The following is a 72,089-nucleotide window of genomic DNA, read 5'->3' on the forward strand; positions in this document are numbered from 1 at the left end:
TTTTTGATCACTTGTGTCTATTTCGTAAAACTTTAATAAAATCAGCGCATGTATTCTCAGTCCAAAAAATATATATAAAAAGGGAGTAATGAAACTCACAAAACTGTATTTCGTAGCAATAATGCATATGACGGCACTGAACAAGTGCAAGGTTGGCCTCGGATCCACGAACCTAAATTAAGTGTATATATTTATATGTTGATCAATATATGTCTAACAATCTAGGTCAAGTCATAGTGTACCACAATCCTAATGCTCGAGACTAAAATGCAAAAGTCAATAAAAGTCAATTTGACTCAAAATGATTTATAACTTAAATATAGTCGTTTTATATATTTAAATATATTTTAAAAGATTTATTAGAGTAAATAATATAATTCATTTATTAATAAATAAAATTTTATAAAAAAATATACTTTTATATATCTTAAGTAATAAAATTTATAAAGTTCATAAAAATATTATGATAGGTTTTATTAAAGTAATTATATTTTTTGTATTACATATTTATTTGATAAAATAACATTGATAATAATAATAAGTAAAAGTTGTATTATTTTGTAATAATAATCATTATTATTCTATTAATAAAAATATCAATATTTATATTTACTAAAAAATGATATTATGATAAGATGATAATTTCTAATTATGATAACTTTAATATTTACGATACTTTTTAATATTAACATTAAAATAATAATTTTATTTAAAATAATAATAATAATGATATTTTATAATAACAATGACATTTCTATTAAAATGATAATTTTTGTTAAAATGATAGTTTTAATACTAACGATACTTTTAATAATAATAGTAATGATAAAAAAATAAGAACGATAATTTTATCTAAATCAATATCTTACAATATTTTAATTTCATCATGATACTCGTACTCAATATTTCCTAATCGATTCGTTTAATAGCTTTTAATCGTCTTTTATATCGAGTTCATGTTAATGATAATAATAGTAATCATAATAATTAGGTGTTACTAATATTAGTTTTAATTATAATGATAATAAATATTATGATGATAATACTAATAACTATTTTAATGATAATAATAATAATAATAATAATAATAATAATAATACTAATCATAAATTTACCGATGATAACGATAGTAATAAAAATAAAATAACAAATTTTTAACGATAATACTTTTTATTGATAATGATGATGATGATGATAATAATAATAATAATAATAATAATAATAATAATAGTAATAATAATAATAATAATAATAATAATAATAATAATAATAATAATAATAATAATAATAATTAGATAAAAACTATAACGACGATAATAACGACGATAATAATAATCATTTTTAATAATAATACAAAAATTCATTTGACTATAACTTCTAATCTGTTCATTGAAACCATTCGATATCTAAATGAAAAGTTCTTAATTTTTCGCTAGCTTTCCAATGACATGCATATCTTATACCTTATCTCAACCGCATATGTAACTAATTCAGGATTCAACATAACATATCTAATGACAATATCAAAATACAAGCATGCATAATCCTATATACTCGAGCACTAGTCAGGGATATACTATTAATATGTAAAAGTTAAATTATGAGTGCTTACGTATCAATATTGAGATTCAATATTGCAGGAAAGGTAAGTAGACGCAACGGAGATGATAAACACTAAATTGACCTCACGAGCATACCCATGAACCTTACCCATCACCTCCATAACTATAACCCATAATTTCCATAGCCTTATCCCGCTCATAAAATCCGTTTTGAAATTAATGTACTCATGACCTCGTCGTAGTATTTTAGGTATATACTAATAATAATAATACTAATACTAAATAAAAATAGTAGGATTAATAATAATATTAATCTTAATAATAACAATAATTATATATATATATATATATATATATATATATATATATATATATATATATATATATATATATATATATATATATATATATAGAGTACTTCGATAGATAGATAAATGAATGAAATGAGAATGGAACCAGAATCGTCGAGCTTTTAAAGACTTGGCCACCCAAACCTAGCCATGTGATCGCATGGGTTGAGTGGCCATTGCTCATGTGATCGCATGAGCTTACTTTCCAGCTGCCATCCAACATTGATCCTTGCCGACACTCGTATTATTTATTTAATATATATTTATTTATTTAATATAATTAATTATATATTATATTATATTTACGTGCGTAGTAAAAATGTAATTTTTGTTCCGAAGTTTCGTACGTTGTCACTTGACTAGTGTCTCGGTTTCGGTTTCTCCAGCGCATGATCGTACGTTTAGAAAACTAATATTTTACGTTACGCGACGTGTACCTGTAACAATAATTAGATTTACTCTTTGATAAATTATTTTGTAATAATGTAACTTGTAAAATTGAGCGTTGTGGTCATTTGCTTCCATAAATCAGTGGCTCGTTATTTATCAAAATATATTATTTTAAATCAGGACGTTTTATGACTAAGTTATATATATTTATATTTTCATTTCGAAATATAAATTTGATTATTTACTTAATATATTTTTTCAAAACTAATGTCATTCAAAACTTATATATTTAGAAATCGTTTAAATATTAGGAATTACTATTTCGTAACATTTGTATTTTAAAGTTTAAAATTGATATGGTTCATTTATATACAAACGTTCATAAAACATTTTAATAACTAAATTATTTTATATTCAAAAATCACTTTAATATAAAGGTTATAATAGTAGAAGTTGTTATGTCATAAGACGTTTTTAATAATAAAAGTCTATTATATCGAAAAGACGTTTTCGTTTAAGAAAGTAAAAATCATATATGAATCATATCAGGTTTCAAGGTTTTAATTTCTATTTTAATCATGACTCGTAGGATTAAGTCTAAAGGAAAATCAAACGTATGGAATCATCTTAATGTAAAATTTCGATCTTTTTAACATGTCAATATCTATTTCCTAATTTACCTATATTCCCTAATTTTACTTTCACAATACATAACATGAAGGTTAATTAATTTATCTTATCAAATGTCACGAGGTAATTATTGTAAGGCATGTATTGGAATTTAATAGGAATTTCCACCAATCTGACTAGCTCTCGCTACTTGACACTTTGTCCTTACTCGAAGATCACTTTACCATTTATTCCGAATATCGTTAAAAAGGAAAGGTTTTCTAAATCAAAGTGGACCTCTTAACAGAGACTCGTAATCATAATTCAATGTAACTGATAATTCAATCATTTGATCTTATCTTTTAATTTCGTCGATAATCATAATGAAACAAATACGTTCATGTAATGCATTATACGTTTATATACTTTGTTGACGTTTTCAAGTTATAATATATATACACATATACGTCTATAATCATATTCGTTCATTTAATGGTTCGTGAATCATCGGAAATTTGGTCGAGGTTAAATGAATGTATGAAAATAGTTTAAAATTCTTGAGATTTAATTTAACAAACTTTGCTTATCGTGTCGGAATAAGATAAAGTTTAAATTTGTTCAGAAATTTCCGGGTCGTCAAAGAGTTACTTTCATCTTGCATGCTTGACTATCTGTTACAAATGTTTATATGTTGAATATCTTATTTGAAACTTATACTATTGTTATGCTGAAACCTTGTCGGGTTTAGAAGTCTAATTTACGGACCACCCTTTTCATTTTCTTACGTGGCTATAACCTAGTGTTAGGACCTGATCAATGCTAGGATACAAGGTAAGTAGTTATATGTGCTTAATGTCACAATAGGGAAATAGTACCTACGTACGGATAATCACTCATCCGTCAAAGAAGAGCTGCCCATTTAGGTTGTGATTAGAGTAGGCAACGTAGAGTTCAGTGAACACTAGCTTACTCAAAAGGATGGTTCGCTTCAGAAGAAATGTTCTTGAGATATTGTAAGATGATTCGGAGTTGAGTAAATGATCGCAAAGGAGAGACCTTTAACCCAATTAGCGGTACCTTAGGATATATAAGATTGCACATCTGTTAATGTTAAGGCATAACTTAGTGTTAAGTGGAGAAGCGTTACTGTAGTTTAACCAACTAGGATTAAGAAAAAGTTACTTTCCTTTAGGGATATACCACTTTATTCTTGTACCTAAGATTCCATCCTCAAGGTCGTTTAAACCCTTTAAAGTTAACGTTGGGCGTAGGGATATCCTTCTTAGCCAGAATCTTCAAAGCCTAAACTCTTAGTGATAAATTGATTAGGTTCTTAACCCGATTAATTGAGGTTTAGTGTTCATTCTAGGAAGTTAAACTCTTTCAACAACTCTCCATCAGTATCATGTTTTACATACCTATCCCTTTATCTTTACAATTTCATACTACCTTAGCTAAGTTTATTCTATCACCAGTTGTCATTAGGGTTGACTTTATAGGCAATTTTATTCCACATTACTGAGCAAACATACACAAATACGAACCTAAGTTATACTTACCACTTACTCGTTTAAAGGAAGACAAGTAGGTGAAATATAGCTAACAAAAACCCAACTAAATAAAAATAGTAAAATCATTGCTCCCTTTTGGTAACTAATCCCGATGTTTTGCGACCTAACGACACCGCATAAATAAAACCGTTCGTTTTGGTCATATCATGAAGATTAGGCGCTTTATCTCTCTCATGTCAGATTATGTTCACTCGGATTTGAAACCCTATTTGAATATTTACTTTTATATTTTTCTCTAATTTCTTCCACTCATACATTTTTGAAACTGTAACAATTTCAAGTCGACTTTCATGTTCAAGTCAATATATGTGTGTATGTATATTAAATCACTTCAGTTTATGTGCAACTTATTTACAACTTTTTTTATTGAAAAATTATAAACTATAACAAAGATAGAGATAATTTTAGTTTTACCTTTTATGGGGGAGTCAATGTGCTCGTTTATAGAAATGTTTCCTCGCTTACCATTATTATTATTATTATTATTTTTTTTGGTTTTTCTATTTATTATTAATATTGTTTATTTTCTTGATATATTATATATTGTGTTATTGTATTAGGGAGTATGATATTTAATAATTTTATTATATTTTGTAAATTTTTATGTCCGTTCTATTATGTATATTAGTTTGAAATGATACTTCACAAAGTTAATACCTTAATGTTTGTTTAACTCGTGGGGAAAAAAAAAATTGATTTAAAAGTCGAATCTGGTTATAACCGGAACCGAATCGAATTCAAATTCGATACGGTTTCGATTTCAGTTTTGATATTTGAATCCCGTTTCGGTTCGGTTTTTATTTTTATAGCTTCAAAACGGAGAGAACCGAACCGAATAAACTGAAAAATCGAAAATCGAACAAATGAACACCCCTATATTAAACTGATAGTAGGTGATAATTCAAAGTTTTAAAATTTCACGTAGACAATGTAACCCATTTTTTCGATAATATATGGAGTATCAAGGCAACTAATTCACAAATACATATCTAAACCAAAACTTAAATGATAGGTATGGGCGAGTTGAGTTGACAAGAACGAATAATCTCAGTATCAGGCAAATTTAAAGCTGGGAGAGAAAAATGACTTCTAGTAGAACTCCCTTTTCTAATCTCTTTCATCGTCATTAATGCTGCAACCGTGTTTCTAAAAATCCCTTCTCCGACGATCGTGATGGCCGACTCTTTCATCTCCTCTGCCGCTGGAAACAACTCGTCGATAGTTGTTTCACATTCTTTCACCAGCTTTGAAATGAGCTCTGTAGTAAAAAATGGTTGCTCTAATACCTTTTGGATAAACGGCAAACGCAACAATCCTCCTGTTCTTTTATCATATTTTTTTAGAATCTTTGCCATCCCTGTGCAACAAAATTCAAGTTTAATATAGCTAGTGAGTTCCTTTAAATATAGCATCGATACATGACAATGAAGGTAAATGGATACGTAGTAAGATTTTTTCAATTCAGGCTACCCGACGCGATATAGAGTATTTTACTCTCATGTATGCAACCCTACCTAGCATTTCGTGATCATTTCCGACCCTTTTCCCTAGCTACCACATATGTTCTACTCAGATTTGAACTTGAGACTTTATGTGAGGACGTCAAACGTTATTTTATGAGGGTTAAATTAATAATCTTAAATGAGATTTTTGACTTCAATAGCGTAATTGACTAAAATATGGAGTAATAAAACCACTCCCAACATTGACACAATTAATTTCCTCCATGACCAACGATCACATTAGCGCCACGTGAGCACTTCTTCCTAGAACGTAGCGAGGACTGAACCACTGCGATACATGACCTATGTCTTAAAAAACTGAGACCCACTGTATTAATTTAATTAAAATATTAATGCAAACCAAAAGTACGAACAATATGTACATATTGCTCTTGCTCGTTCTTGTTTGTGCTTAAAAAGAACGATAATCAAGGTGAAAAAGGGTAGGGCTACCGAGGGCTGAGGGTGTCCAGTGAGGGCACTACCAGAAATCTGCCCTTTTGCCACGAAGCAATTTGTGGCGACACATATAACGTCGCAAAAGACCGCTAAATGCCAAAAAACTTTCACTTTTTGACTTTTTGAGTCAGTTGTTGTTATTTGTGGCGACATGTCGTCATAAATGTCGCCACACATGTAATTTTCCATTTACGTTTTCTATTTCTCAAAAAGAAACACGGTCAAAGTTTGAAAATTTTAGTTGCGGCAACATGTCGCCACTAAATGTCGCCACAATTGATATTTATTATTTCCTTTCCAATTAATGTTTCCCTAAATGTTTCCCTCCAAGCTGCAAAAAGTGCACGAAGTGGCGGGAGAGTTTCGCGCCAGACAATTTATGGCGACATGTCGCCACAAATAGTCGCCACAATTTGTTCTTTAGATTTACTTTCGTTTTTGGAGACGTTATTGTGTAAGATGAGATAATGTGACGATGATGTAAGACGATGGAATATAGTGGTAAAGTAAGGTGGTGAAATGAGGCGATGATGTAAGATTGTGGAATGAGACAGTGATGTAAGACGGTGGAATGTGGTGACGATGTGTGACGGTGGAATTTGGTAGTGATGTAAGGCAGTGTAATATGGTTGTTACATACGACGATGTAATGTGGTAGTTATGTATGACGACAGTGGATTAGGGTAGTGATTAAAGACAACGAAATGTGATGATGATCTAACACGGTGGAACGTAGTGGTGATGTAAGTCGGTATAAAGAGGCAGTTATATAAGATGAGATAATGTGACGATGATGTAAGACGATGGAATGTGGTGGTAAAGTAAGTCGGTGAAATGAGGCGGTGAGGTAAGATTGTGGAATGAGAGAGTGATGTAAGACGGTGGAATGTGATGGTAAAGTAAATTGGTGAAATGAGGCAGTGAGGTAAGATTGTGGAATGAGACAGTGATGTAAGACGGTGGAATGTGGTCACTATGTGTGACGCTGGAATTGGGTGGTGATGTAAGGCGGTGTAATGTGGTTGTTACATACGACGGTAGAATGTGGTAGTTATGTATAACGACAGTGGATTGGGTAGTGGTTAAAGACAACGAAATGTGACGATGATGTAACACGGTGGAACGTAGTGGTGATGTAAGTCGGTATAATGAGGCGGTTATGTAAGATGAGATAATGTGACGATGATGTAAGATGATGGAATGTGGTGGTTAAGTAAGTCGGTGAACTGTGGCGGTGATGTAATAGTGTGGAATGAGACAGTGATGTACAACGATGAAATGTGGTGACGATGTTTGACGGTGGAATTTGGTGGTGATGTAAGGCAGTGTAATGTGGTTGTTATAGATACCAATGGAATGTGGTAGTTATGTATGACTATAGAATGTGGTTGTGTTTGAAGGTGGAATGAGATGGTGATCTAGGACAGTGGAATGAGGTAGTTATATATGACGATCGAATGTGGTAATGATAAATTATGTGGTTATGTATGACGATGGAATGTGGTGGTTATGAATGACGGTTGTATGATGTGCATGTGGTGGTGATATAAGACGGTGGAATGTGGTGGTGATGTACGACGGTGGAATGATGTTGTGATGTACGATGGTGGAACGAGGTTGTGATGTAAGACGATGTAATTTTGTGGAGATGTAAGACGGTGAAATGTGATGGTTATGTATGACGACGAAATGTGATGCTGACGTTTTATATGGATGGGGTGGTGATGTACGAGAACGGGAATCAGGACGAAAGTGACGAAGAAAACAATAAGGAGGACGAGACGAGAACAAGGACACGACAAGGACGAGAATATTTAATATATTATATTAAATGTATTTTATGTTTTTATATTTAAAATAATATATATATATATATATATATATATATATATATATATATATATATATATATATATATATATATATATATATATATATATATATATATATATATATATATATATATATATATATATATATATATATATATATATATATATATATGTTATATTTTCATTTATTTGCATTTTTGTTGATTTATGAACTTAGAAATATATGCATTTTTTCTTTATATAATAATGTATAATACATTTAAGAATTAATTATAAATTGTGGCGACAAAGGTGTTTTGTGACGTTCAATGTCGCCACAAACTATATTTCATTGGAATTTTTCATTTGGCGCCGGAGGGAAAATAACTATTTTGGCGACTTATTGCGGCGACATGTCGCCACAAAATGCTAAAAGTTGCTGCTGTAAAGTAAACAGCAGTCTTTTATCTTTCATTTTTTTAACCCCAATTTTCTTTCTCCTATCAAAACCCTTTGCGGTTTTCAACTTAAAACTTGAATTGAACCAAGATTTCACCACACAATCTTGTATAAGGTAAGCATCTAACCTCTAATCTCTCAAAACTTTCAATTTTTTTTTAAGATTATTCCTAAAAAATTCAAATTTGAGCAAAACCATATGTAATTTTTGATTTTCGTTTTTAGTTGTATGATTTAGGTTATTATTGTTGTAGTTAAATGTTACCCATTATATATATATATATATATATATATATATATATATATATATATATATATATATATATATATATATATATATATATATATGTTATATTTTCATTTATTTGCATTTTTGTTGATTTATGAACTTAGAAATTATTATATTTGGTACTTACTATTCTATTTACGCTACTTACTAAGAAAGAGTGAAGCTGCTTTCCTTGCATCAATTTATCCCACTTATTGACATATTAATTAAGTTTATTTATCTACAGCGTAATAAAGAAAACAATGTGTATGAAAATCCGATTGCAACTTATGCACGTGTAAACCGTCGTACTAATGGGGAATGGCGTCAACTGCAATTTGGAGTATTTTATGTAAGTAATTATTTGTACTTAATAACATTACACACACACGTGTGTGTGTAAATATGTCACAAATTAGATATGTAATATCCATTATTGTTTTGTTTTAATTATGCAGGATGAAATGTTACGCCTTCGGAGAGAAAATCCCCATTTGAGTGAGATAGCGGTTATGGTGGAGGTTTTGGGTGCAAGACGTGGTTGGAGGAAAGGTATTGGGATGACATTACCCTCATCGTCTACATCCACGACACCCTCAACCCAAACGGGCAAAAGATATTACACTTCGGATGAGGTTGAGGCTTTACGGGCCGCGGATTGGAAGAAATTCCGGAAGGAGATGAAGGATCAAATCAAGCACTACCATGACAAGTACACCTCAACACTCTATGACGCGGTAGGTAAAGGAAAAGAGCCATATGTGTATGTTGATTCTGAGGACGACGTAGAGCGTGACTTTGGTGAAGAGGACTATCGGGAAAATGATGACCATGATGGATCGGGTCCATCATCTTGACTTTGGTGTTTGGACTTTGGTTTGTAATTCGTAGGTTTAAAAAATTTGATATTTTGAACATGGATGTAATCCGTAACTTAGATGTTGAATGTTTGTAATTCTTGACTTGGATGTTGAATGTTTGTAATTCGTGTGTTTTTAGTAAGTCTTTAGTTTGTAGTTGATTTGATTGTTGATTAATATTTTAGAAAACATGTTATAACAGGTTTTGTATGCTGGAAGAAAACCCGACAATTTTGGGTGCCAAGCAGGAAAACAGCAGCTTCAAAAGCAGATTTACACAATTTTTGGCGACGTGTCGCCGCAAACAGTCGCCACAAAATGCATTTTTTTAGATTTGCAAATAAATAAAAAAGAAATAGGCGTCGCCACAAAAAGGCGTCAAAAATGCGAATTTTGCTTTTCTTTTTCCTTTTCTTTAAGAAGATTGTGGGTCCCACCATCGTCGCCGCAAAAAATCGACGCAAAATATCAAAACCGGCGCATCTAATGCGACGACATGTTTGCGACGCATTTGTCGCCGCAATTGGTCAACTGTGGCAACATACTGGTCTATTGTGGCGACTTCTTGTCGCCGTAATTGACCCGATTTGTTGTAGTGGGGGGAGTATGAGGATATGTTGTTGGCATTGGTCTAAGTTGACTCATGTCTTCTTAAATTACCAGTATAATTGATGTTACTGTAGTTGACTAAAAGCACCATTTCACCATGGAAGTCAACTATGTCTTTTCTAATTCTTGCCATCTCTTCTTCATACTCTCCTTCTGGCAATAGTTCACACTCATTTGCCCTCTTTATTCTTTGTTGCAATTCCTGCATATATTTAAGAAATTACAAGTAACAGAAAAAACCAAATCTTTAAAGTTATAGGCACGTGTTATTGACCAAGTCAACACGATAGCAAAATCATCTTATCCACATTTTTGAGTGGGTTAGTGACAATTAGTCGGTACAAGGTACATTTAGGTGACAAGATGATTAGATACAACATTGCAAACAAATAACTAGTCAGATGAAGAGTTTTTCATTGGCAAATATGACTTTACTCTTATAAATAGTACGATATCGTTGTCAATAATCTTTCTAGACGAAAAATGTTCGTAACAATTGTGATAAATTGACTTAAAAAAATTTGGATACAAAATGGCAAATGTACTAATTTAGATTGGTGAATGCACACAAGAACACGATCACAAGCAAATCAAGACTATATACCTTATGACGAATAATGAAATCCTCTTCTTGTTCCATGAAAAATGCATTAAACTTCTCGATTTCATTGTTCAAAAGGTACACAAACTCAGCTTCAGAATTTTCAATCTCCAACGACGAAGAAATTAGTTTCACAAGTTTCTTCAAATCCTTGTAATTCAAGTACATTTCGCGCCACCCAGGCAAAGTTTCTTGAACATGTTGCTTCAGTCTCTTGCCAAATTTCATTTTCAGTTTATTTGATCAACCAAAACCTCAAAACTATAATATGGGTATTGGTAGGAGGCTAAAATTCTAAAATACCCTCATCTTAAAAACCTAACTTTATGATGAAAACTGAAATTTGTGAGATTTTATTATCAAGAATAGGCTTAGAATAGTTTAAGAGCATATGCTTGGCGTGAATGGAGTGGCGGTTAGAAAAAAAAAGTGTACGAAATAAGTCTTTAATGCAAGAGAATACTTGGCATATTCCATTTGTAATACTCTTGCTTTAGACCAACACCGAGTAATATCATACTTTTGATAATAAATTAATATATGTTAATAACTACTTATGCTTTAATTCTTATTCCTTAAATGGTATATCCACTGTTTACTAAATTGAAGAATTCTTAACCTAAGATGATTTATGTTAATATGTACCGTTCGTTTGTAAAAGTTATATATTCTATCAACAAATGCCAAAAACATGCCGAACAAAGTTAACATTTGGATTCTCAATGTTGCACTTCAAGCTTTTAAATGTTAAGGTGTATTGTTTGATCATCCTTTTTTAAGTCTTGTAGAATCTATTTTTTATTTTTAGAAATGCAACTTATACACTCCAACATAAAAATTTTCAACATATATACATATTGCTGACCTTTGAAAGTGAACACATAACCTCATTTACAATTATATTATACCTATATACTAATCAGTGTGGCTTTTGTAGTCGTACAATGTTTAATTATGGTTGTTTTAGCCAAAACGATAGCATTTGGGTTTTTTTTTTGCCACATAAGAGGAATATTCAAATGAATACAACTTTTAAGTTGAGATCCAAGGAAACAATCAGGGTGCGAAATGTGGTGCGACAATCACATGTGATTGAAAAAAAAAATTAAAAAAAAAAATATTTTCTTCCCAAATTTTTATTTTATTTTTCGATCACATGTGATTCTGTATGGCAATCACATGTGAATCTGTATGTCAAATCCAATCACATGTGATTGAAAAAAAAATTTGAATTTTTTTTTTTGTTAAAAAAAAATATTTGAAACTTTTTTTTTTTTAGAAAAAAAAATTTGAATTTTTTTTTCAATCATATGTGATTGGATTTGACATGCAGAATCATATGTGATTGGATTTCACATGCTAAATTTAAAAAAAAAAATCTTTAATTTTTTTTCAATCACATGTCATTGTCGCGCCACATGTTTCTGATTGGTCCGTTGGATTTCGAGCAAATTGTTGGATTCAAGGGATTACAATTCTAGTTTTACTCTAGTGACATGTTCGATCCTTTACCAACTTTCTTGAGATTTGTTTTTAATTAACTTTGGTTCACATACAGAAAGTATATTAAAAAGACTTTTCCCTAAATTGTGAAAATATCTAGCATTACAAGTTGTACAGGAGGACTTACATTAACATTGTTCACCTTGAATTCATATGTTTTAAGCCAAAAGAAAAGAGTAGGCTCCCATTACAAAATCCTACAGCCACAAAAAACCTGGGTTATCACAAAAAGACCCATACACAGATACTTTAATATTAAAACTCAAACACTGAATCACAATAAAAGCCACGGTTGTGTTGACCAAATGTGAAATTGGTTACTCGAGCACGTCTTTGAAGCTTCAAGCCATTGAAACACTTTGAATTTTATACGGTTTGCTATGACGGTCCAACACGTATACTTGCCATTAAACATAACATCATTCCTAGTAATCCATATCGCCCAAAAAGTTACCGGACCAATTAAACACCAAAATGAATTTGCTTTAATACCCATTCCACCATTCCAATCTATAGAGAATTCCACACTAGAAGAAGGCATAATCCAATTTATATTCCACCATTTAAACAATTCCGCCCATACCTTAGCCGACCATGAACAATGTAAAAGGTTGTGATTTATTGATTCAACATAATCTAGACACCACCCACATTTATCATCCGATGCATCTCTCAAACAATTTCTATAGCTTAGCATTTCTTTAAACTGACACACCTCCATGAATAACAAACCAAAGAAAGATAGCAAGATTCGAAGGCATTCGCGGTTTCCATATGATTTTATTCCAATCAAACTCATTGTTAACATTTGTCGAGATCATGATTCGAACACGTTCCGCCACCATATACACTTTATCAATAGAATGGACCCAATTAAGCACATCTTCTTTTGAATCATCTAGCACTATATGTGACAATAATGACATCAAAATCTGCATTTGGTTCTCTTCATAATCATCCAGAGTACCATTTATGCCAATGTCCCATATAATTTCACCCAATGAATTTATAGCCCCAGAATATGAAATCAAAGCATTTCTTTTTGAGGAAACACGATACAGTGAAGGGAATTGGTATCGAAGCTTTGAAACACCAATCCAAATATCCGACCAAAAAAGAATTCTTGACCCTCTACCAACACTCCATTGCCAACTTTGAGAGCTTAAGACATCAAAAAATTCCTCTACACCTTGCAATCGAATCATATCTCTCCATACCGGAGAGCATTTATTCACATCAACTTTTGATAAATCGGACAAAATATTACCCGGAGGACACGTTCCAAAAGATGAAGTCACAATAATTTTCCAAGATGAGTTTCCTGATTCAATACTTTCGGCCACCACTTTGCCAACAAGGCCAAATTCTTCACTCTCAATGGGATAATATCAAGTCCGCCACATTCTTTTGGATGGCAAACCTTATTCCATTTTACCAAGGACATCTTTTTTGTAGACGAGTCACCACCCCATATAAAATTACGCCTAAGATTTTCTAGCTTTTTGATAATTCCTTTAGGTGCTTTAAACAAAGACATATAATGTAGAGGTAAACTTGATAAAACGGGGGTAACCATTACAAGTCTCCCTCCCATGGAAAGACATCTACCCGTCCAACCGGAAAGGTTCTTTTTGAACTTACATACAATTAGCTTCCATGTACTTTCTCTTTTAGAATTTGCACCAATCTGGATACCAAGGTACTCAAATGGAGGAACACCAATCTTGCAATCAAACACCTTCGCATATCTCTCAAGATCATTACTAGCGACATTAACCCCATAAATGACTGTTTTGGACGAATTCATCTTCAACCCGGAAACTTGGGAGAACTTATCAAGAATGTGACGAATACATTGCAATTCTTCCTAAGACAGATGCGTAAAAATAATCGTGTCATCGGCGTATTGTGAATGATTAACACACCTTTGACTATCAATGACCATACCTTTTAGCCTCCCACATGCCATGGCATTCGAGAGAAGCTTACTTAACACCTCTGTTCTTAAGATAAAAAGAAAAGGTGATAACGGGTCACCTTGTCTTAGCCCACGATTCATATCACCTTTTTGAGTTAGAGAACCGTTGACAAGAACCAAAAACTTAATGTTTGAAATACATGCATTTATCCACCCAATAAATCTTCTTCCGAACCCCATATGAAATAAGACTTCCAAGAGAAATTGATGAGACACGCTATCATATGCCTTTGTAAAGTATATTTTTAAAAAAATCACTCAAATTTTTCTTCCTCTTTGCAAGATGCCATATCTCATTTACTAACATAACACCATCAATCAATAGCCGAGAAGGTACGAATTCGTGTTGATTAATACTTACAACTTGATCCACCACCGAACGTAATCTATTCGCCACCGTTTTAGCAATGATCTTATACGGAGCATTCATCTTCTGTGAAAGCACTTTCAATATACAAAGCTAGATGAGTCAACCTTTGATAACCCCACAATATTCCAGTCGATTGTATTGGCAGAATGTTGTTGGGCCGAGAACAGTCCACAAAAGAGGCCCAACACGTAATTTTCTATGGTAACAGGATCTTCAATCCACACGTCATCAATTTGTAACCCAGCTATTACCGAAGCATTGTGCCTTATTCTCGCCATGTTGTGAAAAAACATTGTGTTCGTGTCACCTAGACGTAACCAATTCACCCGACTTTGGAACATTTTCTTTCGATCTTCTTGTCTTTGTAAGATTTTGTGTTTAGACTTTAATTCAATCAAATTAATAATCTCGGCCTCTACCAAATCTCTTGATTCTTGGATCTTTTTCAAATCATATATTTGACATTCAAAGGCTGCCATTCGAATTCTGTTTTGAACAACCTGAGCATCACTCCACAATTTTAATTCTTTCTTTAAACTTTTGCACTTTGAAAGAATAAAGAAGGCTGCATAGCCTTCCAGTTGATATGAAATCCAAGTAGCTTTGCAAATGTCAAAAACTTTTGGAATTACAAACCACCCGTTAAAGAAACGAAAAGGTTTAGGACCCCAAAATAGAGACCTTTTGCCTCAAATTAACGGTTTGTGATTCAAAGAATTCCTATCACCTCCTACTAAAACCGCATCCGGCCATAAATCCATCCAATCAATATTTACCATAACTCTATCAATCCTTGATTTTTTCTCATCCGGACCATCCCACGTGTACATTTCATTTTGTATACTTTGGTCAATAAGGCATGTTTTAGAACTGAATTCATTGAAGTTTGCCATATTATCAAAGTTCACTTCTTCCCTTAGCCTTTCATTCGGATATCTAGTGGAGTTAAAGTCACCCATTACACATATAGACCCTTGCCATTTTGAAGCCATCTTATATATGTAATGCCACACTTCTTTTTACCCGTTCTCACTTTGTGGTGCATATACATTGAAAAATAGAATATCTATATTTGTTGGAACAAAAGTAAGTAAAGTGGGAATCCAATTTTGACATTGAAAGTGATCTTTAAGTTTGAAGACATCATCTCTCCAAGTTGAAAGTAACCCACCCGATCTTTCACAAGAGGACACTTGAACCCCATCAAATAAAACACCCTTCCAAACTTCATTAAGAACTCTTAAAGGAACATTTTCCACCTTAGTTTCTTGAATTTCAATAAATTGGATTTAAAATTTAGTAATTAAAAAATTAACCCTTCAACCTTTACAATTACAAATATATATAATGCCAACATATTATAGGAATTATTTTTTTCAAACTTCTCTCTTTCTATATTGAGATTAAACTTCTCTCTTTCTATAATACAATTATAAATATTTAGTGCTCACATCCTTATTCTTGTAGAAATAATTTTTTTAAACTTCTCTCTTTCTATATTACAATTACAAATATATTTAGTACTTAATTTTAATGTGCTAATTTAAAGATCTATCATACATAAACTAATAGTACAAGCTTTAAAATTTAAAAAGATTTTAATATGCTAATTTAAAGATCTATTATACATAAAATAAAAGAATAAGTGTAAAATTAAAAACTAAAATACTCGCACTCCTCTGTCTCAATTTTATAGTTCAGTTTTCATTTCAAGATTGACTCAAAATAATAGTCTACATCTATATATACATATAAACAATAAGGTAAAAAATTTTACACCCTTACTTTATATATTTAAAGCAAAAAGATATGTAAAAAGTAACTTTACGGTAAAGTTGAAAAAAAAATACAATATGATAACTATGTGAATTATTAACTTGGTGAATGCAGTACTAATTATATATATGTATTGTAAATACAATTTTAAAAGTGTATGTATGTAACATAACCATTTACTAGTGCCAAGGATTTATTGCCGCAATGCACATGCATTTCTACTACATAAATACTATCGAGCAAAATAATTTCTTGCAGTAATGTGGAAATTCATTCACTCGTTTATATCAATCAATATCTTTATATAGTCATGATATATAGACGTACTTAGAGTATCTTTAACCGAGCGTTACTTTCATTTTTGCCTCTTACATGGATAATTTAACGGACACTCACACCCCTAATGGGGCTTCCCCCGTGTCGTTATAATGGTATCAGTCAACTTATTTACAGAGAAAAATTAAAAATGACACACAATTAATTTTGTACACATCATTTTAATATGGGAAATTGACCAAAATGCACTTTTTTAAAAAGTTTTCAAAGAAAACACACTTTTTAAAAAAAAATTGTCAATATACACCATTGGGTAGACCAAAGTGTTGGTCGACCACCTCATTTTTCAAGGTGGTCGACCAATCTTCATTGAGTTCCCGGTCGAGTACCGTGTAAACATGGTCGACTACCTCTCATTTTTTCATGGTCGACTACCCCAACAAGAAACAACGCGGGCGACCCATGTAACATCCTTAACCGGGCCTAGATGTGATAAGGATAAGGAAGCCGCTCAGTGATAGATTATCTGAGCTAGTTGCTGGTAGTTGGTGAGTGGGACTTACTGGAGTATATAGTATAGAGTAGCATGTTATATTATGATTGTCATGCTTGTTAGATATACTTGCTACTATGGTTAGTTAGTATGTTGTGATGATTGCATGTTAGTTGATGCTTGTCTGCTGAAGCCCAGTGTGTCCCTATTGTGTGGTAGCCTCGGTAGGAGAGATCAACCTGCGGGTTGGGTTCCTCATGTGGTAGCCTAGACAATCGTGGTGTATATATGTGTGAATGATGCGTCTGTCACGTGTGGATTATATATATATACAACACAGTGGTGGAGGAACTTCTGGTAAACCCCAGTCCGATCAACTGGTGGTTAATGGTTTGGACGAGCCGCCAGAGTCTCTGTAGGCGGCACTTGGGTGATGATTATGTGTTAGCCTTTATGACATGATTAGTATAACAGTTCTGTATGCTATTGTCTGTAGTTAGTTGTACTCACTTAGCTTCGTGCTAATTCCTCTTCATATCCTCCCTGCAGGTTGTTAGCTTTTGTAGATAATGCTTTTTGGGAGAAGAAGGGCGTGATGATGTTATGTTTGATAGGATTTGACTCTGATGTGGTCTTACTTTATTTAAACGGTATTCTTTTGTAAACATAATGTAATTATGTCCTTTCCGGATAAATATGTATTTTATTGAAATGACACGTGACATCGGGCGAACTATATTAATGTTATTTATCAGTTATGTTATATTTAATTGATATAATGCTTCCGCCACGTATTTAAAAAAAATTATCGGTGCCACAAGTTGGTATCAGAGCATCGTTTGGTAGCATGTGCATTGTGATCTAAATGTCATGTTTTAAAACTTAGTAGAGTCATGTCAAACATAATATGCTGGAAATGGGTTAAGTGGGTGTTAGGACATGTTACGTATTAGTTGTTAGTACTAACAGAGTTTATACTAAGCTTTGGTGTGAGTGCTGTGGTAGTGCAGTAATGGCAGATAACGAAGCTAACGCTACTGGCCCTGCCGCCCCTAGAACTGGAACCTTCAGAGCTCCCGATGAAGATGGACACGTGTCATCAGAGGAAGAAACCTCTCAAGAGGTAATAAATCTTCAAAGTCAATTACTAGTAACTCAGGAGAAAATTAAGGAATTGGAACAAGAACGGGTGCAATGGAACCCTAGTACCACTGCGTTGAACACAACTTTTCCTCCAAATTTCTATACTCAAGCCGGTGGCAGTTCTCAGTCATTGTTTCCTCAAACTACATATCAAAAATTTCAAATGCCATTTCTGCTTAACCAGATATTTCCAAATCAAATGATATACTCATTTCAAGTTCCGAAAACAAGAAAGAAGTGTACATATAAACAGTTCCTGGATTGCAAACCTCCAGAATATAGTGGTCACACAAACTCTACAATGACACTCAATTGGTTAAGAGAAGTAGAGAGGGCATTAGAAGCCTATTTTTGTGAACCCGAATTCAGGGTGTTATTTGCTTGTAGACTTTTTAAAGGTGATGCAATGGAATGGTGGGATTCTATTACAACATATTTGCCCAAGGAACAGATCAGCCAAATAACCTGGGAACAATTTGCTGCTAAAGTTCGCCAGCAGTATTGTTCTGAATATGAGATGGAAAGATTGAAAACTGAGTTTCTAAATATGAGGATGATAGAAAGTATGACAATTGATGAGGTTTTCAGAGACTTCACATCTAAGCTGATGTTTGTTAAACACTTGGTACTGACTGAGAATGATAAGATTCAGCATTTCATGTGGGTGATTAAGCCGGAATATAGAACAGTTGCGAGATTTGCAACAACTTTGGCACATGCTCATTAAATGACAAAGGTTACTGAAGGCGATGTCATGGCAGCTAAAAGAGAAAGTTCGAAAGGTGAATTCTTGGGAGGAATGTCAGAAGGTTAATCAGGTGGACAGTCTACTCTACAGTCGAGTAAGCAATCAGGTTTTCGTAGTAAAAAGTAAGGTGGGTTTAAACAGAAGAGTAAGTATGGTATGAGCGGATTGGGTTCTAGTCAATCTGGTTGGTGTAATGTTTGTAAATCTACTTATGTCAGTCCGTGTTCTCCAATGACCAGGAGATGTTTGAAATGTGGAGTGTTGGGTCAAGAGGCAACAGCTTGTTCCTTTAAACCTAATGTTTGTTAGAGTTGCCATCAGGAGGGACATAGATCAGCGAATTGTCCATCTGCGTCAAGATCCAGTTCTGGGACAGGGTCAGGAGCGAGGTCAGTAACTTCTGGGAGATCTTCTACTTCTACTGTCAGGCAGAAGAGAAAGATTCCTCCAAAAGCAGAGGCAAGGGCATTTCAGATGAGAGTAGACACGGCAACCGCTATCGATGAAGTCATTACCGGTATGTTCTTGGTTAATTCCTTGCTAGCTCGTATGTTATTTGATTCAGGAGCGAATCGATCTTTTATGTCCTTAGGCTTCTATAATAAGTTAAAGTTACATATTAGAATGTTAGATGCGCCTTTGGAAATAGAAGTAGATGATGGTAAAATGGTTCCATGCACATCATCTGTGACAACCCGGAAATTTCTGACCAAATTTAAACTTTAATCTTTATATATTCCCGACACGATAAGCAAAGTTGTAAGTTGAATCTCAAAGATTTTTAAACTGTGTTTATACATTCATTTAAACCTCGACCAAGTTTCTATGATTCACGAACCATTATATGAACGAACATGATTATATATGTGTATGTGTATATATTATAACTTGAAAACATTAACAAAGTATTAGACATATAATACTTTATATAAACGTATTTGTTTCAAAATATATTCTAATGGTTATCAATGAAATTAAAAAATGATATCAAATGATTGAATTATTAGATACATTGAATTACGATTACGAGTCTCTGTAAGGAGGTCTACTTTGATTTGGAAAACATTTCTTTTTAACGGTATTCGGAATAATTGGTAAAGTGATTTATTAGTAAGAACAAATGTGTCAATTAACGAGAACTAGACAAGGGTTAGTGGAGTTTACTGTTCAATTTCCTATATAGGTGTTAACTAGTTAACTTTCATATTATTTAGGGTGAAAGTGAAATTTGGGAATATAGATAACTTAGGAAATAGATATCGAAAAGTTAAGTAACTCGACATTTTTCATTAAGATGATTTCATATGTTTATTTAACCTTTGGACTTTATCCCATGCTTCACCAACAGACTGTAATTTAAAGACTTGAAACCTATTATAAATATATATGATTCTACTTTTCTAAAACGTTTTATGATATAACGATTTTTATTATTTTAACCTTTAAACAAAGTAATTCTTAAATATATTTAGTTTTGGAAAACAAAATTATCATATTTATTTGATTTAGTTTCAAACGTACAAAAATGTTTTCAGTTTAAAAAGAACTTTATTATTAAAACGTATATAACTTTTATAAATATCTAGAACCACTTTTGACAACTCATTACTTAACCAGTATGATAAAGATATCGATATTTATATTTTAAATTATATTAAATATATATAACGATTTAAATTAATATTATATATATTTATACGCGTATTATACGTACATGGTTTTATACTTTTACTATACTTAAACTTTACCTTTACTTTACTTTTACTTTACTTTAACTTTAATAATTCACTTTAATAATTCATACTTTAATAATTCACTTTAATAATTCATACTTTAATAATTCACTTTAATAATTCATACTTTAATAATTCACTTTAATAATTCATACTTTAATAATTCACTTTAATAATTCAAAAATCTATTATAAATAGAATTCAATAGGTTTCATTATTTCATAGAAACTTGAAAATATTTTCTCTAAACTCTCTCAATCGATTTACATATATATATTTACTCCGTATTATTTTAAGATATTATTAGTATACATAAAATATTACGACGGAGTGCTGTCCGAGTGATTTCGAAATTGTTTTTCGAGCGGGATAGAGCTAAGGAAATTATGGGTTATAGCTATGGAGGTTATGGGTATGATTCGGGAGTATTGCTCGTAAGTCAAACTAGAGTTTATCATCTCCGTTACGTCTACGTACTTTTCCTGCAATATTGAATCTCAATATTGATACTTGAGTACTCATAATTTAATTTTTATATATTAATAGTGTATCCCTGACTAGTGCTCGAGAATATAGGATTATGCATGCTTGTACTTTTGATATTGCCATTAGATAGGATATGTTGAATCCTGAATTAGTTACGTATGCGGTTGAGATAAGGTATAAGATATGCATGTCGTTGGAAAGCTAGCGAAAAATTAAGAACTTTTCATTTAGATATCGAATGGTTTCGATGAACGGATTAGAAGTTATAATCAATTGAATTTTTGTATTATTATTAAAAATGATTATTATTATCGTCGTTACTATCGTCGTCCTAATTTTTATTCAATTATTATTATTATTATTATTATTATTATTATTATTATTATTATTATTATTATTATTATTATTATTATTATTATTATTATCATTATCTATAAAAAGTATTATCATTAAAAATTGTTATTTTTATTATTATTACTATCGTTATTATCGTTAAAGTTATAATTAGTATTATCATTAATATATTCATAATATTTATTATCATTAGTATTATTATGATTAAAACTTATATTAGTAACACTTAATTATTATGATTACTATTATTATCATTAACATGAAAACGATATAAAAGACGATTAAAAGCTATTAAACGAATCAATTAAGAAATAATGAGTATGAGTATCATGATGAAAATTAAATATTGTAAGATAATGATTTAGATAAAATTATCGTTCTTATTATTTTTTTATCATTACTATTATTATTAAAAGTATCGTTATATTAAAACTATCATTTTAACAAAAATTACCATTTTAATAGAAATGTCATTGTTACTATAAAATATCATTATTATCATCATTTTAAATAGAATTATTATTTTTAAAGATAATATTAAAAAGTATCATAAATATTTGTGTTATCATAATTAGAATTATCATTTTATTTTAGTAATTATGAATATTGATATTTTAATTAATAGAATAATAATTATTATTATTACAAAATAATGCAACTTTTACTTACTATTATTATAGATATTATTTTATCAAATACATATGAGATACAAACATATTTTTACTACGTGTAATAAAATTTCTTTAATAATACCTATCATATTATCTTTATAATATTAAATGAACTTTATAAATTTTATTACTTAAGATATATAAAAGTATATTTTTTAAAGTTTTATTTATTAATAAATGAATTATATTATTTACTCTAATAAATCTTTTAAAGATATTTAAAAATATAAAATGACGATATTTAAACTATATATTAATCATGTATAGATTTTGGAAATCATTTTGAGTCAAATTGACTTTTATTGACTTTTGCATATTAGTCTCGAGCATTAGAAATGTGGTACACTATGACTTGACCTTAATTGTTAGACAAATATTGACCAACATATAAATATATATAATTAATTTAGGTTCGTGAATTCGAGGCCAACCTTGCACTTGTTCAATGATGTTATATGTATTTTTACTACAAAATACAGTATGGTGAGTTTCATTTGCCTTTTTACCCTTTATATTTTTGGGCTGAGAATACATGCGCAATTTTTATAAATGTTTTACGAAATAGACACAAGTAATCGAAACTACATTATATGGTTGAATGATCGAAGCCGAATATGCCCCTTTTGCTTGGTAACCTAAGAATTAGTAAACCGATCTACTAATTGACGCGAATCCTAAAGATAGATCTATTGGGCCTAACAAACCCCATCCAAAGTACCGGATGCTTTAGTACTTCGATGTTGTTTTATCATGTCCGAAGGATTTCCCGGAATGATAGGGGATATTCTTATATGCATCTTGTTAATGTCGGTTACCAGGTGTTCAATCCATATGAATGATATTTTTGTCTCTATGCATGGGACGTATATTTATGAGAACTGAAAATGAAAATCTTGTGGTCTATTAAAATGATGGAAATAAATGATTATGATAAACTAATGAACTCACCAACCTTTTGGTTGACACTTTAAAGCATGTTTATTCTCAGGTGTTAAAGAAATCTTCCGCTGTGCATTTGCTCATTTTAAAGATATTACTTGGAGTCTTTCATAGCATATTTCGAAGAACGTTGCATTCGAGTTATTGAGTTCATCAAAGATTATTATTAAGTCAATTTATAGTTGGATAGTGGATATTATGAAATGGTATGCATGCCTGTCAATTTTCGATGTAAAGAAAGTTTGTCTTTTAAAAACTAATGCAATGTTTGTAAAATGTATCATATAGAGGTCAAATACCTCGCGATGTAATCAACTATTGTGAATCGTTTATAATGTATATGAACGGGTCCTTTCAGTTGGTATCAGAGCGGTGGTCTTAGCGAACCAGGTCTGTATTAGTGTGTCTAACTGATAAGTCGTTAGGATGCATTAGTGAGTCTGGACTTCGACCGTGTCTACATGTCAAAACTTTTGCTTATCATGTCTAGCCGGAAATCATCTGCTTATCACCCTTAGAAAAATTTCCTGCTTAGTCTAGACACGTCTTGCTGCATTGATTGCATGAATAGTGTATAGACAAAAATTCATATCTTAGCGTATTTGATAAATCATATCTTATCGTATCTATTACTGTAAACGTTGCCTGATATATTCCGTAAATTCCTCCGTAAATTACGAAATATTTTGTTCTATATATATGGATATTCTATGTAATTAGAATACCATCAGTTAGCCAAAATCATTTCATATCGAAAAAATCCTTTATCCAATCGTACGAAATGGAATTCGTCATCAGTTCAAGTCACTCGGATTCCGAAATGGAATCCCATTCAAGCTCCGAAACCAGTGTGACCGGAATGGATCAACCAATCAGCCATCATCTGTTTTGGATGAATTGGGGAGGGGTTCGTAGCCTTCTCAATCATTGGAGACAAGAAGAAGGTGATCCCTTCCATCCATCACATTTCCCTCTTGGCGAAGAACCTGAAGCACTTACCTGCGAACCTGTCTGAAACACCATTTTATCTCTCATTTCCAGAGTATCTCGTCATGATTATATACTACATCAAATTTTAGATTTTATTTATCCACTCGTCCGAACCGAAAATCACCCCGGTGTAATAGAGGAATTCAACGAGCTTCACGCTCGGGTAGTGGCTTTGGAGAATATGGTGCAAAGGTTACAAACACCAGCAGCAGCACCAGCAGCATAACTAGTACCACCATCATCAACGCCAACAGTACCATTGATAGTGCTCCAAATGAACATATATTTAGTAGCAATATCCTTCCAATATGTAAAGCTTTTAGTTGCAATTGTTCTATTTTTATGTAATATTCGTTTAAATAAATAAGTGCGAAGACAAAAGGCAAAAACGAAGATTTGAAGACGCAAACGTCCAAAAAGCTCAAATGTACAAGATACAATCTAAGTGGTTCAATTTATTGATGAGAAACGTCTAAAAATGACAAGAGTACAAGTTGCGGAACGCAAAGTACAAGATATTAAATTATACGAAAGGAAGTTCGAAAATTCGGAACCGGGACCTGAGCCAACTATCAACGCCCGACGCAACGGACTAAAAATTATGAGTCAACTATGCACAAGAATATAATATAATATTTAAATAATTATATAAATTATTTATATATTATATATATTTAAATAAAACGTCGACAAGTAAAAATCCAAAAGTTGGTGAGCTGGCCCAGGGACCTCCGCACTCGCGGAGCAGTCAAAATCAGAATTTCCCTATAAAATGAACGAGCTTCTGCCAAGTTCTACACCCCGTATCCAATCTCTCCCTCTATATAATTAATATATATATATATATATATATATATATATATATATATATATATATATATATATATATATATATATATATATATATATATATATATATATATATATATATATAATATTTATATATATATATATATAATATTTATATATATAATATAAATTAGTTTAGTTTTATATTAGATTAGTTTAGTTAATGTAAAGGTTATTTTACGGGTTTTGAAGTCGAAGTTATGTCCGTGTAACACTACGCGATAAATAATCAATGTAAGTTATGTTTCCTTTTTAAATTAATGTCTCGTAGCTAAGTTATTATTATGCTTATTTAAATCGAAGTAATCGTGATATTGGGCTAAATATTAAAGACGGGGTAATTGGGCTTTGTACCATAATTGGGGTTTGGACAAAAGAACGACACTTGTGGAAATTAGACTATGGGCTATTAATGGGCTTTATATTTGTTTAACTAAATGATAGTTTGTTAATTTTAATATAAAGATTTACAATTGGACGTACCTATAAATAACCATATACACTCGATCGGACACGATGGGCGGGATATTTATATGTACGAATTATCGTTCATTTAACCGGACACGGGAATGGATTAATAGTCACTAGAATTATTAAAACAGGGGTGAAATTATGTACAAGGACACTTGGCGTAATTGTTAACAAAGTATTAAAACATTGGGTTACACGCAGTCGATATTCTGGTGTAATTATTAAACAAAGTATTAAGACCTTGTTACAGTTTAAGTCCCCAATTAGTTGGAATATTTGACTTCGGATATAATGATAATTTGACGAGGACACTCGCACTTTATATTTATGACTGATGGACTGTTATGGACAAAAACCAGACGGACATATTAAATAATCCAGGACAAAGAACAATTAACCCATGGGCATAAAACTAAAATCAACACGTCAAACATCATGATTACGGAAGTTTAAATAAGCATAATTCCTTTATTTTCATATTTAATTGCACTTCTAATTATCGCTCTTTTATTTATTGTCATTGTATTTAATTGCACTTTTAATTATCGTACTTTTTAATTATCGCACTTTTATTTATCGCAATTTCATTATCGTTATTTACTCTACGCTTTAAATTAAGTCTTTTATTTATTTAATATTTTACATTAGGTTTTAACTGCGACTAAAGTTTTAAAATCGACAAACCGGTCATTAAACGGTAAAACCCCCTTTTTATAATAATAATATTACTTATATATATATATATATATATATATATATATATATATATATTTGTATTTTTATAAATTAAAACTAATATAGCGTAAGCTTGTTTAAAAGATTCTCTGTGGAACGAACCGGACTTACTAAAAACTACACTACTGTACGATTAGGTACACTGTCTATAAGTGTTGTAGCAAGGTTTAGGTATATCCCATTTGTAAATAAATTAATTAAAACTTGTATCATATTTCGTCGTATTTCGTAGTAAAAATAATAACTATTTCGTACCCCGCTCCAACACACATCAAGTTTTTGGCGCCGCTGCCGGAAAACTTAAACACCGAAAGCGCAACGCTAAAAATAAGAAAAAAAAAAGTTTTTATAAAAGTTTTTGTTAAGTTCTTTTTATAAAAATATAAGTTTTAAAAATAATAAAAATATAAAAATACAAAAAGAAAAAAATAATATATTTATATTTTTAAGAGTTTATAATATTTATATAGTAAATAAGTATTTTTATTTTAGTTTTAAAATTAAATTTCTATTTAAGTTATATTTATATTTTTTATATTTTATAAAACAGAAAAACAGAAAAAGCAAAAAAATTAAAAAAAAAAAAATCTGAACCTGAACCCTCCGCGACTCGCGGAGCTTTTGAACTGGGACTAACCGCACTCGCGGAGGTCCTCTAACAGGTCAAACATCGTACAGCAATTAATACGATTAGGGTTTAAATTAATTATTAATTTTATTATTAATCCTAATTAAGTTTTATTATTTAATTAGTTATTAGTTTAAGTTTATTTTGTATTTTTAATTTATTTAGTTTTATAAATTATAAAATTAATACTTTTATAAAATAAATAATATAAAAATAATATTTTTTTTATAAAAAAATTGTACTTTTTACAACTTTAGGTATATTTTTATATTTTGTATCTTTTTATTCGTTTTAGCATAATATTTGTATTTTTCGCTCGTATTTAGTTTTAAGTCATAGTTTTTGCCATAGTTATTTTTACTTCTAGATTTTTAGGCTTTGCCGTAAAATCACTTAAGTGCTTTTTCTTTAGACTAAGATTTAGGTGCTTTAGAATTTTGCAACGTTGTTCTAAGTTTTTAGTACCTTATTAAGATATTGCCATTTGGGATATAGTTTTTCTTTTAAGCTTTAATATTTTTAGACGCAACTTTTAATTCTTAGTTTTTAGTTCCTTTTTAAGTTTCGACGCGCTACTTTCTTATTTTCATTTTTCGACGCCTATTATTCTTCGCCTTTTATTTTTCGACGTTTTTCAACGCGCTCTTTTTCTTTCTTATTTCTCGACGCTCTAGTTTTTAGGACTTAGAATTTTTTCTATTTCTCCTCTAAAATTTCAAAACAAAAAATTATTTTAAGCGGTTAAATTGATAGACATCCAAATTTTCTGCTTCGTAGTAATAGTTGGATTTGTTAGTGGCTGAGTTGTGAGCTTCTGATTTAAAGGGTTCTGGCTCCCTGCTGCATCTATTGGCTATTCGAAACGTGGGCAAAAGCAAAAAAGTCTATTAATTTGGTAACTTATATAATTTTTATTTTTATAACTAATAGGATAATTAAGTAAATGCACCACATTGTAGCTAAAATTTGGTAATAAGCGCATTATGGAAAATCTCGAAAATATTTTGGAAACTCTTTATGACATACGAAATCAATACTCTCAAACAGGTGTTGATGACAATTCGTTCGGTCAATCTTGGATCACGAATGACGAAACAATAACTGGTTGTGAAATCTGTGGAGATTATCACTCACTCAACATGGGAATGTTATTATTACGTTCCTATGGAAAATTGTGCACCCATGGAACCTGAATGGAATGAATATGAGGAATACAATTCTAATTAGGATTATTTCCAAGAATATATCCAAACTCAACAACCAGAAGACGAGGAAAATTATGTGCCTGAAAATTCTTTAGATTATATGAAAATCAAACTCGAAGAACTTGATGCTCAAAATGAACAAATGAGAGAGTTTGTAAATCGGCAAGCTGAAACTCTATCAGATTACACACCTGTTGATCTGAGGAGTCGTGTGCAAAAAAATCTCATATCATCGAATTTTGATGAATTCGAGAGCTCCGAAATCACCAACTATCCCGATGATACTTTTTATTCAGCTTTACCAATTTCACAACATATCGACACATTAGCCTCTACCGACGAAATCATCGATCCATCAATGGATGAAGAAGAAGTAAGGGTGACAAATTGGTACTCTTGGGAAAACGATAACGTTGAAAATTTTACCCCCGAGACCAAAGTGGTGGGACCGATAAGTACCATTAATGAAGAAGAATCTACTTCGATCCCGAAATTCACCATTCCACAACCTTCCAACCCAATATTCTCATTAGACGAGTCATCTACCGAAAATGAACTACAAGCTGTAATAGATATTGACACCTCGAATTTCACCCAATTGGGTAATAGAGGTGAAAACTTTGATCCAGAGAATAAACGGAAGGAAATGTTAGGAATTGTCCACCCTATAGAAATATGTATATCGGTGTATATCAATCCATTTGACCAAGAACCAGAAAAGAGACATATCCATTTACTAAAAGCTACACTTAAAAAAGAATTAAGTAGTGACGATCGGGTGATTCTAAACTTTAAACCCATTGATATATTATACACCACCCGAGATGTAAATAACTGGCTCACTATTTTAATTCGTGGAACTTATTCTACCGACTTCACATGTCGTCAGCTAAGTGTGGGGAAGTCTAACCCCACTTAACATTAAATTAGGGGTTCGGGTTAGTGCATAACTCGTTAATAAACATGCATGATGAGTAAGGGTAAAAGACGCATTTTCAAAAATTAGCAAACAGTTCAGAAAAGCAACCATTCTTGAAGAAAAACATGTGTGATAAAACAAGAAGGAATGAACGATTAGGCGCACCATCTATCATTCGACGAGCTTTGTAATTACAAACTAGGTATTTTCAATCACTTTTCTACACTAATCACCCTCATGAATTTATAATTAGAGTCTGATTTCATGCAAATGAGGGCATTGCATGATCTCAAGTGTGGAGAAGGGTTATAAATTCTCTCGGGTTTGCACTTGGTTTATTTGCCAAATTTTGTGAAAATTTTAAAAATTTTCAAATAAATGAATTCAAAATCATGTTTATACATATTTATGAACGATAAAACTAGGTGTTAATGCCGAAATTATTGTTACCTCGGAAAGGACATAAATTGAGAAACAACTAAAACGCTTGAATTTATTTATTAAATATAAAAAGACGCATGATAAAAGCCAAGTGTGGGGAGAATGTACCAAGTTATTCAATTAAAAACTATCTATCATATGTTTCTTTAAAGTTATTGCAGGTGCTTCTATTTTGGACTAAATTAACTGTTTTACCCGATTTATTGTAATACTTTTGAAAGAATAGATGGATCTACATGATGAATCAATTCCATCATTACAAGAAAGTAAAGTCTTCCGAAAAAGACACGCGCTTCTTGATTTAGGTCAAGAAGTTGTCGTCCAGACCAGCTGTAGGTTGACGAAAAATCTAGAAAAGTCATCTCTAAAATCGACTGGAAATCCACGGACCTCAGCATCAAACAGGATCGCCATGTGGTCAGACTTATCCTAACCATGAGAGGATCTGTCTTGTAAAATGGGGAGGGCGCCGTGCAAATTAGCTTGATAAGACTAATGAATCAGACCCCCAGAAAGGATAATCTCCTTAAAAGATCAAAAATCAGCTTTTAAGACTGATATTACTCAATCCTTGAGATTGACCTTAAAGATTGAGAATTACAAACTCATGGAATTCAATGATATCTAAACTCGAGCTTGAACGAGAAAATATTTTGATCAAATTACAAACCAATTTGTTTTCTGAAAACCCATTTTCAATGCGTTCATTACCATTGAACGTAAAATCCTAGGAATTCACCTGGAATTCATTAGGTCATCTGAACCAAATCGGGTGTCAACCGTAAGAACGGTGGTTGCATAGCATGGTCGGAGACAGGACCTTGTGCCAGGCCGAAAAATTATAGGATGATCTTTACTATTGCTCCTACAAAGGATAGTAATAGCATCCGACACGTTTTTGGACCATAATCAAATGCATGTCATTAGACATTGCCTTAACAGTTGCTTGTTCATCGCTTTCCTTTACAACCGGACGGTAGTTTACCGAAAGGTAATATACGGGACAAGTAAACTGGACGTGTTGCTTTCCTAATACAAGGTTAGCAAGTTGGTGACACAAAACCTTAAGTTTTGAGCTAAAATTTTCAAATCTGAAACCCACAAAACCCACAAAAATATTTTGCAACACCGGTGAAGGGTTATTCCGGAAAACCTGTCTAGGGTAATGTTTCCCTAAATGTTTCCCTCCAAGCTGCAAAAAGTGCACGAAGTGGCGGGAGAGTTTCGCGCCAGACAATTTATGGCGACATGTCGCCACAAATAGTCGCCACAATTTGTTCTTTAGATTTACTTTCGTTTTTGGAGACGTTATTGTGTAAGATGAGATAATGTGACGATGATGTAAGACGATGGAATATAGTGGTAAAGTAAGGTGGTGAAATGAGGCGATGATGTAAGATTGTGGAATGAGACAGTGATGTAAGACGGTGGAATGTGGTGACGATGTGTGACGGTGGAATTTGGTAGTGATGTAAGGCAGTGTAATATGGTTGTTACATACGACGATGTAATGTGGTAGTTATGTATGACGACAGTGGATTAGGGTAGTGATTAAAGACAACGAAATGTGATGATGATCTAACACGGTGGAACGTAGTGGTGATGTAAGTCGGTATAAAGAGGCAGTTATATAAGATGAGATAATGTGACGATGATGTAAGACGATGGAATGTGGTGGTAAAGTAAGTCGGTGAAATGAGGCGGTGAGGTAAGATTGTGGAATGAGAGAGTGATGTAAGACGGTGGAATGTGATGGTAAAGTAAATTGGTGAAATGAGGCAGTGAGGTAAGATTGTGGAATGAGACAGTGATGTAAGACGGTGGAATGTGGTCACTATGTGTGACGCTGGAATTGGGTGGTGATGTAAGGCGGTGTAATGTGGTTGTTACATACGACGGTAGAATGTGGTAGTTATGTATAACGACAGTGGATTGGGTAGTGGTTAAAGACAACGAAATGTGACGATGATGTAACACGGTGGAACGTAGTGGTGATGTAAGTCGGTATAATGAGGCGGTTATGTAAGATGAGATAATGTGACGATGATGTAAGATGATGGAATGTGGTGGTTAAGTAAGTCGGTGAACTGTGGCGGTGATGTAATAGTGTGGAATGAGACAGTGATGTACAACGATGAAATGTGGTGACGATGTTTGACGGTGGAATTTGGTGGTGATGTAAGGCAGTGTAATGTGGTTGTTATAGATACCAATGGAATGTGGTAGTTATGTATGACTATAGAATGTGGTTGTGTTTGAAGGTGGAATGAGATGGTGATCTAGGACAGTGGAATGAGGTAGTTATATATGACGATCGAATGTGGTAATGATAAATTATGTGGTTATGTATGACGATGGAATGTGGTGGTTATGAATGACGGTTGTATGATGTGCATGTGGTGGTGATATAAGACGGTGGAATGTGGTGGTGATGTACGACGGTGGAATGATGTTGTGATGTACGATGGTGGAACGAGGTTGTGATGTAAGACGATGTAATTTTGTGGAGATGTAAGACGGTGAAATGTGATGGTTATGTATGACGACGAAATGTGATGCTGACGTTTTATATGGATGGGGTGGTGATGTACGAGAACGGGAATCAGGACGAAAGTGACGAAGAAAACAATAAGGAGGACGAGACGAGAACAAGGACACGACAAGGACGAGAATATTTAATATATTATATTAAATGTATTTTATGTTTTTATATTTAAAATAATATATATATATATATATATATATATATATATATATATATATATATATATATATATATATATGTTATATTTTCATTTATTTGCATTTTTGTTGATTTATGAACTTAGAAATATATGCATTTTTTCTTTATATAATAATGTATAATACATTTAAGAATTAATTATAAATTGTGGCGACAAAGGTGTTTTGTGACGTTCAATGTCGCCACAAACTATATTTCATTGGAATTTTTCATTTGGCGCCGGAGGGAAAATAACTATTTTGGCGACTTATTGCGGCGACATGTCGCCACAAAATGCTAAAAGTTGCTGCTGTAAAGTAAACAGCAGTCTTTTATCTTTCATTTTTTTAACCCCAATTTTCTTTCTCCTATCAAAACCCTTTGCGGTTTTCAACTTAAAACTTGAATTGAACCAAGATTTCACCACACAATCTTGTATAAGGTAAGCATCTAACCTCTAATCTCTCAAAACTTTCAATTTTTTTTTAAGATTATTCCTAAAAAATTCAAATTTGAGCAAAACCATATGTAATTTTTGATTTTCGTTTTTAGTTGTATGATTTAGGTTATTATTGTTGTAGTTAAATGTTACCCATTATATATATATATATATATATATATATATATATATATATATATATATATATATATATATATATATATATATATATGTTATATTTTCATTTATTTGCATTTTTGTTGATTTATGAACTTAGAAATTATTATATTTGGTACTTACTATTCTATTTACGCTACTTACTAAGAAAGAGTGAAGCTGCTTTCCTTGCATCAATTTATCCCACTTATTGACATATTAATTAAGTTTATTTATCTACAGCGTAATAAAGAAAACAATGTGTATGAAAATCCGATTGCAACTTATGCACGTGTAAACCGTCGTACTAATGGGGAATGGCGTCAACTGCAATTTGGAGTATTTTATGTAAGTAATTATTTGTACTTAATAACATTACACACACACGTGTGTGTGTAAATATGTCACAAATTAGATATGTAATATCCATTATTGTTTTGTTTTAATTATGCAGGATGAAATGTTACGCCTTCGGAGAGAAAATCCCCATTTGAGTGAGATAGCGGTTATGGTGGAGGTTTTGGGTGCAAGACGTGGTTGGAGGAAAGGTATTGGGATGACATTACCCTCATCGTCTACATCCACGACACCCTCAACCCAAACGGGCAAAAGATATTACACTTCGGATGAGGTTGAGGCTTTACGGGCCGCGGATTGGAAGAAATTCCGGAAGGAGATGAAGGATCAAATCAAGCACTACCATGACAAGTACACCTCAACACTCTATGACGCGGTAGGTAAAGGAAAAGAGCCATATGTGTATGTTGATTCTGAGGACGACGTAGAGCGTGACTTTGGTGAAGAGGACTATCGGGAAAATGATGACCATGATGGATCGGGTCCATCATCTTGACTTTGGTGTTTGGACTTTGGTTTGTAATTCGTAGGTTTAAAAAATTTGATATTTTGAACATGGATGTAATCCGTAACTTAGATGTTGAATGTTTGTAATTCTTGACTTGGATGTTGAATGTTTGTAATTCGTGTGTTTTTAGTAAGTCTTTAGTTTGTAGTTGATTTGATTGTTGATTAATATTTTAGAAAACATGTTATAACAGGTTTTGTATGCTGGAAGAAAACCCGACAATTTTGGGTGCCAAGCAGGAAAACAGCAGCTTCAAAAGCAGATTTACACAATTTTTGGCGACGTGTCGCCGCAAACAGTCGCCACAAAATGCATTTTTTTAGATTTGCAAATAAATAAAAAAGAAATAGGCGTCGCCACAAAAAGGCGTCAAAAATGCGAATTTTGCTTTTCTTTTTCCTTTTCTTTAAGAAGATTGTGGGTCCCACCATCGTCGCCGCAAAAAATCGACGCAAAATATCAAAACCGGCGCATCTAATGCGACGACATGTTTGCGACGCATTTGTCGCCGCAATTGGTCAACTGTGGCAACATACTGGTCTATTGTGGCGACTTCTTGTCGCCGTAATTGACCCGATTTGTTGTAGTGGGGGGAGTATGAGGATATGTTGTTGGCATTGGTCTAAGTTGACTCATGTCTTCTTAAATTACCAGTATAATTGATGTTACTGTAGTTGACTAAAAGCACCATTTCACCATGGAAGTCAACTATGTCTTTTCTAATTCTTGCCATCTCTTCTTCATACTCTCCTTCTGGCAATAGTTCACACTCATTTGCCCTCTTTATTCTTTGTTGCAATTCCTGCATATATTTAAGAAATTACAAGTAACAGAAAAAACCAAATCTTTAAAGTTATAGGCACGTGTTATTGACCAAGTCAACACGATAGCAAAATCATCTTATCCACATTTTTGAGTGGGTTAGTGACAATTAGTCGGTACAAGGTACATTTAGGTGACAAGATGATTAGATACAACATTGCAAACAAATAACTAGTCAGATGAAGAGTTTTTCATTGGCAAATATGACTTTACTCTTATAAATAGTACGATATCGTTGTCAATAATCTTTCTAGACGAAAAATGTTCGTAACAATTGTGATAAATTGACTTAAAAAAATTTGGATACAAAATGGCAAATGTACTAATTTAGATTGGTGAATGCACACAAGAACACGATCACAAGCAAATCAAGACTATATACCTTATGACGAATAATGAAATCCTCTTCTTGTTCCATGAAAAATGCATTAAACTTCTCGATTTCATTGTTCAAAAGGTACACAAACTCAGCTTCAGAATTTTCAATCTCCAACGACGAAGAAATTAGTTTCACAAGTTTCTTCAAATCCTTGTAATTCAAGTACATTTCGCGCCACCCAGGCAAAGTTTCTTGAACATGTTGCTTCAGTCTCTTGCCAAATTTCATTTTCAGTTTATTTGATCAACCAAAACCTCAAAACTATAATATGGGTATTGGTAGGAGGCTAAAATTCTAAAATACCCTCATCTTAAAAACCTAACTTTATGATGAAAACTGAAATTTGTGAGATTTTATTATCAAGAATAGGCTTAGAATAGTTTAAGAGCATATGCTTGGCGTGAATGGAGTGGCGGTTAGAAAAAAAAAGTGTACGAAATAAGTCTTTAATGCAAGAGAATACTTGGCATATTCCATTTGTAATACTCTTGCTTTAGACCAACACCGAGTAATATCATACTTTTGATAATAAATTAATATATGTTAATAACTACTTATGCTTTAATTCTTATTCCTTAAATGGTATATCCACTGTTTACTAAATTGAAGAATTCTTAACCTAAGATGATTTATGTTAATATGTACCGTTCGTTTGTAAAAGTTATATATTCTATCAACAAATGCCAAAAACATGCCGAACAAAGTTAACATTTGGATTCTCAATGTTGCACTTCAAGCTTTTAAATGTTAAGGTGTATTGTTTGATCATCCTTTTTTAAGTCTTGTAGAATCTATTTTTTATTTTTAGAAATGCAACTTATACACTCCAACATAAAAATTTTCAACATATATACATATTGCTGACCTTTGAAAGTGAACACATAACCTCATTTACAATTATATTATACCTATATACTAATCAGTGTGGCTTTTGTAGTCGTACAATGTTTAATTATGGTTGTTTTAGCCAAAACGATAGCATTTGGGTTTTTTTTTTGCCACATAAGAGGAATATTCAAATGAATACAACTTTTAAGTTGAGATCCAAGGAAACAATCAGGGTGCGAAATGTGGTGCGACAATCACATGTGATTGAAAAAAAAAATTAAAAAAAAAAATATTTTCTTCCCAAATTTTTATTTTATTTTTCGATCACATGTGATTCTGTATGGCAATCACATGTGAATCTGTATGTCAAATCCAATCACATGTGATTGAAAAAAAAATTTGAATTTTTTTTTTTGTTAAAAAAAAATATTTGAAACTTTTTTTTTTTTAGAAAAAAAAATTTGAATTTTTTTTTCAATCATATGTGATTGGATTTGACATGCAGAATCATATGTGATTGGATTTCACATGCTAAATTTAAAAAAAAAAATCTTTAATTTTTTTTCAATCACATGTCATTGTCGCGCCACATGTTTCTGATTGGTCCGTTGGATTTCGAGCAAATTGTTGGATTCAAGGGATTACAATTCTAGTTTTACTCTAGTGACATGTTCGATCCTTTACCAACTTTCTTGAGATTTGTTTTTAATTAACTTTGGTTCACATACAGAAAGTATATTAAAAAGACTTTTCCCTAAATTGTGAAAATATCTAGCATTACAAGTTGTACAGGAGGACTTACATTAACATTGTTCACCTTGAATTCATATGTTTTAAGCCAAAAGAAAAGAGTAGGCTCCCATTACAAAATCCTACAGCCACAAAAAACCTGGGTTATCACAAAAAGACCCATACACAGATACTTTAATATTAAAACTCAAACACTGAATCACAATAAAAGCCACGGTTGTGTTGACCAAATGTGAAATTGGTTACTCGAGCACGTCTTTGAAGCTTCAAGCCATTGAAACACTTTGAATTTTATACGGTTTGCTATGACGGTCCAACACGTATACTTGCCATTAAACATAACATCATTCCTAGTAATCCATATCGCCCAAAAAGTTACCGGACCAATTAAACACCAAAATGAATTTGCTTTAATACCCATTCCACCATTCCAATCTATAGAGAATTCCACACTAGAAGAAGGCATAATCCAATTTATATTCCACCATTTAAACAATTCCGCCCATACCTTAGCCGACCATGAACAATGTAAAAGGTTGTGATTTATTGATTCAACATAATCTAGACACCACCCACATTTATCATCCGATGCATCTCTCAAACAATTTCTATAGCTTAGCATTTCTTTAAACTGACACACCTCCATGAATAACAAACCAAAGAAAGATAGCAAGATTCGAAGGCATTCGCGGTTTCCATATGATTTTATTCCAATCAAACTCATTGTTAACATTTGTCGAGATCATGATTCGAACACGTTCCGCCACCATATACACTTTATCAATAGAATGGACCCAATTAAGCACATCTTCTTTTGAATCATCTAGCACTATATGTGACAATAATGACATCAAAATCTGCATTTGGTTCTCTTCATAATCATCCAGAGTACCATTTATGCCAATGTCCCATATAATTTCACCCAATGAATTTATAGCCCCAGAATATGAAATCAAAGCATTTCTTTTTGAGGAAACACGATACAGTGAAGGGAATTGGTATCGAAGCTTTGAAACACCAATCCAAATATCCGACCAAAAAAGAATTCTTGACCCTCTACCAACACTCCATTGCCAACTTTGAGAGCTTAAGACATCAAAAAATTCCTCTACACCTTGCAATCGAATCATATCTCTCCATACCGGAGAGCATTTATTCACATCAACTTTTGATAAATCGGACAAAATATTACCCGGAGGACACGTTCCAAAAGATGAAGTCACAATAATTTTCCAAGATGAGTTTCCTGATTCAATACTTTCGGCCACCACTTTGCCAACAAGGCCAAATTCTTCACTCTCAATGGGATAATATCAAGTCCGCCACATTCTTTTGGATGGCAAACCTTATTCCATTTTACCAAGGACATCTTTTTTGTAGACGAGTCACCACCCCATATAAAATTAAGCCTAAGATTTTCTAGCTTTTTGATAATTCCTTTAGGTGCTTTAAACAAAGACATATAATGTAGAGGTAAACTTGATAAAACGGGGGTAACCATTACAAGTCTCCCTCCCATGGAAAGACATCTACCCGTCCAACCGGAAAGGTTCTTTTTGAACTTACATACAATTAGCTTCCATGTACTTTCTCTTTTAGAATTTGCACCAATCTGGATACCAAGGTACTCAAATGGAGGAACACCAATCTTGCAATCAAACACCTTCGCATATCTCTCAAGATCATTACTAGCGACATTAACCCCATAAATGACTGTTTTGGACGAATTCATCTTCAACCCGGAAACTTGGGAGAACTTATCAAGAATGTGACGAATACATTGCAATTCTTCCTAAGACAGATGCGTAAAAATAATCGTGTCATCGGCGTATTGTGAATGATTAACACACCTTTGACTATCAATGACCATACCTTTTAGCCTCCCACATGCCATGGCATTCGAGAGAAGCTTACTTAACACCTCTGTTCTTAAGATAAAAAGAAAAGGTGATAACGGGTCACCTTGTCTTAGCCCACGATTCATATCACCTTTTTGAGTTAGAGAACCGTTGACAAGAACCAAAAACTTAATGTTTGAAATACATGCATTTATCCACCCAATAAATCTTCTTCCGAACCCCATATGAAATAAGACTTCCAAGAGAAATTGATGAGACACGCTATCATATGCCTTTGTAAAGTATATTTTTAAAAAAATCACTCAAATTTTTCTTCCTCTTTGCAAGATGCCATATCTCATTTACTAACATAACACCATCAATCAATAGCCGAGAAGGTACGAATTCGTGTTGATTAATACTTACAACTTGATCCACCACCGAACGTAATCTATTCGCCACCGTTTTAGCAATGATCTTATACGGAGCATTCATCTTCTGTGAAAGCACTTTCAATATACAAAGCTAGATGAGTCAACCTTTGATAACCCCACAATATTCCAGTCGATTGTATTGGCAGAATGTTGTTGGGCCGAGAACAGTCCACAAAAGAGGCCCAACACGTAATTTTCTATGGTAACAGGATCTTCAATCCACACGTCATCAATTTGTAACCCAGCTATTACCGAAGCATTGTGCCTTATTCTCGCCATGTTGTGAAAAAACATTGTGTTCGTGTCACCTAGACGTAACCAATTCACCCGACTTTGGAACATTTTCTTTCGATCTTCTTGTCTTTGTAAGATTTTGTGTTTAGACTTTAATTCAATCAAATTAATAATCTCGGCCTCTACCAAATCTCTTGATTCTTGGATCTTTTTCAAATCATATATTTGACATTCAAAGGCTGCCATTCGAATTCTGTTTTGAACAACCTGAGCATCACTCCACAATTTTAATTCTTTCTTTAAACTTTTGCACTTTGAAAGAATAAAGAAGGCTGCATAGCCTTCCAGTTGATATGAAATCCAAGTAGCTTTGCAAATGTCAAAAACTTTTGGAATTACAAACCACCCGTTAAAGAAACGAAAAGGTTTAGGACCCCAAAATAGAGACCTTTTGCCTCAAATTAACGGTTTGTGATTCAAAGAATTCCTATCACCTCCTACTAAAACCGCATCCGGCCATAAATCCATCCAATCAATATTTACCATAACTCTATCAATCCTTGATTTTTTCTCATCCGGACCATCCCACGTGTACATTTCATTTTGTATACTTTGGTCAATAAGGCATGTTTTAGAACTGAATTCATTGAAGTTTGCCATATTATCAAAGTTCACTTCTTCCCTTAGCCTTTCATTCGGATATCTAGTGGAGTTAAAGTCACCCATTACACATATAGACCCTTGCCATTTTGAAGCCATCTTATATATGTAATGCCACACTTCTTTTTACCCGTTCTCACTTTGTGGTGCATATACATTGAAAAATAGAATATCTATATTTGTTGGAACAAAAGTAAGTAAAGTGGGAATCCAATTTTGACATTGAAAGTGATCTTTAAGTTTGAAGACATCATCTCTCCAAGTTGAAAGTAACCCACCCGATCTTTCACAAGAGGACACTTGAACCCCATCAAATAAAACACCCTTCCAAACTTCATTAAGAACTCTTAAAGGAACATTTTCCACCTTAGTTTCTTGAATTTCAATAAATTGGATTTAAAATTTAGTAATTAAAAAATTAACCCTTCAACCTTTACAATTACAAATATATATAATGCCAACATATTATAGGAATTATTTTTTTCAAACTTCTCTCTTTCTATATTGAGATTAAACTTCTCTCTTTCTATAATACAATTATAAATATTTAGTGCTCACATCCTTATTCTTGTAGAAATAATTTTTTTAAACTTCTCTCTTTCTATATTACAATTACAAATATATTTAGTACTTAATTTTAATGTGCTAATTTAAAGATCTATCATACATAAACTAATAGTACAAGCTTTAAAATTTAAAAAGATTTTAATATGCTAATTTAAAGATCTATTATACATAAAATAAAAGAATAAGTGTAAAATTAAAAACTAAAATACTCGCACTCCTCTGTCTCAATTTTATAGTTCAGTTTTCATTTCAAGATTGACTCAAAATAATAGTCTACATCTATATATACATATAAACAATAAGGTAAAAAATTTTACACCCTTACTTTATATATTTAAAGCAAAAAGATATGTAAAAAGTAACTTTACGGTAAAGTTGAAAAAAAAATACAATATGATAACTATGTGAATTATTAACTTGGTGAATGCAGTACTAATTATATATATGTATTGTAAATACAATTTTAAAAGTGTATGTATGTAACATAACCATTTACTAGTGCCAAGGATTTATTGCCGCAATGCACATGCATTTCTACTACATAAATACTATCGAGCAAAATAATTTCTTGCAGTAATGTGGAAATTCATTCACTCGTTTATATCAATCAATATCTTTATATAGTCATGATATATAGACGTACTTAGAGTATCTTTAACCGAGCGTTACTTTCATTTTTGCCTCTTACATGGATAATTTAACGGACACTCACACCCCTAATGGGGCTTCCCCCGTGTCGTTATAATGGTATCAGTCAACTTATTTACAGAGAAAAATTAAAAATGACACACAATTAATTTTGTACACATCATTTTAATATGGGAAATTGACCAAAATACACTTTTTTAAAAAGTTTTCAAAGAAAACACACTTTTTAAAAAAAAATTGTCAATATACACCATTGGGTAGACCAAAGTGTTGGTCGACCACCTCATTTTTCAAGGTGGTCGACCAATCTTCATTGAGTTCCCGGTCGAGTACCGTGTAAACATGGTCGACTACCTCTCATTTTTTCATGGTCGACTACCCCAACAAGAAACAACGCGGGCGACCCATGTAACATCCTTAACCGGGCCTAGATGTGATAAGGATAAGGAAGCCGCTCAGTGATAGATTATCTGAGCTAGTTGCTGGTAGTTGGTGAGTGGGACTTACTGGAGTATATAGTATAGAGTAGCATGTTATATTATGATTGTCATGCTTGTTAGATATACTTGCTACTATGGTTAGTTAGTATGTTGTGATGATTGCATGTTAGTTGATGCTTGTCTGCTGAAGCCCAGTGTGTCCCTATTGTGTGGTAGCCTCGGTAGGAGAGATCAACCTGCGGGTTGGGTTCCTCATGTGGTAGCCTAGACAATCGTGGTGTATATATGTGTGAATGATGCGTCTGTCACGTGTGGATTATATATATATACAACACAGTGGTGGAGGAACTTCTGGTAAACCCCAGTCCGATCAACTGGTGGTTAATGGTTTGGACGAGCCGCCAGAGTCTCTGTAGGCGGCACTTGGGTGATGATTATGTGTTAGCCTTTATGACATGATTAGTATAACAGTTCTGTATGCTATTGTCTGTAGTTAGTTGTACTCACTTAGCTTCGTGCTAATTCCTCTTCATATCCTCCCTGCAGGTTGTTAGCTTTTGTAGATAATGCTTTTTGGGAGAAGAAGGGCGTGATGATGTTATGTTTGATAGGATTTGACTCTGATGTGGTCTTACTTTATTTAAACGGTATTCTTTTGTAAACATAATGTAATTATGTCCTTTCCGGATAAATATGTATTTTATTGAAATGACACGTGACATCGGGCGAACTATATTAATGTTATTTATCAGTTATGTTATATTTAATTGATATAATGCTTCCGCCACGTATTTAAAAAAAATTATCGGTGCCACAAGTTGGTATCAGAGCATCGTTTGGTAGCATGTGCATTGTGATCTAAATGTCATGTTTTAAAACTTAGTAGAGTCATGTCAAACATAATATGCTGGAAATGGGTTAAGTGGGTGTTAGGACATGTTACGTATTAGTTGTTAGTACTAACAGAGTTTATACTAAGCTTTGGTGTGAGTGCTGTGGTAGTGCAGTAATGGCAGATAACGAAGCTAACGCTACTGGCCCTGCCGCCCCTAGAACTGGAACCTTCAGAGCTCCCGATGAAGATGGACACGTGTCATCAGAGGAAGAAACCTCTCAAGAGGTAATAAATCTTCAAAGTCAATTACTAGTAACTCAGGAGAAAATTAAGGAATTGGAACAAGAACGGGTGCAATGGAACCCTAGTACCACTGCGTTGAACACAACTTTTCCTCCAAATTTCTATACTCAAGCCGGTGGCAGTTCTCAGTCATTGTTTCCTCAAACTACATATCAAAAATTTCAAATGCCATTTCTGCTTAACCAGATATTTCCAAATCAAATGATATACTCATTTCAAGTTCCGAAAACAAGAAAGAAGTGTACATATAAACAGTTCCTGGATTGCAAACCTCCAGAATATAGTGGTCACACAAACTCTACAATGACACTCAATTGGTTAAGAGAAGTAGAGAGGGCATTAGAAGCCTATTTTTGTGAACCCGAATTCAGGGTGTTATTTGCTTGTAGACTTTTTAAAGGTGATGCAATGGAATGGTGGGATTCTATTACAACATATTTGCCCAAGGAACAGATCAGCCAAATAACCTGGGAACAATTTGCTGCTAAAGTTCGCCAGCAGTATTGTTCTGAATATGAGATGGAAAGATTGAAAACTGAGTTTCTAAATATGAGGATGATAGAAAGTATGACAATTGATGAGGTTTTCAGAGACTTCACATCTAAGCTGATGTTTGTTAAACACTTGGTACTGACTGAGAATGATAAGATTCAGCATTTCATGTGGGTGATTAAGCCGGAATATAGAACAGTTGCGAGATTTGCAACAACTTTGGCACATGCTCATTAAATGACAAAGGTTACTGAAGGCGATGTCATGGCAGCTAAAAGAGAAAGTTCGAAAGGTGAATTCTTGGGAGGAATGTCAGAAGGTTAATCAGGTGGACAGTCTACTCTACAGTCGAGTAAGCAATCAGGTTTTCGTAGTAAAAAGTAAGGTGGGTTTAAACAGAAGAGTAAGTATGGTATGAGCGGATTGGGTTCTAGTCAATCTGGTTGGTGTAATGTTTGTAAATCTACTTATGTCAGTCCGTGTTCTCCAATGACCAGGAGATGTTTGAAATGTGGAGTGTTGGGTCAAGAGGCAACAGCTTGTTCCTTTAAACCTAATGTTTGTTAGAGTTGCCATCAGGAGGGACATAGATCAGCGAATTGTCCATCTGCGTCAAGATCCAGTTCTGGGACAGGGTCAGGAGCGAGGTCAGTAACTTCTGGGAGATCTTCTACTTCTACTGTCAGGCAGAAGAGAAAGATTCCTCCAAAAGCAGAGGCAAGGGCATTTCAGATGAGAGTAGACACGGCAACCGCTATCGATGAAGTCATTACCGGTATGTTCTTGGTTAATTCCTTGCTAGCTCGTATGTTATTTGATTCAGGAGCGAATCGATCTTTTATGTCCTTAGGCTTCTATAATAAGTTAAAGTTACATATTAGAATGTTAGATGCGCCTTTGGAAATAGAAGTAGATGATGGTAAAATGGTTCCATGCACATCATCTGTGACAACCCGGAAATTTCTGACCAAATTTAAACTTTAATCTTTATATATTCCCGACACGATAAGCAAAGTTGTAAGTTGAATCTCAAAGATTTTTAAACTGTGTTTATACATTCATTTAAACCTCGACCAAGTTTCTATGATTCACGAACCATTATATGAACGAACATGATTATATATGTGTATGTGTATATATTATAACTTGAAAACATTAACAAAGTATTAGACATATAATACTTTATATAAACGTATTTGTTTCAAAATATATTCTAATGGTTATCAATGAAATTAAAAAATGATATCAAATGATTGAATTATTAGATACATTGAATTACGATTACGAGTCTCTGTAAGGAGGTCTACTTTGATTTGGAAAACATTTCTTTTTAACGGTATTCGGAATAATTGGTAAAGTGATTTATTAGTAAGAACAAATGTGTCAATTAACGAGAACTAGACAAGGGTTAGTGGAGTTTACTGTTCAATTTCCTATATAGGTGTTAACTAGTTAACTTTCATATTATTTAGGGTGAAAGTGAAATTTGGGAATATAGATAACTTAGGAAATAGATATCGAAAAGTTAAGTAACTCGACATTTTTCATTAAGATGATTTCATATGTTTATTTAACCTTTGGACTTTATCCCATGCTTCACCAACAGACTGTAATTTAAAGACTTGAAACCTATTATAAATATATATGATTCTACTTTTCTAAAACGTTTTATGATATAACGATTTTTATTATTTTAACCTTTAAACAAAGTAATTCTTAAATATATTTAGTTTTGGAAAACAAAATTATCATATTTATTTGATTTAGTTTCAAACGTACAAAAATGTTTTCAGTTTAAAAAGAACTTTATTATTAAAACGTATATAACTTTTATAAATATCTAGAACCACTTTTGACAACTCATTACTTAACCAGTATGATAAAGATATCGATATTTATATTTTAAATTATATTAAATATATATAACGATTTAAATTAATATTATATATATTTATACGCGTATTATACGTACATGGTTTTATACTTTTACTATACTTAAACTTTACCTTTACTTTACTTTTACTTTACTTTAACTTTAATAATTCACTTTAATAATTCATACTTTAATAATTCACTTTAATAATTCATACTTTAATAATTCACTTTAATAATTCATACTTTAATAATTCACTTTAATAATTCATACTTTAATAATTCACTTTAATAATTCAAAAATCTATTATAAATAGAATTCAATAGGTTTCATTATTTCATAGAAACTTGAAAATATTTTCTCTAAACTCTCTCAATCGATTTACATATATATATTTACTCCGTATTATTTTAAGATATTATTAGTATACATAAAATATTACGACGGAGTGCTGTCCGAGTGATTTCGAAATTGTTTTTCGAGCGGGATAGAGCTAAGGAAATTATGGGTTATAGCTATGGAGGTTATGGGTATGATTCGGGAGTATTGCTCGTAAGTCAAACTAGAGTTTATCATCTCCGTTACGTCTACGTACTTTTCCTGCAATATTGAATCTCAATATTGATACTTGAGTACTCATAATTTAATTTTTATATATTAATAGTGTATCCCTGACTAGTGCTCGAGAATATAGGATTATGCATGCTTGTACTTTTGATATTGCCATTAGATAGGATATGTTGAATCCTGAATTAGTTACGTATGCGGTTGAGATAAGGTATAAGATATGCATGTCGTTGGAAAGCTAGCGAAAAATTAAGAACTTTTCATTTAGATATCGAATGGTTTCGATGAACGGATTAGAAGTTATAATCAATTGAATTTTTGTATTATTATTAAAAATGATTATTATTATCGTCGTTACTATCGTCGTCCTAATTTTTATTCAATTATTATTATTATTATTATTATTATTATTATTATTATTATTATTATTATTATTATTATTATTATTATCATTATCTATAAAAAGTATTATCATTAAAAATTGTTATTTTTATTATTATTACTATCGTTATTATCGTTAAAGTTATAATTAGTATTATCATTAATATATTCATAATATTTATTATCATTAGTATTATTATGATTAAAACTTATATTAGTAACACTTAATTATTATGATTACTATTATTATCATTAACATGAAAACGATATAAAAGACGATTAAAAGCTATTAAACGAATCAATTAAGAAATAATGAGTATGAGTATCATGATGAAAATTAAATATTGTAAGATAATGATTTAGATAAAATTATCGTTCTTATTATTTTTTTATCATTACTATTATTATTAAAAGTATCGTTATATTAAAACTATCATTTTAACAAAAATTACCATTTTAATAGAAATGTCATTGTTACTATAAAATATCATTATTATCATCATTTTAAATAGAATTATTATTTTTAAAGATAATATTAAAAAGTATCATAAATATTTGTGTTATCATAATTAGAATTATCATTTTATTTTAGTAATTATGAATATTGATATTTTAATTAATAGAATAATAATTATTATTATTACAAAATAATGCAACTTTTACTTACTATTATTATAGATATTATTTTATCAAATACATATGAGATACAAACATATTTTTACTACGTGTAATAAAATTTCTTTAATAATACCTATCATATTATCTTTATAATATTAAATGAACTTTATAAATTTTATTACTTAAGATATATAAAAGTATATTTTTTAAAGTTTTATTTATTAATAAATGAATTATATTATTTACTCTAATAAATCTTTTAAAGATATTTAAAAATATAAAATGACGATATTTAAACTATATATTAATCATGTATAGATTTTGGAAATCATTTTGAGTCAAATTGACTTTTATTGACTTTTGCATATTAGTCTCGAGCATTAGAAATGTGGTACACTATGACTTGACCTTAATTGTTAGACAAATATTGACCAACATATAAATATATATAATTAATTTAGGTTCGTGAATTCGAGGCCAACCTTGCACTTGTTCAATGATGTTATATGTATTTTTACTACAAAATACAGTATGGTGAGTTTCATTTGCCTTTTTACCCTTTATATTTTTGGGCTGAGAATACATGCGCAATTTTTATAAATGTTTTACGAAATAGACACAAGTAATCGAAACTACATTATATGGTTGAATGATCGAAGCCGAATATGCCCCTTTTGCTTGGTAACCTAAGAATTAGTAAACCGATCTACTAATTGACGCGAATCCTAAAGATAGATCTATTGGGCCTAACAAACCCCATCCAAAGTACCGGATGCTTTAGTACTTCGATGTTGTTTTATCATGTCCGAAGGATTTCCCGGAATGATAGGGGATATTCTTATATGCATCTTGTTAATGTCGGTTACCAGGTGTTCAATCCATATGAATGATATTTTTGTCTCTATGCATGGGACGTATATTTATGAGAACTGAAAATGAAAATCTTGTGGTCTATTAAAATGATGGAAATAAATGATTATGATAAACTAATGAACTCACCAACCTTTTGGTTGACACTTTAAAGCATGTTTATTCTCAGGTGTTAAAGAAATCTTCCGCTGTGCATTTGCTCATTTTAAAGATATTACTTGGAGTCTTTCATAGCATATTTCGAAGAACGTTGCATTCGAGTTATTGAGTTCATCAAAGATTATTATTAAGTCAATTTATAGTTGGATAGTGGATATTATGAAATGGTATGCATGCCTGTCAATTTTCGATGTAAAGAAAGTTTGTCTTTTAAAAACTAATGCAATGTTTGTAAAATGTATCATATAGAGGTCAAATACCTCGCGATGTAATCAACTATTGTGAATCGTTTATAATGTATATGAACGGGTCCTTTCAGTTGGTATCAGAGCGGTGGTCTTAGCGAACCAGGTCTGTATTAGTGTGTCTAACTGATAAGTCGTTAGGATGCATTAGTGAGTCTGGACTTCGACCGTGTCTACATGTCAAAACTTTTGCTTATCATGTCTAGCCGGAAATCATCTGCTTATCACCCTTAGAAAAATTTCCTGCTTAGTCTAGACACGTCTTGCTGCATTGATTGCATGAATAGTGTATAGACAAAAATTCATATCTTAGCGTATTTGATAAATCATATCTTATCGTATCTATTACTGTAAACGTTGCCTGATATATTCCGTAAATTCCTCCGTAAATTACGAAATATTTTGTTCTATATATATGGATATTCTATGTAATTAGAATACCATCAGTTAGCCAAAATCATTTCATATCGAAAAAATCCTTTATCCAATCGTACGAAATGGAATTCGTCATCAGTTCAAGTCACTCGGATTCCGAAATGGAATCCCATTCAAGCTCCGAAACCAGTGTGACCGGAATGGATCAACCAATCAGCCATCATCTGTTTTGGATGAATTGGGGAGGGGTTCGTAGCCTTCTCAATCATTGGAGACAAGAAGAAGGTGATCCCTTCCATCCATCACATTTCCCTCTTGGCGAAGAACCTGAAGCACTTACCTGCGAACCTGTCTGAAACACCATTTTATCTCTCATTTCCAGAGTATCTCGTCATGATTATATACTACATCAAATTTTAGATTTTATTTATCCACTCGTCCGAACCGAAAATCACCCCGGTGTAATAGAGGAATTCAACGAGCTTCACGCTCGGGTAGTGGCTTTGGAGAATATGGTGCAAAGGTTACAAACACCAGCAGCAGCACCAGCAGCATAACTAGTACCACCATCATCAACGCCAACAGTACCATTGATAGTGCTCCAAATGAACATATATTTAGTAGCAATATCCTTCCAATATGTAAAGCTTTTAGTTGCAATTGTTCTATTTTTATGTAATATTCGTTTAAATAAATAAGTGCGAAGACAAAAGGCAAAAACGAAGATTTGAAGACGCAAACGTCCAAAAAGCTCAAATGTACAAGATACAATCTAAGTGGTTCAATTTATTGATGAGAAACGTCTAAAAATGACAAGAGTACAAGTTGCGGAACGCAAAGTACAAGATATTAAATTATACGAAAGGAAGTTCGAAAATTCGGAACCGGGACCTGAGCCAACTATCAACGCCCGACGCAACGGACTAAAAATTATGAGTCAACTATGCACAAGAATATAATATAATATTTAAATAATTATATAAATTATTTATATATTATATATATTTAAATAAAACGTCGACAAGTAAAAATCCAAAAGTTGGTGAGCTGGCCCAGGGACCTCCGCACTCGCGGAGCAGTCAAAATCAGAATTTCCCTATAAAATGAACGAGCTTCTGCCAAGTTCTACACCCCGTATCCAATCTCTCCCTCTATATAATTAATATATATATATATATATATATATATATATATATATATATATATATATATATATATATATATATATATATATATATATATATATATATATATATATATATATAATATTTATATATATATATATATAATATTTATATATATAATATAAATTAGTTTAGTTTTATATTAGATTAGTTTAGTTAATGTAAAGGTTATTTTACGGGTTTTGAAGTCGAAGTTATGTCCGTGTAACACTACGCGATAAATAATCAATGTAAGTTATGTTTCCTTTTTAAATTAATGTCTCGTAGCTAAGTTATTATTATGCTTATTTAAATCGAAGTAATCGTGATATTGGGCTAAATATTAAAGACGGGGTAATTGGGCTTTGTACCATAATTGGGGTTTGGACAAAAGAACGACACTTGTGGAAATTAGACTATGGGCTATTAATGGGCTTTATATTTGTTTAACTAAATGATAGTTTGTTAATTTTAATATAAAGATTTACAATTGGACGTACCTATAAATAACCATATACACTCGATCGGACACGATGGGCGGGATATTTATATGTACGAATTATCGTTCATTTAACCGGACACGGGAATGGATTAATAGTCACTAGAATTATTAAAACAGGGGTGAAATTATGTACAAGGACACTTGGCGTAATTGTTAACAAAGTATTAAAACATTGGGTTACACGCAGTCGATATTCTGGTGTAATTATTAAACAAAGTATTAAGACCTTGTTACAGTTTAAGTCCCCAATTAGTTGGAATATTTGACTTCGGATATAATGATAATTTGACGAGGACACTCGCACTTTATATTTATGACTGATGGACTGTTATGGACAAAAACCAGACGGACATATTAAATAATCCAGGACAAAGAACAATTAACCCATGGGCATAAAACTAAAATCAACACGTCAAACATCATGATTACGGAAGTTTAAATAAGCATAATTCCTTTATTTTCATATTTAATTGCACTTCTAATTATCGCTCTTTTATTTATTGTCATTGTATTTAATTGCACTTTTAATTATCGTACTTTTTAATTATCGCACTTTTATTTATCGCAATTTCATTATCGTTATTTACTCTACGCTTTAAATTAAGTCTTTTATTTATTTAATATTTTACATTAGGTTTTAACTGCGACTAAAGTTTTAAAATCGACAAACCGGTCATTAAACGGTAAAACCCCCTTTTTATAATAATAATATTACTTATATATATATATATATATATATATATATATATATATATATATTTGTATTTTTATAAATTAAAACTAATATAGCGTAAGCTTGTTTAAAAGATTCTCTGTGGAACGAACCGGACTTACTAAAAACTACACTACTGTACGATTAGGTACACTGTCTATAAGTGTTGTAGCAAGGTTTAGGTATATCCCATTTGTAAATAAATTAATTAAAACTTGTATCATATTTCGTCGTATTTCGTAGTAAAAATAATAACTATTTCGTACCCCGCTCCAACACACATCAAGTTTTTGGCGCCGCTGCCGGAAAACTTAAACACCGAAAGCGCAACGCTAAAAATAAGAAAAAAAAAAGTTTTTATAAAAGTTTTTGTTAAGTTCTTTTTATAAAAATATAAGTTTTAAAAATAATAAAAATATAAAAATACAAAAAGAAAAAAATAATATATTTATATTTTTAAGAGTTTATAATATTTATATAGTAAATAAGTATTTTTATTTTAGTTTTAAAATTAAATTTCTATTTAAGTTATATTTATATTTTTTATATTTTATAAAACAGAAAAACAGAAAAAGCAAAAAAATTAAAAAAAAAAAAATCTGAACCTGAACCCTCCGCGACTCGCGGAGCTTTTGAACTGGGACTAACCGCACTCGCGGAGGTCCTCTAACAGGTCAAACATCGTACAGCAATTAATACGATTAGGGTTTAAATTAATTATTAATTTTATTATTAATCCTAATTAAGTTTTATTATTTAATTAGTTATTAGTTTAAGTTTATTTTGTATTTTTAATTTATTTAGTTTTATAAATTATAAAATTAATACTTTTATAAAATAAATAATATAAAAATAATATTTTTTTTATAAAAAAATTGTACTTTTTACAACTTTAGGTATATTTTTATATTTTGTATCTTTTTATTCGTTTTAGCATAATATTTGTATTTTTCGCTCGTATTTAGTTTTAAGTCATAGTTTTTGCCATAGTTATTTTTACTTCTAGATTTTTAGGCTTTGCCGTAAAATCACTTAAGTGCTTTTTCTTTAGACTAAGATTTAGGTGCTTTAGAATTTTGCAACGTTGTTCTAAGTTTTTAGTACCTTATTAAGATATTGCCATTTGGGATATAGTTTTTCTTTTAAGCTTTAATATTTTTAGACGCAACTTTTAATTCTTAGTTTTTAGTTCCTTTTTAAGTTTCGACGCGCTACTTTCTTATTTTCATTTTTCGACGCCTATTATTCTTCGCCTTTTATTTTTCGACGTTTTTCAACGCGCTCTTTTTCTTTCTTATTTCTCGACGCTCTAGTTTTTAGGACTTAGAATTTTTTCTATTTCTCCTCTAAAATTTCAAAACAAAAAATTATTTTAAGCGGTTAAATTGATAGACATCCAAATTTTCTGCTTCGTAGTAATAGTTGGATTTGTTAGTGGCTGAGTTGTGAGCTTCTGATTTAAAGGGTTCTGGCTCCCTGCTGCATCTATTGGCTATTCGAAACGTGGGCAAAAGCAAAAAAGTCTATTAATTTGGTAACTTATATAATTTTTATTTTTATAACTAATAGGATAATTAAGTAAATGCACCACATTGTAGCTAAAATTTGGTAATAAGCGCATTATGGAAAATCTCGAAAATATTTTGGAAACTCTTTATGACATACGAAATCAATACTCTCAAACAGGTGTTGATGACAATTCGTTCGGTCAATCTTGGATCACGAATGACGAAACAATAACTGGTTGTGAAATCTGTGGAGATTATCACTCACTCAACATGGGAATGTTATTATTACGTTCCTATGGAAAATTGTGCACCCATGGAACCTGAATGGAATGAATATGAGGAATACAATTCTAATTAGGATTATTTCCAAGAATATATCCAAACTCAACAACCAGAAGACGAGGAAAATTATGTGCCTGAAAATTCTTTAGATTATATGAAAATCAAACTCGAAGAACTTGATGCTCAAAATGAACAAATGAGAGAGTTTGTAAATCGGCAAGCTGAAACTCTATCAGATTACACACCTGTTGATCTGAGGAGTCGTGTGCAAAAAAATCTCATATCATCGAATTTTGATGAATTCGAGAGCTCCGAAATCACCAACTATCCCGATGATACTTTTTATTCAGCTTTACCAATTTCACAACATATCGACACATTAGCCTCTACCGACGAAATCATCGATCCATCAATGGATGAAGAAGAAGTAAGGGTGACAAATTGGTACTCTTGGGAAAACGATAACGTTGAAAATTTTACCCCCGAGACCAAAGTGGTGGGACCGATAAGTACCATTAATGAAGAAGAATCTACTTCGATCCCGAAATTCACCATTCCACAACCTTCCAACCCAATATTCTCATTAGACGAGTCATCTACCGAAAATGAACTACAAGCTGTAATAGATATTGACACCTCGAATTTCACCCAATTGGGTAATAGAGGTGAAAACTTTGATCCAGAGAATAAACGGAAGGAAATGTTAGGAATTGTCCACCCTATAGAAATATGTATATCGGTGTATATCAATCCATTTGACCAAGAACCAGAAAAGAGACATATCCATTTACTAAAAGCTACACTTAAAAAAGAATTAAGTAGTGACGATCGGGTGATTCTAAACTTTAAACCCATTGATATATTATACACCACCCGAGATGTAAATAACTGGCTCACTATTTTAATTCGTGGAACTTATTCTACCGACTTCACATGTCGTCAGCTAAGTGTGGGGAAGTCTAACCCCACTTAACATTAAATTAGGGGTTCGGGTTAGTGCATAACTCGTTAATAAACATGCATGATGAGTAAGGGTAAAAGACGCATTTTCAAAAATTAGCAAACAGTTCAGAAAAGCAACCATTCTTGAAGAAAAACATGTGTGATAAAACAAGAAGGAATGAACGATTAGGCGCACCATCTATCATTCGACGAGCTTTGTAATTACAAACTAGGTATTTTCAATCACTTTTCTACACTAATCACCCTCATGAATTTATAATTAGAGTCTGATTTCATGCAAATGAGGGCATTGCATGATCTCAAGTGTGGAGAAGGGTTATAAATTCTCTCGGGTTTGCACTTGGTTTATTTGCCAAATTTTGTGAAAATTTTAAAAATTTTCAAATAAATGAATTCAAAATCATGTTTATACATATTTATGAACGATAAAACTAGGTGTTAATGCCGAAATTATTGTTACCTCGGAAAGGACATAAATTGAGAAACAACTAAAACGCTTGAATTTATTTATTAAATATAAAAAGACGCATGATAAAAGCCAAGTGTGGGGAGAATGTACCAAGTTATTCAATTAAAAACTATCTATCATATGTTTCTTTAAAGTTATTGCAGGTGCTTCTATTTTGGACTAAATTAACTGTTTTACCCGATTTATTGTAATACTTTTGAAAGAATAGATGGATCTACATGATGAATCAATTCCATCATTACAAGAAAGTAAAGTCTTCCGAAAAAGACACGCGCTTCTTGATTTAGGTCAAGAAGTTGTCGTCCAGACCAGCTGTAGGTTGACGAAAAATCTAGAAAAGTCATCTCTAAAATCGACTGGAAATCCACGGACCTCAGCATCAAACAGGATCGCCATGTGGTCAGACTTATCCTAACCATGAGAGGATCTGTCTTGTAAAATGGGGAGGGCGCCGTGCAAATTAGCTTGATAAGACTAATGAATCAGACCCCCAGAAAGGATAATCTCCTTAAAAGATCAAAAATCAGCTTTTAAGACTGATATTACTCAATCCTTGAGATTGACCTTAAAGATTGAGAATTACAAACTCATGGAATTCAATGATATCTAAACTCGAGCTTGAACGAGAAAATATTTTGATCAAATTACAAACCAATTTGTTTTCTGAAAACCCATTTTCAATGCGTTCATTACCATTGAACGTAAAATCCTAGGAATTCACCTGGAATTCATTAGGTCATCTGAACCAAATCGGGTGTCAACCGTAAGAACGGTGGTTGCATAGCATGGTCGGAGACAGGACCTTGTGCCAGGCCGAAAAATTATAGGATGATCTTTACTATTGCTCCTACAAAGGATAGTAATAGCATCCGACACGTTTTTGGACCATAATCAAATGCATGTCATTAGACATTGCCTTAACAGTTGCTTGTTCATCGCTTTCCTTTACAACCGGACGGTAGTTTACCGAAAGGTAATATACGGGACAAGTAAACTGGACGTGTTGCTTTCCTAATACAAGGTTAGCAAGTTGGTGACACAAAACCTTAAGTTTTGAGCTAAAATTTTCAAATCTGAAACCCACAAAACCCACAAAAATATTTTGCAACACCGGTGAAGGGTTATTCCGGAAAACCTGTCTAGGGTAAAATCTTGCTTTAATTTTCAAAAGATCAAATGTTTTCATAAAGATCCAATTTCTGAAAGGATCTAAATTTTCATAGTCATGTGGGACTGTAAACCACATCGTTACTATCATGTTTATACCGTCATATCAAAATCACTGATGTATAAAGTGTGAGAATAAAAAAGTGATTCGAGTGAAGTTTGTTTTAATTTCAAGTTCTGTATTGCTTGAGGACAAGCAACGTTCAAGTGTGGGGATATTTGATATTGCTCCAAATGAACATATATTTAGTAGCAATATCCTTCCAATATGTAAAGCTTTTAGTTGCAATTGTTCTATTTTTATGTAATATTCGTTTAAATAAATAAGTGCGAAGACAAAAGGCGAAAACGAAGATTTGAAGACGCAAACGTCCAAAAAGCTCAAATGTACAAGATACAATGCAAGTAGTTCAATTTATTGATGAGAAACGTCTAAAAAAGACAAGAGTACAAGTTGCGGAACGGAAAGTACAAGATATTAAATTATACGAGAGGACGTTCGAAAATCCGGAACCGGGACCTGAGCCAACTATCAACGCCCGACGCAACGGACTAAAAATTATGAGTCAACTATGCACAAGAATATAATATAATATTTAAATAATTATATAAATTATTTATATATTATATATATTTAAATAAAACGTCAACAAGTAAAAATCCAAAAGTTGGTAAGCTGGCCCAGGGACCTCCGCGCTCGCGGAGCTTTAAAGGGTAAAACCTCCGCACTCGTGGAGCAGTCAAAATCAGAATTTCCCTATAAAATTAACGAGCTTCTGCCGAGTTCTACACCCCATATCCAATCTCTCCCTCTATATAATTAATATATATATATATATATATATATATATATATATATATATATATATATATATATATATATATAATATTTATATATATAATATAAATTAGTTTAGTTTTATATTAGATTAGTTTAGTTAATGTAAAGGTTATTTTACGGGTTTTGAAGTCGAAGTTCTGTCCGTGTAACACTACGCGATAAATAATCAATGTAAGTTATGTTCTCCTTTTTAAATTAATGTCTCGTAGCTAAGTTATTATTATGCTTATTAAATCGAAGTAATTGTGATATTGGACTAAATATTAAAGACGGGGTAATTGGGCTTTGTACCATAATTGGGGTTTGGACAAAAGAACGACACTTGTGGAAATTAGACTATGGGCTATTAATGGGCTTTATATTTGTTTAACTAAATGATAGTTTGTTAATTTTAATATAAAGATTTACAATTGGATGTACCTATAAATAACCATATACACTCAATCGGACACGATGGGCGGGGTATTTATATGTACGAATAATCGTTCATTTAACCGGACAAGGGAATGGATTAATAGTCACTAGAATTATTAAAACAGGGGTGAAATTATGTACAAGGACACTTGGCGTAATTGTTAACAAAGTATTAAAACCTTGGATTACACGCAGTCGATATCCTGGTGTAATTATTAAACAAAGTATTAAGACCTTGTTACAGTTTAAGTCCCCAATTAGTTGGAATATTTGACTTCGGATATAATGATAATTTGACGAGGACACTCGCACTTTATATTTATGACTGATGGACTGTTATGGACAAAAACCAGACGGACATATTAAATAATTCAGGACAAAAAACAATTAACCCATGGGCATAAAACTAAAATCAACACGTCAAACATCATGATTACGGAAGTTTAAATAAGCATAATTCCTTTATTTTCATATTTAATTGCACTTCTAATTATCGCTCTTTTATTTATTGTCATTGTATTTAATTGCACTTTTAATTATCGTACTTTTTAATTATCGCACTTTTATTTATCGCAATTTCATTATCGTTATTTACTTTACGCTTTAAATTAAGTCTTTTATTTATTTAATATTTTACATTAGGTTTTAACTGCGACTAAAGTTTTAAAATCGATAAACCGGTCATTAAACGGTAAAAACCCCTTTTTATAATAATAATATTACTTATATATATATATTTGTATTTTTATAAATTAAAACTAATATAGCGTAAGCTTGTTTAAAAGATTCTCTGTGAAACGAACCGGACTTACTAAAAACTATACTACTGTACGATTAGGTACACTGCCTATAAGTGTTGTAGCAAGGTTTAGGTATATCCCATTTGTAAATAAATTAATTAAAACTTGTATCATATTTCGTCGTATTTCGTAGTAAAAATAATAACTATTTCGTACCCCGCTCCAACACACATCAACCATTACCACCTCCAACCACAACCGCGTCGTAAACCTCAACTTCACAATCTGTCCCAAAAGCACCAATGTCATACGCCCTGTAGATACCAAGGAATACCAACAAAAATAAACGATGAAGTATTGATTCATAACTTCATTGGAGAAACACTCCGCGGCAATTATGTAATCTCTAAAGTCTTAGAGATTATCTATTCTAACCCTAACCATAAGTCAGACGAGTGAATCGAAATGATAGAAGGAAGAGTAGAAACCCTGATGAGAATGATGCATGATTTATAATCTAGACTTGTTTTGCCAACAACATCAACAGTACCGTAGCACCACCATCAAAATCTGTGCCGTCAGTGTCATCAGGATCAACAACACCTATAACATCACAAAATCCGTCAGTTCAAGAATCACTGTGGACATCATTATGAATCAGTAACGCGTATATTGTGTCAACGAGTTATGAAGAATTAACTCATTCCTTCTGAAGAAATTATATGCATATATATATATATATATATATATATATATATATATATATATATATATATATATATATATATATATATATATATATATATATATATATATATATATATATTTTTTTTTTTTTTTTTGAAGTAAAAATAAATCTTTCCGTGCTAAGCTATTGTGTGTGAATCTTAACTAATCGGTTAATTCATATTACAAATATGCAATAATGTACGTCCTTCGGCCGCAACTTAACCAGCGTTAACTACAATCTCTGTCTCAATTCAACAAATTCCAATTCCTAATAAATCAAGTATATATTTGATTTTACACTTCATCATTGATGTAACCGAAACTTTTCAAATAACATCATTTGTACTTTGCGAAGTTCACAAGAATTTAACGAAAACCAACATCACATCTCAACAAATAACGAAGTATTGATTCATAATTTCAATATTATTGAAGAAATACTTATGTAATTTCTAAATCCTTCAAGGGATTATTCAATTCTAGTTCCAACTGTAAATCGAATGAGTTTAATTTAGTATTAACTCATTAAAATCTATGTTACATCTGAAGAGAATATATACATATATATTTTCATAAAGACTGTAATTGTGAAGAAAAAAAAAATTAAGATATTAATTGTGAAATTTTTTTTAACGGGTAGGTAATACCCGAGATATATATATATATATATATATATATATATATATATATATATATATATATATATATATATTCACAATTAATATTTTACATTCTTCGAATATGATTAAGCAAATTATCAACCATACTTCCTACTTTCACAATAATATACATTCTTTCATATCAAAACAACCATACTCATTCAAACTCAATTACATATTCTGATTTCGAAACCTCAGAATTAAATTCGAGATATAACTGGTTACCATCACCTTTAGATTCCTACATCTTTCAAAGCTATATTTTGACTTCAAAAATGTGTTAGAACATCAAATGTATGTTAACAATTACAATCTGTGTTCAAACCCTTCAAAAATTTCTGAAGACATTTCGAATGATGAGCAATCGAGTTGATGATCCAACAACATGTTACCCACAGTTATGTACCCAAAAAAAAAACTCTTGAAATCAAAGTAAAAGTTTAAAAAATGTATCCGCGTCAGATTCTTTGGCATTTATTAGCAAAAATAACTTTGCGATTCCTTTTCAAAGTAGCCAGTTTTGTCACAGCTCCAGCAAGTCAACTTCGACTTTTTAGTCAGACTAACCTTATTATAACCTTGAGATATACACCATCATTACCGGGGAACCTTTTACATTCCACCACATTATTAGCAGATGTACCAACAACTTCATTACCTTTTGACTTTAGCCTCTCCAAAAAGTCATTATAATTATTCATTGAAACCCCATCATTTACTCTTTCGCATCTTGTAACGAGAATTACCATACGAATCATTGGGAATTAGCAATTAGTATTTTGAAATCTCGCAGCATGTCTACGCCAATAGTTATATGTGTACATATAACGGACTTACATACTTCGGATGTGAAGTTTCTGAAAAACATCCTGAACTACGGAATAGTTCTCGAAATGTTGATGAAGCAGCAAAAACTATAAAACGACCTTAACAGTAAAAAGTTTGATGATAATGAATAGTGTGCTGGCAAAGCACAGAAAAAGAGAAGTCTTGGAACTGGAAATAGAATTGAGCAAAGTATGAAGGAGGATGTGGACAAATCACAAAGACTGAACCTGACTTCAAAGAATCCAAATGATTCAGTATCTGCTGAAGTCATTAACGAATACCTTGCTTCTGACTCTAAACTCCTGCGGACGATATCCTTCATCATCCTCTGATATTAGAAATTCTAAGATATCATCGTATCTTTTATTATAAATATCCTCCATATTTCTGAAGATATTTTCATAATTATTCTTATCTGAAATCATTTACCTCTTCGCGCTATCTGTATTACATCATAAAAGAAACTATTTTAGTTTCTAAATTCTGAAACATTCGAGTTTAAAATAGGAATATTTTAGAAGAAGTGTTGGGAGCTGAAGCATGAGTTAATATAATATAATGACACTTGATCAACGTGATTATATTACAGTAAGTCATGCTGAGTTTTTAAATGGAACGTGATGATTCACAGATCATAACATCATCATGTACCATGTTATACGACTCTTGTATTCTATTTAACCTCTAAAATATCAAGAAAATATTTCTTGATGATTCGGCCTTTTCCAAGGTATTCTGGTAATTTGACAAGTCAAGATCGTGCCATCACAATTTCCTTCCTAGAACATTAACAATGTTCATTCCGAAATTCATATCTGCGAATTTTGAACCATTACAAGCGGTGTTTAATCGCAAGAAGAAGAAACGAAAGGACAAAACTCCGAAATAGAAATTCGGGTATAAATTGCAGCAAATAAAAGAGAGCATTAACTGTGGATGACAATGATTATAGAAGACAAAAGCAGAGACTTTGAAATATAAGGGAAGATATAAAGCCCAACGACAAACCAAAAATTATAAACCATATATATCGATGCATATAGCAATATAAAGACACGGGAGAACTAGAAACACTATAAATCCAAGAGTATAGTAGAAGTAAATAGATTCTTCTGGCGGTAGGTGAAAAAGAAAAATGACCGATATGAAAGTTAGAAATATATCGAGAATCAGAACTGGATGGAGCATATTGATGAATACTTTAAAATATGAGTTAAGGGAGAAAGAATAGAAGGTGATGAAACATGACTAAGAACTTAGAAATCAACAGATTTAACTCACACAATGACGGAATAAGTGAATAAATCCTTCTAGTGAATAGGTTAAGCTTTTTGGGATTAATTTAGTCAAACCACAACTAAATCAAGTGTGTTTAGATCAACACCTAGAGCTATTATTCACCACCTGGGTGATTTGGGTTGAGAGGGAATCGGAGGAGCTCACCAGATCTGAGTGTGTGTAACAAATGAGAGGCTTAACCTAAAATGAGGAACATAAGACTTTATATATCCCTGCTGTTGACTCACCCGTACGATTCATCCATCACACGTACGAGTTAGCTTCATCAGCCGTACGGGTGATCAATCACTCGTGTCTTCTCATTTAGGTTGTAATTGTGACTTAGCTCAGCATCAACCGTGCGTATGAGCCTGTCAGTCGTACGAATGAGGCTTCAATCGTACATCTGACTAAGTCTAACATAGTCAAACATCCAAATCTCATTCCCGCAGTTCCTGCAACCACATACAAACATGGATAGGATAATAACGAGCTATCATGGTGGCCTGTAAACTGTTGTACCTGCAATGGATGTGAGTAGATGTCTAGGGACTTGCATAAAATGCATCAACAGAAGGTGTGAGTTGTAAGGGAATGAAGGAGGTGAATTTATAAGAAAATCTCCGACAGAAAAATTAAAATGGACGATCGCATTTAAAGCGGATCCTAATTCCCTTGGTTACCGGAGAATCAAATCTTATTACGAAGATTTTCTTCAAATCCCTTGAAATCTGGAAAACAATCATATCTACGTCAAATGACAAGATGAATCTACACTTACTCATTTCACTCTTCTATGTTAGCTTCATTCGTACTCTTCATATAAATGGATTGTTTATTCAAATTATTCGCTGATGATAAAACTCTAATTTTCAGCCCGTATGCATCATGAAAACATACTTATTATCATTCACGACCTTTCCACTCAAATTTCGGGACGAAATTTCTTTAACGGGTAGGTACTGTGACAACCCGGAAATTTCTGACCAAATTTAAACTTTAATCTTTATATATTCCCGACACGATAAGCAAAGTTGTAAGTTGAATCTCAAAGATTTTTAAACTGTGTTTATACATTCATTTAAACCTCGACCAAGTTTCTATGATTCACGAACCATTATATGAACGAACATGATTATATATGTGTATGTGTATATATTATAACTTGAAAACATTAACAAAGTATTAGACGTATAATACTTTATATAAACGTATTTGTTTTAAAATATATTCTAATGGTTATCAATGAAATTAAAAGATGATATCAAATGATTGAATTATTAGATACATTGAATTACGATTACGAGTCTCTGTAAGGAGGTCCACTTTGATTTGGAAAACATTTCTTTTTAACGGTATTTAGAATAATTGGTAAAGTGATTTATTAGTAAGAACAAATGTGTCAATTAACGAGAACTAGACAAGGGTTAGTGGATTTTACTGTTCAATTTCCTATATAGGTGTTAACTAGTTAACTTTCATATTATTTAGGGTGAAGGTGAAATTTGGGAATATAGATAACTTAGGAAATAGATATCGAAAAGTTAAGTAACTCGACATTTTTCATTAAGATGATTTCATACGTTTATTTAACCTTTGGACTTTATCCCATGCTTCACCAACAGACTGTAATTTAAAGACTTGAAACCTATTATAAATATATATGATTCTACTTTTCTAAAACATTTTATGATATAACGATTTTTATTATTTTAACCTTTAAACAAAATAATTCTTAAATATATTTAGTTTTGGAAAACAAAATTATCATATTTATTTGATTTAGTTTCAAACGTACAAAAACGTTTTCAGTTTAAAAAGAACTTTATTATTAAAACGTATATAACTTTTATAAATATCTAGAACCACTTTTGACAACTCATTACTTAACCAGTATGATAAAGATATTGATATTGATATTTTATTTTATTAAATATATATAACGATTTAAATTAATATTATATATATTTATACGCGTATTATACGTACATAGTTTTATACTTTTACTATACTTAAACTTTACCTTTACTTTATTTTTACTTTACTTTAACTTTAATAATTCACTTTAATAATTCATACTTTAATAATTTACTTTAATAATTCATACTTTAATAATTTACTTTAATAATTCATACTTTAATAATTCACTTTAATAATTCATACTTTAATAATTCACTTTAATAATTCAGTTTAATAATTCAAAAATCTATTATAAATAGAATTCAATAGGTTTCATTATTTCATAGAAACTTGAAAATATTTTCCCTAAACTCTCTCAATCGATTTACATATATATATTTACTCCGTATTATTTATAGATATTATTAGTATACATAAAATATTACGACGGAGTGCTGTCAGAGTGATTTCGAAATTATTTTTCGAGCGGGATAGAGCTAAGGAAATTATGAGTTATAGCTATGGAGGTTATGGGTATGATTCGGGAGTATTGCTCGTAAGTCAAACTAGTGTTTATCATCTCTGTTGCGTCTACGTACTTTTCCTGCAATATTGAATCTCAATATTGATACGTGAGTACTCATAATTTAATTTTTATATATTAATAGTGTATCCCTGACTAGTGCTCGAGAATATAGGATTATGCATGCTTGTACTTTTGATATTGCCATTAGATAGGATATGTTGAATCCTGAATTAGTTACGTATGCGGTTGAGATAAGGTATAAGATATGCATGTCGTTGGAAAGCTAGCGAAAAATTAAGAACTTTTCATTTAGATATCGAATGGTTTTGATGAACGGATTAGAAGTTATAATCAATTGAATTTTTGTATTATTATTAAAAATGATTATTATTATCGTCGTTACTATCGTCGTCCTAATTTTTATTCAATTATTATTATTATTATTATTATTATTATTATTATCATTATCTATAAAAAGTATTATCATTAAAAATTGTTATTTTTATTATTATTACTATCGTTATTATCGTTAAAGTTATAATTAGTATTATCATTAATATATTCATAATATTTATTATCATTAGTATTATTATGATTAAAACTTATATTAGTAACACTTAATTATTATGATTACTATTATTATCATTAACATGAAAACGATATAAAAGACGATTAAAAGCTATTAAACGAATCAATTAAGAAATAATGAGTATGAGTATCATGATGAAAATTAAATATTGTAAGATAATGATTTAGATAAAATTATCGTTCTTATTATTTTTTTTTATCATTACTATTATTATTAAAAGTATCATTATATTAAAACTATCATTTTAACAAAAATTACCATTTTAATAGAAATGTCATTGTTACTATAAAATATCATTATTATTATCATTTTAAATAGAATTATTATTTTAAAAGATAATATTAAAAAGTATCATAAATATTTGTGTTATCATAATTAGAATTATCATTTTATTTTAGTAATTATGAATATTGATATTTTAATTAACAGAATAATAATTATTATTATTACAAAATAATGCAACTTTTACTTACTATTATTATAAATATTATTTTATCAAATACATATGAGATACAAACATATTTTTACTACGTGTAATAAAATATCTTTAATAATACCTATCATATTATCTTTATGATATTAAATGAACTTTATAAATTTTATTACTTAAGATATCCGAGGCCAACCTTGCACTTGTTCAATGACGTTATATGTATTTTTACTACGAAATACAGTATGGTGAGTTTAATTTGCCTTTTTACCCTTTATATTTTTGGGCTGAGAATACATGCGCAATTTTTATAAATATTTTACGAAATAGACACAAGTAATCGAAACTACATTATATGGTTGAATGATCGAAGCCGAATATGCCCCTTTTTCTTGGTAACCTAAGAATTAGTAAACCGATCTACTAATTGACGCGAATCCTAAAGATAGATCTATTGGGCCTAACAAACCCCATCCAAAGTACCGGATGCTTTAGTACTTCGATGTTGTTTTATCATGTCCGAAGGATTTCCCGGAATGATAGGGGATATTTTTATATGCATCTTGTTAATGTCGGTTACCAGGTGTTCAATCCATATGAATGATATTTTTGTCTCTATGCATGGGACGTATATTTATGAGAACTGAAAATGAAAATCTTGTGGTCTATTAAAATGATGGAAATAAATGATTATGATAAATTAATGAACTCACCAATCTTTTGGTTGATACTTTAAAGCATGTTTATTCTCAGGTGTTAAAGAAATCTTTCGCTGTGCATTTGCTCATTTTAAAGATATTACTTGGAGTCTTTCATAGCATATTTCGAAGAACGTTGCATTCGAGTCGTTGAGTTCATCAAAGATTATTATTAAGTCAATTTATAGTTGGATAGTGGATATTATGAAATGGTATGCATGCCTGTCAATTTTCGATGTAAAGAAAGTTTGTCTTTTAAAAACGAATGCAATGTTTGTAAAATGTATCATATAGAGGTCAAATACCTCGCGATGTAATCAACTATTGTGAATCATTTATAATGTATATGAACGGGTCCTTTCATCATCTGTGTCTGGAGTTACCATCGAAATCGATGGCCATTCCTTCCCTTTAACCTGTTTGTTGATGCCTATACCTAGCTTTGATGTAGTCATAGGCATGAATTAGTTAAGAGCTAATAGGGCTAATATTAAGTGTGATAAGAAGTTGATTTCTTTTCGTTTAGCCGATGGGTCCAGAGTAATAGCTAGGGGGAGTGCAGTGGATTTAACTTTCCTATGGTTTCCCTAATGAAAGCTCAGAAGGCGATATCGAAAGGGTGTAATTCTTTCTTAGCTTATGTGATTGATGTTAAGAAAGAAAAGAAGCATGTGACCGACATTCTAGTTGTGTCAGAATTTCCTAAGGTGTTTCCTGACGATTTACCAGGGTTACCTCCAGTACGTGAAGTAGAGTATAAAATTGATTTGATTCCAGGTGCTACATTTGATTCCAGGTGCTACGCTAGTTGCAAAAGCTCTTACAGATTAGCTCCGTCAGAAATTCAAGAAATGATGTCTCAGATTCAGGAAATGTTAGATAAAGGGTTTATCTGACCAAGTTCTTCACCGTTGGGTGCTCCTGTTTTGTTTGTGAAAAAGAAGGATGGCCCGCTTCGAATGTGTATAGATTACCGTGATTTGAACAAGAGAACCATTAAGAATAAGTATCCATTACCAAGAATAGATGATTTATTCGATCAGTTACAGGGTGCGTCCTACTTTTCAAAAATTGATTTACGTTCAGGGTATCACCAGGTACGTGTTGCCGAGACCGATATACCAAAAACATCATTTAGAACAAGATATGGTCATTATGAATTTCTAGTTATGCATTTCGGGTTAACTAACATGACAACAGTGTTTATGGATCTAATGAACAGGGTGTGTCGGCAGTATCTCGATAAGTTTGTGATTGTATTCATAGATGATATTTTGATATATTCGAAAACCGAGAAAGACCACGCTACACATTTAAGATTAGTGTTAGAACTTTTGAAACGGGAACAGTTGTACGCTAAGTTCTCCAAGTGTGAATTTTGGTTGCGGGAAGTGCAGTTTCTGGGTCATGTAATTTATGAACAGGGTATTAAAGTAGATCAGACTAAGATAGAAGCTGTGATGAATTTGAACTCACCAAAAATGCCGACAGAATTTAAAAGTTTTAAGGGTTTAGCAGGTTATTATCGCCGGTTTATCAAAGATTTTTCTAAAATAGCAGGTCCACTGAATAAGTTAACCAGAAAAGATATAGCCTTTCGATGGACTGATGAACAAGAAAAGGCTTTTCAGACTCTTAAGCAATTGTTATGTCAAGTACCAGTTTTAGCTTTACCAGAGGGATCAGAAGATTTTGTGGTTTACTGTGATGCGTTACGCGCTGGTCTGGGTAGTGTTTTGATGCAAAGAAATGAAGTTATAGCGTATGCTTCACGACAGTTGAAAAATCATGAACGAAACTACCCTACTCATGATTTAAAGTTAGCTGCAGTTGTGTTTGCCTTGAAACTCTAGAGACACTATTTGTATGGTACGCATTGTGAAATCTATACAGATCATAAGAGTCTTCAGTATATCTTTTCACAGAAAGAATTAAATATGCATCAACGTCGATGGCAAGAATTAATTAAGGACTATGATTATGAGATTAAATACCATCTGGGTAAGGCAAATGTAGTCGTATATGCTTTGAGTCACAAGAAAACAATCGAAAATGTCAGATTTATGAGAATTGAGATAGTTTCAGACTTGATCGATTGATGGGAAACAGTTCAGTTAGCAGCATTGAATGATGAAAACTTAAGACTGAGTAAATGACCAAAAGAAAATTTGACCTATGCAATGATTTAAGAGGATTAAAGACCTATAAAGACCGAATTTGGGTGCCTATGCGTGGAGAATTGAGGGATTTAATCCTTACAGAAGTGCATAAATCTAGACTGACAGTGCATCCAGGTAGTACTAAGATGTACAGAGATTTGAAAATGTTGTATTGGTGGCCGACAATGAAGACAGATGTTGCAAATTTCATCGAAAAATGTCATATTTGTGCGTTAGTTAAAGCAGAACATCAGAAACCATATGTGTCTCTACGACAGTTGGAAATTCCTCAGTGGAAATAGGATCATATAACGATGGATTTTGTAACCAAACTACCCCGAACCCAGAAAGGATATGACATGATCTGGGTAATAGTGGATCGTCTGACAAAGAGTGCTCACTTCTTAGCTACTCGTGAAACTGCTTCCTTAAGTGATTTAGCAGAATTGTATTTGAAAGACATCGCCAGCAGACATGTGTGCCGTTATCGATAGTTTCCGACATAGATACCATATTTGTATCAAACTTTTGGAATAGTTTACAACAAAATTTGGATACTCGTGTGAACCTAAGTGCAGCTTATCATCTACAGACAGACGGTCAAAGTGAGTGAATGATTCAAACACTAGAAGACATGTTAAGAGCGTACGTCTTAGAATATGGTAGTTCTTGGGATTCGCATCTTCCATTGATAGAGTTTGCTTACAACAATTCATATCATTCGAGTATCAGAATGCCACCGTATGAAATGTTGTATGGTCTCAAATGCAGAACTCCTACGTGTTGGTTAGAAGCAGGTGAGAAACAATTTGCAGGTCCCGAAATTGTTCAGATAACCGCAGAAAAGGTTGAAATTGCACGTGAAAAGTTAAGAGCAGTTAGAGATCGACAAAAGATGTATGCTGATCCGCGCAGACGTCCGGTGACCTTTAATGTAGGTGATCGCGTATACCTGAAGGTATCACCGTGGAAAGGGGCAATCAGATTTGGTAAACGTGGTAAGCTGGCCCCGAGGTTTATTAGACCATTTCCTTTTTTTTAACAGCGATTGGGATCACCCGAGGGGGACTAAACCACTCGTTGCGATCATCTCCCGTTTTGACTATGCCGATGCAGTGATAATAACCCCGCCCCCATCGCTGCCCGGGAGGAAACCTTGAAACCGATTCAAGGGCACGGCCAAGTAAAACCCCCTCCCCTTTACCCCCCAAACGATATGGGAAAGGTGTCATGGGTGGATACTTCATGGCAGGGATGAAATTGTGTTTTTAATATGTAGCCAGCGGTGGTCGAAGTCCTGACCTCCCCTAAAGGAGGAAGGGCACCAACCGCTGGACCACATCACAACTTCTATTGGACCATTTGCTATCAAGGAAATTTTGAATGATCAAACTGTTGTTTTAGATCTTCCTTCACAATTAGCGGGAATTCACAACACGTTCAATGTGTATTAATTAAGGAAGTGTAAAGTAAACGACGAAAGTTTGATTCTTCCGTTGAAGGACTTGAAAGTGGATTTAAGCAAGAAATTAGTCGAAGAACCGATTAGAATAGTGGACAAGAAAGTCACAAAGTTAAGGAAGAAGCAGATTCCAATGGTATTAGTAGAGTGGCGGCACAGCTTAGGTTCCAACCTAACATGGGAAACCGAGGAGTTAATTAGGGCGCGCTATCCCCATTTGTTTGACCTTGACCAGATATCGAGGACGGAATCTTCGTAAGGGGGTAGAGTTGTAACATCCTCAACCGGGCCTAGCTGTGATAAGGAAGCCGCTCAGTGATAGATTATCTGAGCTAGTTGCTGGTAGCTAGTGAGTGGGACTTACTGGAGTATATAGTATAGAGTAGCATGTTATATTATGATTGCCATGCTTGTTAGATATACTTGTTACTATGGTTAGTTAGTATGTTGATATGATTTCATGTTAGTTGATGCTTGTCTGCTGGACCCTAGTGCGTCCTTATTGTGTAGTAGCCTCGGTAGGAGAGATCAACCTGCGGGTTGAGTTTCTCATATGGTAGCCTAGACAATCGTGGTGTATATATGCGTGAATGACGCGTCTGTTGCGTGTGAATTATATATATACAACACGGTGGTGGAGGAACTTCTGGTAAGCCCCAGTCCGATCAACTGGTGGTTAATGGTTTGTCCGAGCCACCAGAGTCTCTGTAGATGACACTTGGGTTATGATTATGTGTTAGCCTTTGTGACATGATTAGTATAACAGTTATGTATGCTATTGCCTGTAGTTAGTTGTACTCACTTAGCTTCGTGCTAATTCCCCTCCATCTCCTCCCTGCAGGTTGTTAGTTTTTGTAGATAATGCTTTTTGGGAGAAGACGGGCGTGATGATGTTTTGTTTGACAGGATTTAACTCTGATGTGGTCTTACTTTGTTTAAACGGTGTTCTTTTGTAAACATAATGTAATTATGTCCTTTCCGGATAAATATGTATTTTATTGAAATGACACGTGACATCGGGCGAACTATATTAATGTTATTTATCAGTTATGTTAAATTTAATTGATATAATGCTTCCGCTACATATTTAAAAAAAAAAAATTTATCGGTGTCACAACCCAATACATGGTCGACTATCAAAAATTGGTCATAAAACTTCATAGTTCAATTAAGAACAGCTTTTCATGGATGTCATGAAGAGAATTTGAGTAACTTCATTTAAACTTCATAGTTCAAATAAGAACAGCTTTAAACCTTTAAGATACATGGCTTCACGAGAGGACTTGGTCACGTGGATGTCACGAGAGGACTTGGTCAAGGCCTTAGAAGATACATGCCTTCATGCAGTGTTGTAAAAAACGGAAAAAACGGGGGTGTAGACGGATTTTGGAGTGCCCCGTCCCGTTTATACATAAAACGTTTGAAAAACGGAAATCGGCCAAAAAACGGTCAAAAGACGGTCAAACACGGTCCGAGACGGGAAAAAACGGGTTTTTCTGATTTTTTTCAAGTTTTTTTTTTTTTTTTAATATTAAACGTTGTGCTATTACTTAGGGTTTCTTTTTTTATGTTTGAAATGTTGAAGTATTTAAACATGTGTGAAATGCTTATGTTTGGAATAATGTAATGTACAATATATATATAATATATAACATTTTTATTTAAAAGTCAACGTTAGTCAACATCCGTCTAGACCTCCGTCTCGACCCCGTCTCGACCGTCTCGACCCTTTTAGGACCCGACCGTCTCGACCCCGTCTCGCGTCTTTTGCAACCTTGCCTTCATGAACATAATGTCTCAATTTTTTTTCATCCAATTAAGTTGAATTACTCAGTTGCCTTCATGAACATGGTGTCTCAATTTTTTTCATCCAATTAAATTGAATTACTTCGTAAATGATAAGGATTGAAAACACCACAAATCTTTATGACCAATTTTTGATAGTCGACCATGTATTGGGTCGCCCATGTTGTTTCTTGTTGGGGGTAGTCGACCATGAAAAAATGAGAGGTAGTCGACCATGTTTACACGGTAGTCGATCGGGAACTCAATGAAGGTTGGTCGACCACCTTGAAAAATGAAGTGGTTGACCAAGGTATATGGTGGTCGAGCAACACTTTGGTCTACCCAATGGTGTATATTGGCAATTTTTTTTTTAAAGTATGTTTACTTTGAAAACTTTTTTAAAAACTGTATTTTGACGAATTTCCCTTTTAATATCTTTATTTTATTTCTTTTTTACACAACTACCTATCATATTTTATCACATCACCCAAAATCTTTTAACTCCCTCAAATTTAACACTCACCACTATTTACCATCACTCCATGACATTGTCACGTCACAACTAAAAACTCATTTTTCACCAAAAAATGCACCATGTGCCTCCATGTCACACACAGTTAAGGTTAAAAATTGTCTATGATGAATTTAGAAATATGTTATATTATACACTTAATACATTTTCTCTCATGGTTCCTCCTAATCGTTTGAAATTTTTTCAAATCTTTTAATAATCAAATGTTCCCTTTCATTTCACTTTCTTCTCAAGTAACTATGTCTCGCCTGAGATCCAACCCCAAAATTCATCTTACCCTCTTCTCAGTAATCCTTATTCTTCATCCAACCCTTCTCGCGAACCTGATGGTTCTTTCGATGCCCCTCATTATGTGGATCCATTTGTAGTGTATTCAAAAAGATGGGAACGACTACGAAGATTAATTAATGGACTCACTGAAGGTACGCCCACATGACCTTTCTTTCCCTGGATTCTACTTCGTCAACAATGGATGCTTTAACTGGGTCCAAAGTTTTTGGTCGGCCTATCTTTGTTGGTAGGTATGTGTTGAAGGTGTGAAGAATTTGATCAACGGTAGAAAATTCGTAGCAGAGAGGATATTGTGAATAACGAGGCTCAGCTCACGGATCACGAGCCTTAGTTGGTACGTGATAACATGAGTTGAAACAAGAGGAAACATGTATAGCAGTTAAGTCTGACAAAGGTCGCATTTGGAACATGTGGATCGCGTTTGATAAGTTGATCGCGGATCACAAAGGAAAGCTCCCAGAACGTGAGGCTTTACTTGTAGAGTAAGCTGGACAATTTTGTAGCCTTTTATGTATTCTTCTAGGATTGTGAAGACTAGAGCAAGTAATTAATATTCTTGGAATGACTTTTGTCTGAAGCAAGGTTGTAAAGTCGCGAGTCGGGGACGCATCGGTTGAGACCTAAAAAGGACGCGTCGGTCGAGTCGGGAACGCGTCGGGGACGCATCGGTCGTTGACCAAAGTTGACTTTATTAATAATTTCTTAAATATATATTTATATATGTATAAAATAGTTGATTATGTACCATAAATTTCTTAAATAAGAACTTGAATTTAAATACTATCAAACTTCAAACTCAATTATTGTTACCGAGTACATAATTAGTAATGACACAGAGAAAAGAGCGGCCCAAAAAATGAAAACAAACCCTAATTTTAAAACAAATCAAATTTTAACGAAAATTTGACTGATTTTGACCGTTTTGGACCAACTTTGACCGTCTTTGACAGACTTTGACCGAATTTTTAGTTTTGACCGTCTTTTGAGTCGTTTTTAGTAAAAACGGGACGGAGAACCCAAAAAAACGACGCATCGGCCGACGCGTCGGTCAAGTCGGCCGACTTTTACAACACTGATCTGAAGGATAAGTTTACTTGTGAGGAAGAAAACTAGTTAGAAAACCTAAAGGTTTTAGGTTTAATGCTTCCCCTTTAAAATATACCTCTAGTCTTATCGTAACGGTGTGCAAAATAATAACGAAAAA

At 32.3% G+C, this 72,089-nt stretch overlaps 2 protein-coding genes across 2 annotated transcripts; both read right to left on the minus strand.

Annotated features, from left to right (window-relative positions):
• Positions 1–5,483: 5,483 nt before the first annotated feature.
• On the minus strand, positions 5,484–11,279 carry LOC139844835 (SPX domain-containing protein 3-like). The gene is made up of 3 exons (XM_071835062.1): positions 11,055–11,279; positions 10,502–10,652; positions 5,484–5,839 (listed from the first exon to the last, which is right to left on the minus strand). The coding sequence occupies exons 1-3, from the start codon at positions 11,277–11,279 to the stop codon at positions 5,484–5,486; spliced, it is 732 nt and encodes a 243-aa protein (XP_071691163.1).
• A 23,284-nt stretch (positions 11,280–34,563) lies between these two features.
• LOC139842492 (SPX domain-containing protein 3-like) lies at positions 34,564–35,370 on the minus strand. Its single transcript, XM_071832627.1, has 2 exons — positions 35,146–35,370; positions 34,564–34,743 (listed from the first exon to the last, which is right to left on the minus strand). The coding sequence occupies exons 1-2, from the start codon at positions 35,368–35,370 to the stop codon at positions 34,564–34,566; spliced, it is 405 nt and encodes a 134-aa protein (XP_071688728.1).
• Positions 35,371–72,089: the final 36,719 nt, after the last annotated feature.

This window comes from Rutidosis leptorrhynchoides, chromosome 4 (genome assembly GCF_046630445.1).
Source record: "Rutidosis leptorrhynchoides isolate AG116_Rl617_1_P2 chromosome 4, CSIRO_AGI_Rlap_v1, whole genome shotgun sequence".
Taxonomy (NCBI): domain Eukaryota; kingdom Viridiplantae; phylum Streptophyta; class Magnoliopsida; order Asterales; family Asteraceae; genus Rutidosis; species Rutidosis leptorrhynchoides.

Bases quoted from the DNA above. Each gene is read 5' to 3' on its own strand.
- LOC139844835 (XM_071835062.1), bottom strand. From the start codon at position 11,279: ATGAAATTTGGCAAGAGACTGAAGCAACATGTTCAAGAAACTTTGCCT. The intron at 10,653-11,054 runs GTATATAGTCTT...AAATATATGCAG, and splicing joins ATTTCATTATTCGTCATAAG to GAATTGCAACAAAGAATAAA. The intron at 5,840-10,501 runs GTAATTTAAGAA...TTTGTTGCACAG, and splicing joins CAGTAACATCAATTATACTG to GGATGGCAAAGATTCTAAAA.
- LOC139842492 (XM_071832627.1), bottom strand. From the start codon at position 35,370: ATGAAATTTGGCAAGAGACTGAAGCAACATGTTCAAGAAACTTTGCCT. The intron at 34,744-35,145 runs GTATATAGTCTT...AAATATATGCAG, and splicing joins ATTTCATTATTCGTCATAAG to GAATTGCAACAAAGAATAAA.